This window comes from Lipophrys pholis, assembly GCF_963383615.2.
Source record: "Lipophrys pholis genome assembly, chromosome: 8".
Classification (NCBI taxonomy): domain Eukaryota; kingdom Metazoa; phylum Chordata; class Actinopteri; order Blenniiformes; family Blenniidae; genus Lipophrys; species Lipophrys pholis.
In genome coordinates, this window is record NC_137630.1 from 32,571,126 (window position 1) to 32,639,638 (window position 68,513).

The 68,513-nt window shown below is 45.3% G+C and overlaps 7 protein-coding genes across 15 annotated transcripts in view; 2 read left to right on the forward strand and 5 right to left on the reverse strand.

The window, feature by feature from the left end:
- The first annotated feature begins 7,869 nt into the window (after positions 1 to 7,869).
- On the forward strand, positions 7,870 to 13,020 carry rps21 (ribosomal protein S21). 3 transcript variants are annotated; one of them, XM_080470478.1, is made up of 6 exons: positions 7,870 to 8,338; positions 8,847 to 9,119; positions 9,557 to 9,620; positions 11,206 to 11,277; positions 12,111 to 12,166; positions 12,970 to 13,020. In XM_080470478.1, exons 2-6 carry the CDS (start codon positions 9,070 to 9,072, stop codon positions 12,977 to 12,979), a joined length of 252 nt encoding a protein of 83 aa, XP_080326604.1. In that variant the 5' UTR covers positions 7,870 to 8,338; positions 8,847 to 9,069; the 3' UTR covers positions 12,980 to 13,020. The 3 variants fall into 3 exon arrangements, with proteins under 3 accessions (XP_080326604.1, XP_080326602.1, XP_080326603.1); XM_080470476.1 differs by having other exon boundaries at positions 7,874 to 7,897; positions 9,037 to 9,119; XM_080470477.1 differs by having other exon boundaries at positions 7,876 to 7,897; positions 9,034 to 9,119.
- A 2,308-nt stretch (positions 13,021 to 15,328) lies between these two features.
- On the forward strand, positions 15,329 to 20,326 carry LOC308113909 (uncharacterized protein). 3 transcript variants are annotated; one of them, XM_080470463.1, is made up of 5 exons: positions 15,329 to 15,570; positions 16,482 to 16,793; positions 16,885 to 16,989; positions 18,346 to 19,062; positions 19,888 to 20,288. In XM_080470463.1, exons 1-5 carry the CDS (start codon positions 15,402 to 15,404, stop codon positions 19,899 to 19,901), a joined length of 1,317 nt encoding a protein of 438 aa, XP_080326589.1. In that variant the 5' UTR covers positions 15,329 to 15,401; the 3' UTR covers positions 19,902 to 20,288. The 3 variants fall into 3 exon arrangements, with proteins under 3 accessions (XP_080326589.1, XP_080326590.1, XP_080326591.1); XM_080470464.1 differs by lacking the exon at positions 16,885 to 16,989 and having other exon boundaries at positions 19,888 to 20,326; XM_080470465.1 differs by lacking the exon at positions 16,885 to 16,989 and having other exon boundaries at positions 16,482 to 16,601; positions 19,888 to 20,286.
- Positions 20,327 to 22,552: 2,226 nt separating this feature from the next.
- Positions 22,553 to 25,629, reverse strand: LOC308113911 (uncharacterized protein). Its single transcript, XM_080470469.1, has 2 exons — positions 25,053 to 25,629; positions 22,553 to 23,900 (listed from the first exon to the last, which is right to left on the reverse strand). Exons 1-2 carry the CDS (start codon positions 25,222 to 25,224, stop codon positions 22,954 to 22,956), a joined length of 1,119 nt encoding a protein of 372 aa, XP_080326595.1. The 5' UTR covers positions 25,225 to 25,629; the 3' UTR covers positions 22,553 to 22,953.
- Positions 25,630 to 26,255: 626 nt separating this feature from the next.
- Positions 26,256 to 38,757, reverse strand: LOC308113912 (mitochondrial carnitine/acylcarnitine carrier protein-like). Of its 2 annotated transcripts, XM_080470471.1 has the most exons (10): positions 38,648 to 38,757; positions 35,746 to 35,832; positions 34,905 to 35,032; positions 30,974 to 31,064; positions 29,193 to 29,310; positions 28,160 to 28,232; positions 27,972 to 28,081; positions 26,845 to 26,966; positions 26,642 to 26,743; positions 26,256 to 26,318 (listed from the first exon to the last, which is right to left on the reverse strand). In XM_080470471.1, the coding sequence occupies exons 1-9, from the start codon at positions 38,747 to 38,749 to the stop codon at positions 26,681 to 26,683; spliced, it is 894 nt and encodes a 297-aa protein (XP_080326597.1). In that variant the 5' UTR covers positions 38,750 to 38,757; the 3' UTR covers positions 26,256 to 26,318; positions 26,642 to 26,680. The 2 variants fall into 2 exon arrangements, with proteins under 2 accessions (XP_080326597.1, XP_080326596.1); XM_080470470.1 differs by lacking the exon at positions 26,256 to 26,318 and having other exon boundaries at positions 26,429 to 26,743.
- A 301-nt stretch (positions 38,758 to 39,058) lies between these two features.
- ndnl2 (necdin-like 2) lies at positions 39,059 to 49,053 on the reverse strand. 2 transcript variants are annotated; one of them, XM_080470473.1, is made up of 11 exons: positions 48,969 to 49,053; positions 48,671 to 48,734; positions 44,427 to 44,549; positions 44,256 to 44,319; positions 43,856 to 43,935; positions 43,690 to 43,784; positions 43,428 to 43,504; positions 43,276 to 43,318; positions 42,891 to 42,953; positions 41,689 to 41,803; positions 39,059 to 41,381 (listed from the first exon to the last, which is right to left on the reverse strand). In XM_080470473.1, exons 2-11 carry the CDS (start codon positions 48,719 to 48,721, stop codon positions 41,289 to 41,291), a joined length of 804 nt encoding a protein of 267 aa, XP_080326599.1. In that variant the 5' UTR covers positions 48,722 to 48,734; positions 48,969 to 49,053; the 3' UTR covers positions 39,059 to 41,288. The 2 variants fall into 2 exon arrangements, with proteins under 2 accessions (XP_080326599.1, XP_080326598.1); XM_080470472.1 differs by having other exon boundaries at positions 41,107 to 41,381; positions 43,428 to 43,507.
- Positions 49,054 to 52,194: 3,141 nt separating this feature from the next.
- Positions 52,195 to 64,603, reverse strand: LOC308113907 (6-phosphofructo-2-kinase/fructose-2,6-bisphosphatase; the record flags this gene model as incomplete). 3 transcript variants are annotated; one of them, XM_080470458.1, is made up of 14 exons in its annotated part: positions 52,195 to 52,387; positions 53,321 to 53,385; positions 53,461 to 53,523; positions 54,778 to 54,907; positions 54,986 to 55,090; positions 56,055 to 56,201; positions 56,303 to 56,510; positions 58,095 to 58,216; positions 58,311 to 58,367; positions 58,727 to 58,801; positions 59,452 to 59,518; positions 59,640 to 59,736; positions 59,897 to 60,022; positions 63,988 to 64,060. In XM_080470458.1, the coding sequence occupies 13 exons, from the start codon at positions 59,988 to 59,990 to the stop codon at positions 52,328 to 52,330; spliced, it is 1,290 nt and encodes a 429-aa protein (XP_080326584.1). In that variant the 3' UTR covers positions 52,195 to 52,327. The 3 variants fall into 3 exon arrangements, with proteins under 3 accessions (XP_080326584.1, XP_080326583.1, XP_080326582.1); XM_080470457.1 differs by lacking the exon at positions 63,988 to 64,060 and adding an exon at positions 64,517 to 64,603 and having other exon boundaries at positions 52,201 to 52,387; XM_080470456.1 differs by lacking the exon at positions 63,988 to 64,060 and adding an exon at positions 60,863 to 60,953 and having other exon boundaries at positions 52,220 to 52,387.
- Positions 64,604 to 66,868: 2,265 nt separating this feature from the next.
- Positions 66,869 to 68,513, reverse strand: part of LOC308112820 (neural cell adhesion molecule L1.1-like) — a gene marked incomplete at its 5' end in the record, with an annotated part of 32,672 nt that continues 31,027 nt past the window's right edge. The window contains one exon of the mRNA XM_080468583.1: positions 66,869 to 68,513. This exon is cut by the window's right edge and continues 478 nt beyond it.

Consider the following 68,513-nt stretch of genomic DNA (forward strand, 5'->3'; position numbering starts at 1 on the left):
AGAAAATGATGTTGTTCTCAATATTCTGACTCTAAAATTTTGAATTATTTTCAGAATTTGATTTTAAAATTTTACTTTTTTCACAATTCAGATTTTTTTTTCCCAGCGATGACTTAAAAATGACTTTTTTCAGAATTCTATTTAAAAAATATACCTTTTTCATTATTCAGATTTTTAAATTCAGATTATTTTTTTCATGATTCTGGTTTAGATTTTTTTCTGATCTTTGACTTCATAAATGTAGACTTTTTTTTTCTTAATTCTGATTTAAAAATTTCTGTATTTTTTCTTAATTTGATTTTAAATGGGACTTTTTTTTCCAGAATTTTTAATCCTTTTTTTCCCCTTAAATCCCAAGATGAAGATCCTATCTGTTTTTATGCCTTTCTGTCAGGAGGTCCTCTATTCCGCTTTCAATTTCAGTTGATGAATTGCTCTTCAGTTGCCCCATTCCCAGTCCGTTCAAAGGAATCCAATCCAATCCAATGTATTTATAAAGCACTATTAAAAACAACTCAGTTGACCAAAGTGCTGTACAACAATATAAAAATACAATTATAAATGGTGAAACTGATATTTTAGGGTATTTCAAGAAGTTGTCTCACATGATCTGGGATTTCAAATGCCAGCTGTGTTGTTGCGAGCTTCCATCTCGGTATCTAACGTGTCTTTCCTCATCATAGTGAGTTTCGATCAGAAATGTGGGGTTCACTAAAGGACGTGTTAATATCAACTCTTACTGTTCTGTAATTGAAGTGGAGTAAGAACGCCCACATGGAGTAAAGCTGTCCGGTTTCACTCTCTCCCACAGACAGACAAGGAATTAGAGCTGGAGGTAAATGTTTTATTACACAATGAAGGAATGTGACGACAACCACAACCGCATTGAGCTGCATTCTTTGTTTCTTTCACTTTAAAAGCTCCCATGGGCAAACTTGTAGTGACATGAATTAAAAAAAAAAAAAGTGACTTACTTCTGTGTGGAATGTGAGTGACAGGGCTGTTAGCGGGGCTGTACTCCACTGATGTCACCCCCAGTGGTGAGTTTCTGTTTACACAGCAAACCTTTCAAGTGGCAATGGAAAACTTGCGTGGTGTTTTATTGACACAACAATGGTGCACGGAGGTACTGAAAATGCAACGTTTTCGAAACGGCTCCCCTCCGAGGTGCAACTTTCTGAAAAATGCTTTGGCTCCGTCGTCGTGTAAACGGGCGAAACGACATTTTTCTGGAAGTGCTCGGGCTTCGTCCTGAGGAGAGTGAGAAAATTAGATTAAAAACAAGATTTTCACCCCACAAACGGCGACTTTCTAGGACACGTGGAGTCCTAGACTCAGACCCCTTTTACACAGCGTGTCAAATGAAATTGCATCATTACTATTCTAGGAAAGTTTCGAGTTTACACAGCAACGATTTGAAAATGTTGTCTGTTTGCAGGGAAACAGTAGAAACAATGAAAGTGGTGCCACTAGTTGGTGCTGTTCTTAGTTTTCATAATGAAACCACACACACATGCAGCAGAGAACAAGACCACCAAGTTGGATTGTTATTATGGTGACTGTCAAAATAAAAGTATCAAGTCCCAGGAGAATATGGAATATTGGCTCTACTGAGCACATGATCAGTCTTTTTGTTTTTTATTTTCCAAAAGTGCACAACAAAAAGTGCATTGGAGGGTTCAGGAGTGTCTTCTCCGGCAGCAGAACCCTGAATGATGTCAAATGGCACATTAAATAGAGTGCACTCAACTGGGTGAAACCATTAAAACTCCAGAGGTAATATAAGTTAACCTTAGTGTCTTAAACCTAAGTTAAAATCCTCCCAACCAAAACCATAAATATAAGTTAATAAAAGAAAACCCATATAGCAAATACACCTAAAATCCAAACACCTAAATAATAAACTAAATCCTAAACCTGCTAAAACTATGTGTCACCCCCCACTTGCTCCTCCTCTTGGTTCAGCCCGGAACCTTCTTTAGCAGTGTCTGCGCAAGGGGGAATCTTTTGCCTGGACACCGGCCTGAACATAAGAGAAGAAGGAAAGTGCAAACTCTCCTCACACTCCACACATCACTCTCAGCCACACCTCTAAACCTCCAAACCTCCAAACCTTCACAGCAACACAACAACTAAAAGAATCAGCCCGTCATAAATACACACATTTTGCACAAAGTTCAATTCATCAATTAATTGTTGTTTTGCCTCCACAGATGGACGGATCTACAGACGACAACCGGAAATTCAATAAATACGTTAAAAACAACAATTGTGTGCAAAATTATTTATATGTGCCAATAGCCTGATCTTAAAGTGCTGGTGAACATTTAAAGTGCTGGTGAACATCTAAAGTGCTGGTGAACATCTAAAGTGCTGGTGAACATCTAAAGTGCTGGTGAACATTTAAAGTGCTGGTGAACATCTAAAGTGCTGGTGAACATCTAAAGTGCTGGTGAACATCTAAAGTGCTGGTGAACATTTAAAGTGCTGGTGAACATCTAAAGTGCTGGTGAACATCTAAAGTGCTGGTGAACATCTAAAGTGCTGGTGAACATTTAAAGTGCTGGTGAACATCTAAAGTGCTGGTGAACATCTAAAGTGCTGGTGAACATTTAAGGTGCTGGTGAACATCTAAAGTGCTGGTGAACATTTAAGGTGCTGGTGAACATCTAAAGTGCTGGTGAACATCTAAAGTGCTGGTGAACATCTAAAGTGCTGGTGAACATCTAAAGTGCTGGTGAACATTTAAAGTGCTGGTGAACATCTAAAGTGCTGGTGAACATCTAAAGTGCTGGTGAACATCTAAAGTGCTGGTGAACATTTAAAGTGCTGGTGAACATCTAAAGTGCTGGTGAACATCTAAAGTGCTGGTGAACATTTAAGGTGCTGGTGAACATCTAAAGTGCTGGTGAACATCTAAAGTGCTGGTGAACATTTAAGGTGCTGGTGAACATCTAAAGTGCTGGTGAACATTTAAGGTGCTGGTGAACATCTAAAGTGCTGGTGAACATCTAAAGTGCTGGTGAACATCTAAAGTGCTGGTGAACATTTAAAGTGCTGGAACAAAGTGCTGCGCGTTCTTAATGAGGAACGAAGTGCCTGTTCGTTACAGCACTGTTGCATTTAGTTCTTTGATTTCCAAGTATAACACCAACATGTGAAGCTTTGTGTTTTATTGATTGCTCTTTTTATTTTTCTTCTTCTTCACTGAGGTCCATCATCATCTTCATCATCCCGTGATCTAATGATAAAAAAATCCTGTGATCAAATAGTGGCCTGTTGTTCTTCTGTGGAGGGAATTCCTCTCTGAATGAAATGAGATAGTAGGTAGTTCTCTGTGCAAATGAAGTCCTTTCCATGCTCCGTCATGCGTTGGCCTGCGTCCCGTCATCCCCCATTCACCCGCCTCTTTGCTTTTCAGATATGCAAACAAGACAGAGCAGGTCTTCCCCAGGAAATTCCCTCCTACAAGGCCGCATCAGCACCGGCGTGGGAAGGATTGCCACTCAAAACTGACCTCATTCTGAATTGAATACCAGCGTGATAATGCATATTCTTCCTGAGAAAATCAGTGTTTGTCCAAAATCATCTTTCAATTGTGAGTCAGTGTGACTGGAGGGGAGATTTGACCTTTCAGTAACTCCCACACGCCGAGGCCCCCAGTCTGGTGTCAAGCAAAACCTTCACTGTTTACACGACATCGTTGCTGGGAGCCGCTGGAAATGCTACTTGCAACTCTCTAGGTGGTACTTTTTGAAAATGCCCTGCACACACACCACGGCCACAGTAACGAGTTGTGCACATGCTCGGTAGATGGGTTTTAGGAAGCTCAAAACAGGTTTTGTTTTGTTTTGTTTTATAAACTGGGTTCCAGAGTGGAGAAATTTGAAAAAAGATGCACATAAGCTGAAAGCGGTGATGTCATCACCAAATAACCCTGCGGCCCTCTGTGATGTCACTTATCAACAACATGGCGGACGATCTGCTCCAGCTACTGACGCTTTAAGACTAGAGTTTGGGTTTGTCCATTTCTCCATTGTTGCTCCTGTGTCGTCTTCTCCGTTTCCGGTGTATTTCTGTGGCAGAGTGACAGCGCCGCCTCTTGGTCTGGTACATGTACTACATCATTTTGAATCGCGTTCATGGTGTCTCACAGACGTGAAGCTTTTTAAGAAAGACGGGGAGAAAAAAGATGGTTTTGGCTCGTGTGGGCGGGGCCTAAGAACACCTCTGTGGTGTTTTGACTCCTAGTCCATACTCTCCTGGGACTTGGTGCTTTTATTTTGACAGTCACCATAATAACAACCCACCTTGGTGTTCTGTCCACTAGAATGTCCGTGTTCTCCTGTTGTTAATGTTTAGAGCTCATTGTTCTCTGCTGTTTGTGTGTGTGTGTGTGTGTGCTTTCAGTACTAAAACTAACAACAGTGACTACTAGTGGCCTGGCATGCTAACTGCATCGTTTTCACTTTTCTGCCGTTTCCATGTAAGCGGACGCCGTTTTCAAAACGTTGCCTTGGAAAAGTTAACAAAAACGAAATACTTCCAGGACATGAATATGAACAACATGAGCAGATGCACATTTAACGTAACGTAACGTAAATAGCCGGAGAAAACCAGCGCACCGTGAGAAGAAAAACCTTGAACAGGGGATAGTAGCTCCGGGCGTAACGCTCCTCTCTAACCATTCATTTGTTGTTAAGCTGTCAGGAACTTAATTTGTAAACATGAGGGATTGTATAATAGACGTGTTGAAACACGAGGTGCAGAACAAAAAGCCTCCTCCACTGAAACTCGGTAATTTATTCACTTTCATGTATTGCATGTGCTGCAGAGAAATCAATCTTTCACTGGGAGCTTATTGCAAAACCTGAGAATTTAAATTTCAACCCTCAACTTCCACAGCTTCCGTTCCATTACTGCCAAGATTTCTTTTTAAAGTTAACAAAGATGCTGCTTCAGGTATTTTGATATATATTAAAATTAGTTTGTACTAAACAGTGTAAAACAGACCAAAAGATGAACCGTTTGAATGTCTATTTGGGGGCAGTGGAGGCACCCAAACCCCCACCCCTAACCCCCATCAGCTCATCCTTAATGTGACAATAATATGAGGGAAGTGCAGAACAAGGAACTTCTTCAAGAGGAGTAATGAAGTATGATTAGTCTGAGTTGTTTTTATGAGCGAAAACTGAGTTTTCACTGTCAATTATTGAGTTTGAGCATTAAAAATCCTCGAGGTTTTAAACAATCTTTCACACAAGTGTTGGTTTGAGGCATCACTTTTTATGAACCTGTTCGCCCACGGGTTCACTAAAAGATCTCCACTCAGTGACTCATGAATATGTGAGTGTGATGAGGTGAACCTGCTCATGGAACAAGTCCAGGTTTTCTGCCTCCGATGTTCCCACTCGGATGCAAATGCGCTCTTTCACCACAACTGGATGACAATAAAAGCTGCAAAAGCAGTGAGGGAGGCCAACAGAGCAGCTCTGCAACCCGCTGAGACCTTCTACCACCGGCTCCTCAACAACATGAACTTCATCCCTTTTCTGGTGAGTGAAAAATAGTCTGGTGATTCCCAACATACTGGTATCATTGCATCTTTTAAAAATCAAGAAATGTTTTAACATAAAACTGGATAATATAATGTCACTGACTTCATTTGACTTGCACAGAAATGTGAATTCATTTCGGACTTTTGAAAAACAAACAGGAATGAATGGTCACATGCTGAACCCGGAAACAGGTGGAGGATGAACGTGTGTTCATGTGTTCAGGTGTCGCTGTCGGTGATGGTGGCGGCGGCGGCCCGCAGGTCCAATTGTGACGGGAGCTGCAAATATGTGACGAAGGATCCCTGGCCGTACGTCAAGCACTTGACCCCAGAGCTGCAGAACAACTCGGTGGCTCCCTGGAGCTACAGGTGAGTCGTTCTACCTCAACATGTTCTCCCCTTCTGCTCACTAAACAACTTGGAAATGAGCCACGGGTGTCGTTTAACACTGTACGAAGAATATCCTCCTCTTTATTCATCTCCGGTTTTCTCGCTTGTAATTCAATGGTACCTTCATTTTTTATTTTTTTTTATATTCTTCACTTTATTTTATGTGAGAGCCCTTTGGAGTTGGAAAGATTCTAAATGCTGTCGATAAGTGACAGATGCAGGCAAAACGTGGGAATAATCTGACAATGTGAGTCACAGCCAACAACATGCAGGGGATTCTGGCTCCCGGCAGGAAACACTCTGACAACACCCGGACTGCGTCTCCGTGAAGACGCTGCTTCGGCTCATGTGCCGTAGTAACCAGTAGTTCTGCACATGCTCAGTAGAGACAATCAGGACAGAGTTTCCTCCGTGGTGTCGTGACTCCCAGTCCATGTTCTCCTGGACTTGGTACTTTTATCATACACAAGTTAAGTCCAGGCCTTTCTTTGTCACAAACGATTGTACACAGTAGAATGTGCCATGAAATGATTTTAGCACCTGCTTGTTTCACACTGAAACAAACACTTTTAATAATGGGAGTGGAAGAATAAAAATCAAATGCACTCATAGAAAACTAGCACGTCACTTGGTAGAGCGCAGACCTTCGGGTAGCTACATCATTGTGTCAAACACTGAGCAGGGAACGTCTCCACGGCAACAGACGCTGATCTGTTGCCATGGAGATCAGGTCCTTCAACCCTTCTTCTTTGCCCCATTGTCTCACTTCCTGCATTGTTGAACTCTCCGATCGTCCAGCCTCAACCCATTCCTTCTTGTTCTTCCAGAAACAGCTCTGAGGAAGGCAGGTTGCCAGAGACCATCCTCTTCGCGGTGTGTAAGACCTGCAGCGTGGAGAACATGGTTGCCAGGTCCATCTCCCTGCAGATTCCAGTCTTCAAGAGGCACCACAGCGACAAGGGGTGGTGCAAGTGTCACTACGAGCTGGCTGTGGGCTGCACCTGCGTCATGAAACAATGACCCTTCCATGTGATGGCATTTGTAATTTCTGGACCCCACAAAAGAATTTCACCTTGATTTTCTATTCTGTTTGTTGTTTATTTGTAGTAGTTGCTGTGTCCTTAATGACGGTTTAGCTTTTGAAGGCAGCATCAGTCCCAAAACCCTGAAACATGAAATGAGCTTGAATTTTACATGAAATGGTGAAATGTTAATTTTTGTATTTACATATGTCATGTTGGCATGTTAGTTTTGTTCTACTGGGACACAAATATGTGTTTATGTAAATTGCATATACTTGCATGTTATCCTTAATTTTTTTTTAAATTTTGAGATTTTGTCCTCCAGTGAGCCAAAAGGTTTTGATATTCAAGATTTCTTTTGTTCTCTTTTGTCTTTCTTTCTGTTATTATGAATTTATTTATCTATCTATCGATCCATCTAGATAGATACATAAATAGATCGATAGATCGATAGATAGATAATCATGTAGTTTTACATTCATAAGTCTAGGTTACATCATCAACAATAAAGTCTATTAATAATGAAAATAATGAATTCTCTTTGTTTAAAATTATTTTCATTTCATTAAATCACAACAGCTTGTTGCTGCTCACACCTCTCAGATACCTCCATATCCTCATCTAACTTTGTTCGACGGTCTGGCCCTCCTGATCTGAATCTCAATCCTAATCTCTTTCCAAGGTTCCTCGAGTTCCTTCCACCCTTTGTCCGACTTTATTTTAACGGTCCGACCGACTCGAGATGAAATCAGGCTGTATGTGGCCCCGAAACTTAAATGTGTCTGACATTCCTTAGTTGTTGTTTTTTTTAAACTAAAAAAACCAAGAAGAGAGAACGACAAATCCCAGCATGACTAGTTTCGCCAGGTCATATTTGCACTTCCGGTTCCGCCACTCTCTCTTTCCGGTCGGCCATTTGTCGAATACGGTGAGTTTCTTCATCCCTCTCGAACGAAAAAGCTGTTAAAAAACACTTATACCCTGATCTGGCTGTGATTTCAAGGAGGACTTCTCAATTAAACCCTGTAATGCGCAGTCTGGATGTATTCTGTTGGTGTTTTAGGCTGAATTTGAGGGTCAATTTGGGAAAGTTGCACAGTGTAGGAATCGGCCACATGCGGCCGTGACGGATGCTAACATGCTAACCGCTAAGCGACACTATTATTACCACTTTCGATGATGTAAACACTTCTAATATAAAATAGACGCTCATTAAACGTGTTAATCAGCTCGTATGTTTTGGCGTTTGTCTTCATGTTTGTCACCGGAGATGGGTTAGATATGTGTTAGCAGCTAACTGAGCAGATTTGTGCGCGTTTGATTTTAAAAGGTGTTTTTGAGTGTTTTATCTTAAATATTTTCTATTTGAGTGTTTTATCTTAAATATTTTCTAGTAAATATTTTCTATTTGATTGTTTTATCTTAAATATTTTCTAATTGATTGTTTTATCTTAAATATTTTCTAATTGAGTGTTTTATCTTAAATATTTTCTAATTGATTGTTTTATCTTAAATATTTTCTAATTGATTGTTTTATCTTAAATATTTTCTAATTGAGTGTTTTATCTTAAATATTTTCTATTTGAGTGTTTTATCTTAAATATTTTCTAATTGATTATTTTATCTTAAATATTTTCTATTTGAGTGTTTTATCTTAAATATTTTCTATTTGAGTGTTTTATCTTAAATATTTTCTAATTGATTATTTTATCTTAAATATTTTCTATTTGAGTGTTTTATCTTAAATATTTTCTATTTGAGTGTTTTATCTTAAATATTTTCTATTTGATTGTTTTATCTTAAATATTTTCTATTTGAGTGTTTTATCTTAAATATTTTCTATTTGAGTGTTTTATCTTAAATATTTTCTATTTGAGTGTTTTATCTTAAATATTTTCTATTTGAGTGTTTTCCATTTGTTTTGTTTGTGGGTGTATTACATCATTAATCTTGTTTTTTTATTTAGTGCTTTTCATCTTTAGTCTGTTTTTATCGTAAATCTTGATTGTTTTTTTTGTGTATTTCATTCTAAATCTTGTTTTTGATCAGACATCTTGTATTTAGCAGATTTGTAAGCGACGTCCCACACATCCCGTGATCATGCAGAACGACGCTGGTGAATTTGTGGACCTTTATGTCCCACGTAAATGGTAAGTGTCATTGACCCTTAAAGATGGAGCTCAACATTGATTGATATGAATAAATTATCTTTTCCCGTGATTGAAATACTTCAATGTAATATTTTAGTGTCTAAAAATCATTCAAAGGTATATTTCTGTTACATTTTGACAAATGTTCCGTACTTTTGTTTAAAAATCTAATAAAGTAAAACACAGATATACCACCGTGTATTATAGTTTCCCACAATATTGACTTTTTATTTGTGGAGTTACTTTAACTTTAAATAAACTGTCATATTACACCACATCTACAACTATTCTTTTTAGGAAAAAAATGAATTCTTGTGCGATCAAAACCTTTTTGTTTTTAACCATAAATCAAACAAGCAGATAACGATGTTCAATATCTTGTGATCGTGATGTTTCTTGTACGATAAAGTAAAAAAAACAAACCATTGTTATTGCAGCTCTGCTAGCAACAGAATCATCGGAGCCAAGGACCATGCTTCCATCCAGATCAACATCGCTGAGGTAAAATACTCTTTAAATCTCGTTTTACCACGGACACTTCCTGACGTGTATATTGTCGTTTGTTGCTTTGAAACCAAGACAGTCTGCTCTTCCTTTACAAGTTCCTGCTGTCGAGTATTGTTGCACTTAAACAAGAGAACCAGCGATACTTGACATCGTGTGTGTGCTTGTGTTACTTGTTTTATGAAACGGTCAAATATACACACCAGCGTTTGGTAAATGTTCAGCATCAGACACGGCAGAAGTCCCGGAGCTGCACAGCAAGCCGGCAGAGTTTGTTTGAATATATTCCTGATGTGGTCCTGGGTCATTCAAATTGTGGTTTGGTTGGAGCCGGCAGGCCAGGAGATAAAAGTTCACATCTGAATTGTTTCTGTTAGGGGTGAGTTTGAGTCATTACAATTTCTAAATTCATTTCACTAAAGGAAAAACTTTATCAGTACCAGTACCAGTATCACAGTCTGGGGAAAGATGCTGGAGGCGACCACTGCCTGAGCTTTACGCTCGTGTATCCAGAGTATCCTGCTTGGAATTACTTTTTTTTTAACTCTTTCTAGTTCTGCAGGTTGTACAGCTGCAGAAGGTTCCACTCACATTTGTTTACTGTAGAAATAAGTGCATAATTACATGTGGTGTTCAGTGTTCCTCTCTCCGTATCATCGGCTATTCCGGTTGGTAACGCCCTCGGCTCTGTACGTTTGAATAGCAAACAGTCGAATCGGTAATTAAGTTAAATTTGCATGAGGATGGTGTAAACCAACTCTGCATGGTTCTGTCAGAGGAACAGCTGACGCTGTGTGTGGAACATGGGGCTGGGACCGTTTTTATTCAGAAGTATTTTCTATTAAAGGAACATAACGGTTTAAAGTTTCTCTACCAGAAGAAAAATCTTTAAAATACACTTTCCATTAAAGTTCTCACTCCTGCCCAGAGAATAAAGCAACACACCAAAATAAAAGCCTCACCACTCATTTCAACCTGCAGTTTCCCGAATCCATCCCACCAAGTCCAGATGTTCACAGACAAACTTCCAGCCAGAATATCAACAAACGACCGATTCAGCCTGAATAAATTCTCAGAGAAAAAGTCTGGAAGCCCCGAGAATCGTCTGACGTGTTGTGAAGCTGATCGTTAACCGTTCTTCCAGCGCAGATTGAGGTCTGGAGAGACCCAGTGAGACGTCTACCAACCCGGGGGAATTTAAATGCTGGAAATAAAGACGGACTTCCTTCAGCGAAGTATCCACGTGTATTTGAGGTCAACAACTAAAAGTGGCTCCTACATTTCCCCTCCTCCTCGTGTGGATTCTGCTGAAGGAACTATTGAAAATGACACGTTTCCTCTTTGAGTCATGAGCGTTCGGTTTTAACTTTCTCACAATCATAAGGCTCCTGTGCATCCAGACGGATGATAATCCAAGAAGACCGTTCAAGTGAAAACACATTTTCATTTCCGAAGTTCCACGTTGACACGGAACGTCTGCGTGGCAACAGCAGGAACGGGGAAAACGGCGTCGGGAACGTTTGAAGTTGATCCGACCAGAGGTTGAATGTGACGTTCTTATGCGTGTTTTCATGTTTTTCAGGTTGACAAGATCACCGGTCGCTTCAACGGTCAGTTCAAGACGTACGCCATCTGTGGCGCCATCCGCAGAATGGTGAGGAGTTGTTTCTGGAAAGATTTGAACTTGTTTATGTTGTGAGCAGGAAGAGACAAAAACCACAACTCCTTCAAACCGTGAACAGCAGAGAGGAGAAAAAAACCCACCGATGCCTTAGAAACACTGCGCTGAAAGGCCCGGGGGGGGGCGGGCTGACTTTTAACATGCCAACTTCTAATAAAGCAGCAACAGGAGGAGACTCCGGGTCTCTTCCTGTTCAAGAGCTAAACTGTTCTGACTCCAGAAGGTTCTAGATCACATCATATTGTTTGGTTGATATTATTGTTAAGCTGCTGAACCGGACAAGGGCAAACAAACGCTACGATGCTTTAAACTTTAATGGAAATGTGGTTAAACGGCGTTCCGCTACGGGTTCTGGTCGGGGTTTTAATCATCTGCTGTGAAAAGGAGACTGTGGAGGAAGAAGGTCACCAGTTAACAGGGGAACCAGTTAATCCAAAACACCATGGCCGGGAGACCTCCTGGTCCTGGGAGCGAGTCGCTCTGTGGAGCTCTTGAATCCTCCGGTCGCCTCCAGACAAAGAAACGTCTGCAGCTCCTCGCTGCTCCACTGGTTGGTTTCTGAGCGTCTCCCTGGTTCTGATCGGGTTTTTAAAACAGGCGGGGTCAGCCGATGTCACGTTGCCGACTCACCTCAGCTCGCTTGGGTCGTCGGTCGAGCACACGGAGAGGTAAAGGCGAGGCGAGTCGGACCGAATAGGTTCTAGTGGAAAGGTTCCTCTCGGTTGAAGATGTGACGACCTTCCCGGAGCTCCGCCTTCGATCTCGGGTCTGGACTGTAACCAGGTGTGATTTCTTCTGTCCTGCAGGGAGAATCTGACGACTCCATCCTGAGGCTGGCCAAGAACGACACCATTGTCGCAAAGTAAGACCTTTTTCTCACAGCCTCCGTTTGCACCGCAGCGATGGAAGCTGCGTTTTGGGTTTCTGTTTATTCACACGACAACGGAGCTCAGAGCCACTGAACGTTTTTAAGAACAACTAAAGTCTTGTCAACGAGGATAACTAAGGGGGGGTTGATTACGTGTAAAGTATAATTGTTAACGTTTATAGTGCATTCACGTTTGTGTTTCATTAATAATAAAACATTTGATTTCTAATAAACTTTTCATTTAGAAATCAAAGTTCTACAAGCACATTAGAAAAGAACAAAAGCAAATGGCTCCATCTTGTGGCCCAACATGCACACTACATCGTTTTGGGCCTTGGTGCCTATTTTTGGTTTAAGTGTGAAACTTTTCTGAAACAAGAACCCTCCAAACGATGCGTCACTTTTCTCTTGTCGTGGTGGTGGGACTTCAATGTATCTGGTGACTTTGGTGTTTTTAAATATCATTTAATTAAAGTACTGAACATCTAGTTTTCCAGTAGAATCGGGAACATTTATGTGGAAAATGTGTGTGAATGTTTTGTGCATGAGGTTTGTCATCAGTTATGAAAAGTTTCATTTGAGGAAATTGACTCGTTTTTAGTTTTTTCCCTACATCAGGTGTTTAGAAAATTTCCTCTTTTGTTTCCATGTTTTTTGAATGGGAACTTCTCAGTGGACAATGTTTGACTTTAATCATTCCCCCACTTAAATACAGGACTTGATGCACCTCACCTTGTTTTTTGAAAAATGTTAAAGTGCTGTTTTCAATGAAAACCTTTCTTCTTTTCGTCTCACAGGAACGTCTGAGTGCAACGCTGGAGTCGTGAAAACTTTGTAAAATAAAATGATTCGGGGGAAAAAAAATCCTTGTTTGATGTCTTTGTGTTAATAAGATGTTTCAGTACCGAGTTACTGCTGGTAATTCTTCATGAGGAGGAAAGACTCACTCCGCGCTGCACAAATGGGAGAAAACAGGTAATTTCAAGCTGAAATGGTGCGATTGATCAGGATGGGGACTTAAAGTGGCCTGTGGTCATTGGGAAAGACCTCCTGCCTGTGCTTATTGTGACCAGCAGGGGGCAGCAGAAGAAAAGAATTACAGGTCATCATCAAAAATGAAGAAATGAAATGTTGGAGCAAAAACTTTCCCTTTTCACAGATGAAGTGTTGATTAGTCTGAAGCAGCCAACGCAGACGATGACAAAAGTGATGGAAATGCTCAAAGAATACGTAATAATCTCAGGCTACAAATGTCAATAAAATGAATATTAACATTCCACTATGACCCACCAGGTCACATAAGGTATTTATATAAATTGAAATGGGACTTGGATGCTATCAAATATTTAGGGATTCATGCTTCCTAAAGACTTCACAAGAATGTTTGATGCCAACTTTGGACATCTGATTTCAGAAATAAAATCAGATATACAAAGATAGAATGTAATCCCCTTTCTGAACGTACACTGGAGGATTGAATCTGTCAGATTGAACATTCTCCCATGAATGCTTTACCTCGTTCAATGTCTGCCAGTCCAAATACCTCATACACAATTTCTAGAATGGGACTGGTTGATTTTCAAAATACATATTGCAAGGTAAAAGGGCAAGAATTAAGTACAAGACTTTACAATTAAGGAAAGAAAAGGGGAGGTGGGGGTCTCCCCTGTCTACAAGAATACGACTACGCAGCCCAGATTAGGCCTCCAGCTTGTCTTTGTTCACCGACATACACGGCAGGTTGGAAGTAGAAGTACAAGGTGAATTGAGGGTTTCAGATGATTGAATGTAATGCAGGCAATGAAAGTTGTGATGTCCTGCTTTTCAAATAAAAAGAACATTTGACATAAAAGTCCCATTACATTGGATTTTTTTATTTTATTTATGATTTTCATTAACATGAAAGGATCTCATAGGAAAACATTGAGAAATAAAACTTTATTAGGTTGCCAGGCAACACATCTTTTATTTTTCTTATTTTGGAGGAGGGATTGAAAGAACTGCCGTCAAGTGAGCCGGCGTTCGCTGAAGCAGCGTCAACTGAGCCCGCACATGTTTCTTGCTGCTCTTTTAAAAGCGCCTTTACGGTAAAACACAAGCGAGCGTGCAGCCGCAATGCTGAAAGGGAACCCTTCAAAATAAAAGCACAGAAAGCAGCGATAGACGGACATAGAGACAGAAGAGATGATGGATCAGTGAAAATAAACCCTTCAACCCTTGTTTTTATCAGTGAATTCCTTATAGGTTTACTCCTAATTTCACTTCAGTACAATAGTAGACATGCTCCTTTATTACTACAAGCAATATGAAAGGAAACTACTGTCGACATTTTCTTTTTTTTCTTCAGGTAAAAACTTGGGGGTATCAACAACATGGTATGTTCAAAGTTATAGATTTAAATGCTTTTATGATATTTTTCATTGCACATGGTAGATGGCCAAAGCCATGGTGGGAAACTTCCCCGCTGTGCCACAACACATCCACACCAACAGCTCCAGACAGAATATGAAGCGGCTCAGGGAAGAGATGGGAAAACCTGCAGAAAGAAAAGGAAGGGGCATGTCGGTTCACTGAGAGTTTCTTTTATTAGTTTAAGGACATTTACCTGCATCACAAACACACCACAGCTACAACCGTCTTGTTGTGCGCTGTGGTTCACTCTCAAGTCTAGCATTAGTGTAGTGCACTTGAAAGAGACCTTTGCATTGCAGTAGACCATGCCGAGCACAAATTGAAGAGTCAACACTGAACAACAAACGTCGACAGTAGTTTCCTTTCATATTGCTTGTAGTAATAAAAGAGCATGTCTAGTATTGTACTGAAGTGAAACTGGGTGTAAACCTATAAGGAATTCACTTATAAAAACAAGGGTTGAAGGGTTTATTTTCACTGATCCATCCATCCATCCATCTATCCATCTCTTCTGTCTATGTCCGTCTATCGCTGCTTTCTGTGCTTTTATTTTGAAGGGCTCCCTTTCAGCATTGCGGCCGTACGCGCTCTTGTGTTTTACCGTAAAGACGCTACAAAAAGCGCAGCAAGAAACAAGTGCGGGCTCAGTTGACGGCAGTGAGTGGTGGGGGTGACAGCGTGAGAGAACCAGCAGGGGGCGGTAATGCAACACTCATGGATGGAAACGGCCAAAAAACCAAACAGAGGAAGAAGGAAAAGGACGACGCTTTGGTGGATCTTGTGTCTCAGAGGAAATCTTCCATCTCCTGCAGCAACAATGAGTTCAGTTCAGACTTTAAGAGACTTTATCAACGAGCGACTAACCGCTGCTGCTGGAGAAATATTCTCCGTGTTTCAACAAACTATCGTCCAGTACGAGGAGGAGATTGACCGGCAATGCAAACTGCTTCAGAGCCGCTCGGAACCTCGGATCAGGACCAGATCAGGTATGGGAACGTGTGGAGGAACAGGTGAATGTGTCTGCTGGAGGCTCCTTCCTCTCATGAAGCCTTCAGGTGTTAGAAAATCAACTCACGTGAATCACGTCAAAGTGGAAACTTCCCACGATCGTTTGAGAGAAGCTCGTGTTCCATCCAGACACTTTTCTGATTCACAGTTTGAAGTCACAGTCACTCTTCTGAGAATGTTTGTTTTAATGCAGCCTGTGCTGTCTCCTCTTCCTCCTCTTCCTCCTCTTCCTCCTCTTCCTCCTTCTCCTCCCCCTCCTCCTTCTCCTCCCCCTCCTCCTCCTCCTCCCCCTTCTCCTCCTTCTCCTTCTTCTCCTCCTCCTCCTCCTTCTCCTCCCCTCCTCCTTCTCCTCCCCCTCCTCCTTCTTCTCCTCCTCCTCCTTCTTCTCCTCCTCCTCCTCCTTCTCCTCCCCCTTCTCCTTCTTCTCCTCCCCCTTCTCCTCCTTCTCCTTCTTCTCCTCCTCCTCCTCCTTCTCCTCCCCCTCCTCCTTCTCCTCCCCCTCCTCCTTCTCCTCCTCCTCCTCCTTCTCCTCCCCCTCCTCCTTCTTCTCCTCCTCCTCCTCCTTCTCCTCCCCCTTCTCCTTCTTCTCCTCCTTCTCCTCCCCCTCCTCCTTCTCCTCCTCCTTCTCCTTCTCCTCCCCCTCCTCCTCCCCTCCTCCTCCCTTCTCCTCCCCCTTCTCCTTCTTCTCCTCCTCCTCCCCCTTCTCCTTCTTCTCCTCCTCCTCCCCCTCCTCCTCCTCCCCCTCCCCCTCCTCCTTCTCCTTCTCCTCGTCCCTCCTCCTCCCTTCTCCTCGTCCCTCCTCCTCCCTTCTCCTCCCCCTCCCCCTCCTCCTCCCCCTCCTCCTCCTCCCCCTCCCCCTCCTCCTCCTCCTCCTCCTCCATCACATCAGACGGGTCTTGCTTCCCTCCAGAGGGTCCACAGCAACACGCTGGTCAGCAGGAGACGAGCTCCAGGGTGGAGCAGGAGGAACATGAAGCTCCACCCGTTAAAGAGGAGGATGAAGATGAAGGTGAGGAGGATGAAGGTGGAGGTGAGGATGCCCTGGGCCCGGTGAGAGGCTGGACCAGCCAGCGACTCACTGCTGCTGCTGTGGAAATCTTCTCCCTGTTTCAACACACCGTCGTCCAGCAGCAGCAGGAGATTGACCGGCAACGAGAGCAGCTGCAAATCATCTGGAACCCTCAGATCAGGAACGGAGCAGGTACGGGAACGTGTGACTGCATCTGGAGGAGGATCTCCATGGTTCTTCTGGCTGTTTGGTTTAGAAGCAGCATGCTCTGATGTCTTTCTAGTTCCACAACAAAACCAGAAGAAAGAAGGAATCAGAACCACTGAAGAAGTTTCTTCTGGGCTGCAGGTCAGATCCTCAACGTTGGAATGGATCAACGATTTATCAGGCATGGTTTGTTTCTTTAGACGTACGTTTGGGACCAAATACCTTCTGGGGAAAAGTGCAGAGTAAAGTTGATTCTCAAACTGGAGCTGAGTGGTTGCAGTTATTCATGCAGTACCAGAGGTGAGCAGTCGGGGGCAGTAGAGCACTGCTGCTCTGTCAAAGGATTTCTCAGTTCGTTTCTAATTAAGAAGTGATTCTGGAATCAACTGGGTTCAGTCTGCAACTTTATCCAGGAAACGACTGGTTCTACTTTGTGGAGCTCAAATCTCCTACGTCCTCTAAACGCATCACAGCAGTAACTGCTGCTAACCTCTGATGGAAGCGGGACGCTGCTATTGGTTTAAATGTTGAGTGACAGGATCATCAGCCAATCAGATTGTGATGTTATTGACAGAACCCAGAGCAAGCTGCTGGTCTGGAAATGAGCTTCACTGATTGGCCCCTGAGCAGGTGGTGATGACGCTCTGTTATTATCTGATGTTCTGGAGGGGATGGCGGCGAACTGAACATCTAGATCAGGTGATACGATGGCGGACCTGCTTCTGGACCTGCTTCTGGACCTGCTTCTGGACCTGCTTCTGGACCTGCTTCTGGTCCTGCTTCTGGACCTGCTTCTGGACCTGCTTCTGGTCCTGCTTCTGGTCCTGCTTCTGGACCTGCTTCTGGAACTTTTTCAAGGAGCTCGTTTGAAGAAGAAATGGAAACTGTGAGGAGAAGAAGACCGAAGACTTTGAGCAGCTTGTTACTGTGGTTATAGATTTTGCCCGCCCTCAGTGGAACGCCACCGCACGCTGAGGAACATTTCTTTCATTTCTGTGAAGCTGCGACTCTCCTGAGTTTGAACGCTGCTCTATGAACACACCTGCTGCTGCACAGGCAGAAAGAGAAACGTCACGATACAGGATGAGACCTGGGGAACATCTTTTTACAACAATGGACAAAGTACATGGACCCTTAGAGGAACATGATCAGGTCCTTCAGGTCCTTCAGGTCCTTCATTTGTTCAGCTGGGAGGGGATTCCCTTTGACTATTTATTTCCCTTCACTTTCTCTTTGTATCTCCAGTAACTTTGAGACTTTGCTTATACAGACCTTTGGTCCCAACACTGACCCCTGGGGGACGCCACAGACAATGTCCAACCATGAAGACAGGAAGTGACACGTTTCCTTTCCTCCGTCTGGGGTCTGGTCATCCCTCCATCCGCCAGAACATCAGCAGTGATGTCATGACTCTACGTTGTTTTGGAAATTTCAATGAAAGTTTTCAATTTGTCCCCTTGAGTTGTTTGTTTTCTTTAAGCTGGACCTGTAGAAGTAATGTAACTAACTTTCATCTTGTACTTTTTCGTCCCTCCAGAACTCAGACAGCAGCGAGACTGTAGGGAGGAGCAGCTCTGTGAACAGGAACCTAACCTCTGTCTGGAGGAGGACGAACCAGAACCTCCACAGGTCAAAGAGGAAGAACCAGAACCTCCACAGGTCAAAGAGGAAGAGCCAGAACCTCCACAGGTCAAAGAGGAAGAACCAGAATCTCCACAGGTCAAAGAGGAAGAACCAGAAGAACCAGAACCTCCACAGGTCAAAGAGAAACCAGAACCTCCACAGATCAAAGAGGAAGAACCAGAACCTCCACAGCTTGAGGAGCAGCAGGAGCTCGGTACCAGCCAGGAGGAAGGGAGTCTCACACTGAAGGTAGAACGTGGTTCCTTTCGGGTTCCTTCTGTTCAGGAGCAAAGTTCCCTGAGGGAACCAGAAGAAGAACCGGACTCTGAGCAGCTCCTCTCTCATGACTCTGAAGTCCACCATGTGACAGAACATCTGGACTCAGAAGCAACTAGAAATGTAGAACTGAAAAACATCAGCCTGGTTCTTAGTGAGCGAGTGGACGGGGTTCCTGAGTCAGAACACCAGGCTGAAGGTGGGAAGCTTCTCTGTGAAGAAACATCTGGTGAAAAACCTCAGTTCTGTCAGAACATAGGAACCGTCACCGAGAAGAACAAAATACCCTGTGAAGTCTGTGGTAAAGGTTACACCCGCCGGGACAATCTGTTGGTCCACATGAGAACTCACACAGGTGAGAAATCCTATTCTTGTGAAACATGCGGCAAAAGTTTCAGTCAGCACAGTAATTTGCTTCGCCACATGAGAACTCACACAGGTGAGAAGCCGTATTCTTGTGAGACATGCGGGAAAAGTTTCAGTCAACAGAGTCATATGTTGGTCCACAAGAGAACTCACACAGGTGAGAAGTCATATTCTTGTGAAACATGCGGGAAAAGTTTGAACCGACGGAGCACTTTGTTGGTGCACATGAGAACTCACACAGCTGAGAAGCTGCATTCATGTCAGACGTGTTTGAAAAGTTTCAGGCAACACAGTACATTGTTGGTCCACATGAGAACTCACACAGGTGAGAAGCCGTATTCTTGTGAAACGTGTGGGAAAAACTTCAGTGTACAAAGTACTTTGACTGGCCACATGAGAACTCACACAGGTGAGAAGCCGTATTCTTGTGAAATATGTGGCAAAAGTTTTAGTTTACACAAGGCCATGTTGGTCCACATGAGAACTCACACAGGTGATAAGCCGTATTCTTGTGAAACTTGTGGCAAAAGTTTCACTCAGCAGAGTAATTTGTTGGTCCACATGAGAACTCACACAGGTGAGAAGCCATATTCCTGTCGAGCATGTTTTAGAAGTTTTAGTCAGCACAGTACTTTGTTGGTCCACATGAGAACTCACACAGGTGAGAAGCCATATTCTTGTAAAGTGTGTGGGAAAAGTTTCAGTTTGCGCAAGGCTTTGTTGGCCCACATAAGAACTCACACAGGTGAGAAGCTGTAATCTTTTGGAACCTGTAGGAAAGGGTTCTATGAACATCGTTCGTTGCTCCTCCCAGAGGGGGAACCGTGAAGACGTGAGGTGAGAGCTCCATGAGGACGTCCCACAATCACAAGCTGTGATCTCACTGATGAGACTCCGCCATGACGGGCGTCCCCGGGGCAGGACAGAACCACCTGGAACCACCTGGAACCATCTGGAACCATCTGGAGAAGCCCTCCCCTCCGTTCAGCAGTGGACCGTCTGAATGAATGAAATGAAAATAAGACTTTTTATCTTGTTCCTGGTCGGCCACACAAACGGAGAACATTTAAATGTGTAGAACTGGACGGAGACGAACCGTCCCCCCGGGTTCTAGAAGGAATCTTAGAGAAACACCTCTGATGTGTATTTCTGACACGACTGCTTTTTGTGTGTTTTTAAAAAAATGCGACATTAAAATCTTGTATGAGCAGTTTGAAGTTTGAAGAAATGGAAATAAAATGCTGCTCTGAATCAAACGGGATCAGCTGGTGAAGGACTGGCTGAGCAGGTGGAAGGTGACAGGCCGTCACCGGGCCAGGTAGGTCCAACTCACGTCACGTGATCAGACAGAGGAACCAGCCTGACGTCACTCAAATCAACTTCTTATTGGAACCTTCAGGTCTTAATAAACAGTCTCATGACTTCAGTGGTTGTTTGGGGGATTTAGAGATTCTCAGGATGGAGGAAGACTCTCCTGGGAATCTCTGCTCTTCACAACCTTCACTGAAATAAGAAAACGTGCGGCTGGAAGGGGGGGGGGGCTGGCTCAGGCATGGCGCTCGTGGGGGGGCTGGGGTGCGGTCCTCCCTCCCCATTCGTGGTTGGATTAGTGGAGGATGGGATCTGGTGGGGGCCCGGCTGGGGGGTGGCAGAGTGGAACGTGAAGTGGAGAGTGCCAGAACTTCTGCCTCCACATCAGGCAGACGTGATACCAGTACCAGGGTCACTCCAGCAGCAGCTCCTCTCTTACCACTGGGCCCACAGCTTTGCCTGCCAGGCACCTGGTAAAACAATTCCTGCCACAAACTCAGCAGCTCTGCAGCTCAGGACAGTTCACTGCTCCATCGGACAGTTTGTACTAGTAGTACTAGTAGTACTAGTAGTACTAGTGGGCTGTATGCACATTTCTTTCTCTAATTTAAGTAAGTACATTTGATTTGTAAAGTGCTTTTCACAGTCCCAAAGTGCTTCACAGTAAAAACAGATAAAAACAAATCTTAAATGGCAGCGTGGGTCGACTGGACTACAATGTTTTGGCAAACAAACGTGTTTCTAGGCGCTTTTTAAAGACGTCTGCTGAGTCCAGGGAGGTTCTGCTGAGTTCAGGGAGGTTCTGCTGAGTCCAGGGAGGTTCTGCTGAGTTCAGGGAGGTTCTGCTGAGTCCAGGGAGGTTCTGCTGAGTTCAGGGAGGTTCTGCTGAGTTCAGGGAGGTTCTGCTGAGTCCAGGGAGGTCCAGCGGCAGTTCATTCCATTTTATTGTAGTTTTATCTATTTTTCCAAGAAGAGTCCAGGAGAGAAGAACCATCCAGAGTGAATCCCTCCTCACTCTGACTGGAGCCGCTCAGTTCACACTGGGGAGTGACACGACACCACCGCTCACCACCACCACCGCTCACCACCGCTCACCACCACCACCGCTCACCACCACCACCACCACCGCTCACCGACACCACTGCTCACTGACACCACCGCTCAGCAACCCCCAGGCCCAGTGAGACACTCAGAGACTGCAGACTTTATATGAAGGACGGCTCCATAATCAATAAGAGGTCAATATGTTTCCAGCAGTAGTGAAGCAGCAGGAGGAGGAGGAGGAGGAGGAGGAGGAGGAGGGTGAAGCAGGATCTATTACCAAAATAAAATCCAATCTTAATTCAAAGTTTGAGAACTAAAATTGCAACGTGCTCCTTGAAAGAAAGCTGTGGGTCGAGAACACAAGGGAGATACTGACAACTACTGACAACTACTGACAACTACTGACAACTCCTGATAACTACTGACAACTACTGACAACTCCTGATAACTCCTGATAACTCCTGACAGGTTCTATTTGTTTACCCTGAGCGGTGGTGATTACTGGGAGACTGTCTGGGAGTTTATTAATCAAATGAAGTTATAATTAATATTTCAGAATAATTCAAACTCAGACTAACTCCATTGTCGTCAGTGTGCTGCAGTGGAAACTCCTTTTTATAACGGATTAGGTGTCACTTGAAACGTTGTCATGGAAACGGGGCCTCAGTCAACAGGAAAAGGTTCCAGAGGAAGTCACATTGCAGAAGTCCAGCTTGAAGCCAGGATCACTAAAGAACCCCCAGTTCTGAAAGGTGGAACATAAAACATGTCAGCAGACGTGAACTTTGAAGAATGGAACTATAATGTTATATATAATATATATGTTCTGAATCCAGTGTGTTTTAGTTCAACATGAAGGACTTTTCACTCTTTTTACGCTACGAAAAAAAAAAACCAACCTTTTTCCTCACAGCAGTGGTGCCTGCTGGAATCCAGTGTCTGAGAACATTGATCAGAAATACACGACTCACTAAAAGTGATCTTTGTTTTCTAGTGAAGCTGAATGTGAAAGTAGAAACATTCAATGGGGATTTTCCTCGGAGAAAACAAACGATGGGGCCTAATTTAGTTGTTGGACCAAAAACACCTTGATTCCATTTGTACTAATATTGTGACACAAAATACTGTAACAGTGAAGTTCTTTAATATTCATTCCAGTATTCGGACTCTCTCGACGGGTCGGAGCTCAAACCTAAACACCACTTTTCAATTCACCCAATCAGACACAAGACAATCGTGACAGTTCATTTAAATAACTTTATTTATAAGTGCACACACTACTTTACTTTGCTTGTCAAATATTTTGACATTTATCAAAGGAAGCTGTACCATTAAAAGTAAAACTGTCCTGTGTCTCTGTAGAACATCAGCAGGTCTGCGTTGGTTATTTGGACCAACGCAGATGAAAACCTTTGACTTGAGCCAGATAATCCCTTCAGTCAACACAGCAGTTTAAATCCACATTAAATCAAAAAAACATCACATTTGTTTGTTAAACTTGACCTCAGTTTATGTATGAGTTTCTTCAAGGTTGCAAATTCTCACCCAAGTGGATCGTCATGTGTTCCTTTAGTGCCGTGAACTCAGTATAGTTTTTACCACAGATTTCACAGTAATGCTGGGGCTTCTCACCTGTGTGAGTTCTCACATGGCGCAACAAGGTTCCCTGCTGACTGAAGCTTTTCCCACAGGTGTGGCAGGAGTAAGGCCTCTGGCCGGTGTGAGTTCTGGTGTGGATCATCATGTTTCCCTGTTGACTGAACCTTTTACCGCACGTTTCACAGGCATACGGCTTCTCACCTGTGTGAGTTCTCTTGTGGCGCAGCAGTATACCCTGCTCACTGAAACTTTTGCCACACGTTTCACAGTTGTATGGCTTCTCACCCGTGTGAGTTCTCATGTGACGACACAAAACCCCCTGATTACTGAAGCTTTTCCCACACGTTTCACAAGGATACGGCTTCTCACCTGTGTGAGTTCTCATGTGATGCATTACATCACGCTTTTTACTGAATCTCCTCCCACATATCTGACATGGATGTGGCTTCTCACGTGTGTGGATCCCGTGAGGTTGCATTGCTTGGGAGATATTCTCATAAGCTTCCCCACAGACGCCCCATGTCAAACATGTCTCCCCCCGCCGGCTGGACAAACTGTCCACAACGTCCCGGTGGAGCTCCAGCTCAGCATTTCCTGTTGACCCGACAGGATTTCGTCTCGTCTCGTCTCGTCCGTCACCAGCAGAGAGTTGCTCGCCGTCTGCTTCCGGTTCAATGTGGTCACATTCCCCATCGGTGAGGGGGACCATGAGGGTGTCCGTCTCCTGCTTGAGGACAAGTGTCTCCTCATCCAGACTGCTGCCCAGATCCTCCAGAACCACGGTAATCTGTTCAAATTGTGTTTCCTCCGGTTCCTCTTTAATCTGTGGACGTTTCGGTTCCTGCTGCTCGCAGACACCATGCTGAGGTTTCCCTGAGAAGGACAAATGAAAAAGTCTTGATATCAGGTGAGACGACGTTGAAGGTCAGAGGGCAAAACTCTTAGTTTGGAGGTTCAGAGGAAGTTTCACATTGAGACGGGAACGATCTGCAAAACATGTCCGTAAACAATACTAAAAACTATGTAGTTCTCATGTTGGGCCACTAGTGGCTGCTGTTAGAGTGAGTGCTGAAAAAACACGCACGCACGCACGCGACAAACTACCAAGTTGGATTGTTGTTACGGTGACTGTCAAAATAAAAGTACCAAACCAGGGAGAAAATGCACTGGGAGTCATGACATCACGGAGGAAAACATTGTTCTTATTGTCCAGCTACTGAGCTGAACAGCAGGACTGTTTACTGGTGGGCAGTAGTGGGCAGTAGTGGGCAGTAGTGGGCAGTAGTGGGCAGTAGTGGGAGGCTGCAGGTCCACTCTGGGTCCAGGAGCAACACCCTCAACTTTCACCAGCTCCCGGGCTGCCAAACTGTGGCAAGTAAAGTATGATTACTTAGTTAGTGAGTTACTACATTACTGCGTAGTAGCAGCGTTTCAGTTTCAGAAATTGGCGTTTCCACCAGTTTACATAACGACTGAACACGAGCATTTTCAAAAAGTTTGACCTTGGAGCTGTTTACAAAAAGTCGTGTTTTCAGCGGTTCCGCTGTTTCTAGCATCTGTAGCTGCGAGCAGCAACCAGGGACGCTAAAGGAAGTCGGTCACCAGGTAACATGGAAACCAGTTAATCCGAAACACCGTTCAACGCTGCATTTCCGGTTCCTTTGTTGTGTTGACAAACCAGTCATGTGCAGCCTTCGGTGTTTCGGATGAGCTGGTTTCCCTGTCAACTAATGACCGACGTCCTTTCGCGTCCGTTGTTGTGGCTCATCTGACAGATATCCGTTGCTGTCCTCGCGAACGCCGTTAAACCGCAAAAAAGTCTCGTACCTTCTTTGAGTCTAATTTTAACATCTGCTGTTACGAGAAACAACGACTACAGAAGTCGGATACCAGTTAACAGGAAAACCAGTTAATCTGAAACACCAGTTCTAATAGTAAAAGTCCGTTTTCCGGTCAGACAGTCACGACAGCAGAATTTCCAGGACTCTCCGTGGTTCATGTTCATGTGTACATTCATCACCTCACCTGGTAAAAGAGGCTTTAATCTGGGTTTCCATCTGACTTGAAGCAGTTTGCGTTGCCGGTCAATCTCCTCCTCGTACTGGACGATAGTTTGTTGAAACACGGAGAATATTTCTCCAGCAGCAGCGGTTAGTCGCTCGTTGATAAAGTCTCTTAAAGTCTGAACTGAACTCATTGTTGCTGCAGGAGATGGAAGATTTCCTCTGAGACACAAGATCCAAACTGCCTCCACAGCTGCTTCTTCTTCTCTCGCTTCTCTGGACGATCACAAACAGCGTTCAGCTTCATGCTGACACCTGCTGGACACTGGGGGAACTGCGGGCCATTTCTTATCCATCCATTCATTTTTTTTAAAGTTTCGGTTTTTGTTCTATCTTTCGATCCTACATTTATAAATAAAAGACAAGAAAACAATAATGCTGGTGAGCAGCAAACTCAGCCGGACGCTCAGCCGGACGCTCTGCCGGACGCTCCTCTACTGGAGGATGAATTCAGGGCAATGATCTCGTCTACGAAGACTGGGAAGTCGCCAGGTTTAGATGGATTCTGTGGATAAGAGATATATTGACATTAAGGGTCCGTGTCCCTCTCGGCCATTCCATTTTCGTTTTGATGTCGGAGAACAAAAAACGGAACCCATCTGATTTTCGTTTATCCATTTGATATCAGGAAATGAAAAACGGAAGACAAGCCGTCTCCCGTTTTTTGATTTAAAATTGAAAATCCAAAAACGGAAATCAGATGGTTTCCGGTTTCCCGATATGCGTTTCTTAAACAAATAAAATAAAATAAAATACGACGTAATTCTTTATTTCAAGTTTGATTTGTCGCAAAACCTGGAAACCATCCGATTCCCCGTTTTTCGATTTTCAATTTTAAAACGAAATAGTTTCCATTTCCAGATATCAAATCTTTAAACGAAAATCAGATGGTTTCCGGTTTTTCGTTCTCCGACATCAAAACAAACACGGAATGGCCGGGAGGGACACGGACCGACACGGACCGACACGGACCGACACGGACCCATTATAGCCGAGTGTCTGAACAAGACACCAAAAATGCCTCATACCTCCACCTGCTGGACACTGTGGGGATTGCAGGTCATTAGAGAGACCGCGGCACTGTGGCCGCAGTCCAGAAGAACCACCACTAATCCAGAAGAACCACCACGAATCCAGAAGAACCACCACTAATCCAGAAGAACCACCACGAATCCAGAAGAACCACCACTAATCCAGAAGAACCACCACTAATCCAGAAGAACCACCACTAATCCAGAAGAACAAATCCATCTCATCGTAAGACTTTATTCACACATTAAATAAAACTACATTTTTACACTAAAACGTGTCAAACACATTTTTAAAAAGTGACCCGATCCTTCACACGCTCCCAAAGGTTGAAATAATACAGATTAAATAAGCTCAAATCTCACATTCATTCATGTGCGTTGATGTTGGACCACTGCTTACAAAGTGAGAGGAAAATCTTCATCACAAATAATAATAATAATAATAATAATAATAATAATAATAATAATAATAATAATAATAATAATAATAAAAAAAGAGTTAAATCAAATGTGAAAGTACACTTGAGAAGACAATCATTGAGGAGACGAGAAGCTTCCTTCACCAGCCGGGAGCCAGAAGGTTCAAACCCTTCAGAGCCACTTCGAACCCCAGGAAACAGGCCTGAGGAGGAAGAGGAGGAGGAGGAGGAAGAGGAGGAGCAAAGTTTATGAATGCAGATTTGAGCAGGAACCTGGTATAGAGGAGAGAAGTGGGGTTCTCACTGCGTTGGCGGGGAACGCCCGCAGGAAGACGGCGTTGAAGCCCTTGTAGAGCGCCCTGGGTCCTTCCTCCCTCAGCAGCGTCTGCAGGACGTCCAGCAGGCCGCGGTACTTCCCCTCTGCAGCTGAACACACAGCCACAACATGCAAACCCCAGGAAGCTCACTGCACCGTCCCAGCAGGCGGCGGAGGAAACCTCACGTTACTTCACTTCCTGGTGAAAATCACCAGGCTACGACGTTTCACTGAGTTCAGCTGGAAATTCAGGCAGAAGAAACTTCTAGATTCTCCATCAGAGCCTGGAGAGCCTGCTCACACTGCAACCGTTTCCACGGCAACGGCAGAAACACTGTACTTTCCATGTTGGTCCACCAGTTGGTGCTGTTGTTAGGTTTACTACTGAACACACACACACACACACACACACACACACACACACACACACACACACACACACACACACACACACACACACACACACACACACACACACACACACACACACACACACACACACACACACACACACACACACACACACACACACACACACACACACACACACACACACACACACACACACACACACCAGAGATTTCACGCCGCATAAACGGGGCCTGAGGCCTTTTTATTATGAATGCTGGTGGCGCGTTCCACCGCAGCGACCATTCCACCGCTGGGGGACCGTCCACCACTGGCAGACTATTTCACCGCTGGCAGACCGTTCCACCGCTGGCAGACCGTTCCACAGCAGCGACCATTCCACCGCTGGGGGACCAGTCCACCGCAGCGACCTTATCACTGCTGGCGGACCGTCCACTGCTGGCGGACAGTCCACCGCAGCGACCATTCCACCGCTGGCAGACCGTTCCACCGCAGCGACCATTCCACCGCTGGGGGACCAGTCCACCGCAGCGACCTTATCACTGCTGGCGGACCGTCCACTGCTGGCGGACAGTCCACCGCAGCGACCATTCCACCGCTGGGGGACCGTCCACCGCTGGCAGACCGTTCCACCGCAGCGACCATTCCACCGCTGGCAGACCGTTCCACCGCAGCGACCATTCCACCGCTGGCAGACCGTTCCACCGCTGGCAGACCGTTCCACCGCAGCGACCGCGACTCCTCACCTGTCTGGAAGTTGGACTTGAGGACGTCCGGAGGAAGTGCGATGGTCCAGTTCAATATTCCCGCCACGCCGCCGGCCAGCAGGATGTTGGGCGTGCTGAGCTGAGTGACGCTGACGACACAAACAAACAGAGTCAAAGGTCACATCCACCGCATCGCGTCGGCAATCACTGTCACCACGGCGACTGACCTTTGACCCTCCGGAGTCAGGAGGGTTTTCAGGTAGTCATACGTCAGGAAGTAGAGACCGTTAGAAGGAACGTCTACGATTCAGACGAGAAGAAGACGTCACTTTGGATTCAACACGTCAACATTTACTCGCCCGACCGCCTTGTATCCAGATTACACTGGACTGAAGTGAGTAGCTCTCTGAACCGTTCACACAGTGACTCATTATATTTATAAATATATATATATATACATACACACAAAGTAATCTTCAATAGGACTTAGAACGCCTTACTAAAAAGGACAAAACTAAAACATTAGGAGAGAAACTGTTAAAACAGATTAAATGAGTAACTTCTAAAAACAACCAAAAAGCTTTGAAACTAATCAAACTAATCAAACTAATCAAACTAATCAAACTAATCAAACTAATCAAACTAATCAAACTAATCAAACTACTCTCATCCAGCTGAAGGAAATCAGATGTTTGTGTTTGGAACCTGGTGAAAGAGAGTTTCTCGTGTTTCACGGCTCCACTTTGGTTTGATTTGGTACAAAGTGACCGGTGGTAGTAGTGGTAGTAGTACTCAGTTACAGTTACTAGTTACTCCTAACATGTTGGTCTGGGATGTTTTCAGATTTTAGGACTTTTACTTCCAGACATGAGACCAAGTCTCACAACAGAGTCTCAGGTTTGTGTTTGTTTATATTTTCATGTAGTGTTTTAATAAATATTTATTATCTCAGTGAAGTTAATTAATATTTGTTAAAACAAAACAACATTTTGTTAAAAGTGGTGTTTTAGTCTCCATTTATTTATTGTTTTTCTATGTTTATATGTATTTTACTAACTTTTTGCAAAAAACGATTCAGCCGAGTTTCAGGAAACTTTCTGAGATGATTTATCGTGATCTGAGAGCGATCGGGGTCAAAGGTCAAGGTCCAGCTCATGGAAACGTCGCGGTCAGTTTTAATCCGATCGATGTTGTCCACGGTGACGTCTTTACCCTGGTGGGCGGCTGGGGGTCAAAGGTCGGGATAGGATGGACACACACCTCTGATGAGGGTGAGGACAGTTCCTTTGTAGATGCTGCGGACGCCCTGTTCCTTATAGAGCTGCACTGCACAGTCCAGAGGGCCCGCATACTTTGACCCGCCGCTGCTGGACTGCACCTGAACACACACACACACACACACACACACACACACACACACACACACACACACACACACACACACACACACACACACACACACACACACACACACACACACACACACACACACACACACACACACACACACACACACACACACACACACACACACACACACACACACACACACACACACTCTAATAAAATCTAAATCCAAACAGGAAGCGGAGAATAGAACTTCCTGTCCCCCTGCTGGTCGTTAACAGAACTGTCAGTCCGTCAACAACCACAGTCCAGATCCAGCAGACTGTCACTCACCTGGAACATGAATGAAAGTAATACTGAAGAAAAGACAAATACCAGAAGTAAAGCGGCTTTAAACATCCAACTGAGCAAAACGTCTTCCTGATATTCCCTCTCAGCCAACAAACAGAGAGTCCAGTTCTGCTCGACAGGATTCAGCCTCATTTCTCCAAACAGAACCTTTCCCTCCAGCTCGTCTTCTTCACGTCTCACAAACACTCTGTGTATATTTCTGTCTGTAGTGTGTCAAACAGTGTTCACGTCTGCAGAACAACCCTCTGTCACAGTCCACATTCTGCTGCGTGAGCAGCTGAACAACCAACAGAACCTCAACAGGAACAGAACTTTTCACTCGTTCCACATTTCAGCAGCAGAAATCTGAACCTGTAACTCCAGTAAAAAACCTGAAAAACAAAGATAACAAACAGGTGTCGGCAGAAGGCGACCAGATGTACCGAAGAACGGAGACAAAACAACATCTGGAAAAACTAAGCCCACGTCTCCAGGAGCAAGCTGACCGTACCAAATGTCCCTGATCTTCCTCTCTCTGTTTTCACTTGAACCGTTGTCCTGGAGACGGGGGGGGGGGGGGGGGGGGGCTGGGGGGGTGGGCGTCCTAATAGTCCCTCATATCTCCTAACAGTCCCTCCTATCTCCTTTCCTATCCACTTCTCCTTAACCCTGGAAGTGTTTATGAGGCGGCCATGATAAGGAGCGTTGGAATTCTCACTAAGCTGAGGAAAGGAGGCTCAATGCCTGATAAACACCTTTCCTAACTCCTTTAGGAAGCCTCCTAACACCTTTCCTTAACTCCTTTAGGAAGCCTCCTAACACCTTTCCTAACTCCTTTAGGAAGCCTCCTAACACCTTTCACTAACTCCTTTAGGAAGCCTCCTAACACCTTTCCTAACTCCTTTAGGAAGCCTCCTAACACCTTTCACTAACTCCTTTAGGAAGCCTCCTAACACCTTTCACTAACTCCTTTAGGAAGCCTCCTAACACCTTTCACTAACTCCTTTAGGAAGCCTCCTAACACCTTTCACTAACTCCTTTAGGAAGCCTCCTAACACCTTTCTTAACTCCTTTAGGAAGCCTCCTAACACCTTTCCTAACTCCTTTAGGAAGCCTCCTAACACCTTTCACTTTTAAGGACAAGTGGGATAGGAAAGGAGATAGGAGGGACTGTTAGGAGATAGGAGGGACTGTTAGGAGATAGGAGGAAGCACCCTGTACAACAGACAGGAAGTCCTGTTTTCTAAAAGCCGTCGTCAGACGCACACGTTTCTTTCCTCCGTCAGTTTAGCTTCATTTCTCAGTAGAAGTCGTGAAAGTTTCAGTAAAAACTGAATCCAGGATGAACCCAGAGAGAAGAATACCTGGAGTAAACATTTGATCCTCTCTCCTGGAGCCACGATCACTGTGGTGAAGACTCCGGCCAGACAGCCGGAGAGGAAGATCTGAGTGTGTCTGGAGACGAGAAGAGAAGAGAGGGAAGGTGGGTACCGTGTGAATCAACAGTTAATATAGTTAGGAAAGTTCATAAGATGATTAGAGAATTTGTTTATCAAGACTGAGACGTAATTTATTGATTAAAACTTTTAGGAAAACTTTTGAAATCTGACATAGTTTTTATTTTTGTTTAAACATCGTTATTGTTGGTTTTTGACAATAATTCAAGACTTTTCGGTCTCACACACACACACACACACACACACACACACACACACACACACACACACACACACACACACACACACACACACACACACACACACACACACACACACACACACACACACACACACACACACACACACACACACACACACACACACACACACACACACACACGTTAACAGACAATGTTGCCGTTTGAACACGAAACCTTCCTGAAGCGATGTGTTTGCACTTGACAGGTTGCCATGGAAACGGGGTCTGGCTCAGTGTTTCTCATCATGGAGCAGCCTGGCCTCCATTGTGGGGTTACTGCTGGCGGTGGAATGTCACACGTCGCTATGTGGGAAATGATTGGCCTGACAAACTGTGGGAGAGCCTGGAGCTCCAGGGGTCAAAGGTCAGCTGCTTCATGGATCCACAGTCCCTGCTGCTCCGGCCTGATGGAGGAAGTTTGAAACGCTGGACTTTCCTGGACGTTGACGTGAGCGCGGCGCCTCACTGCTCCGGGAGCTGGAAGCTGTTTGGACTGATTCTGAAAGCGACTGGACTCCAGCGCCAGCAAACCGATCCGGAGGAAACACGATCATGTTGCTTCCTTCCAGGAACAGCTGGAACACGTGTTGCACAGGGAGGAGGAGGAGGAGGAGGAGGCGTGTTGTACAGGGGGGAGGAGGAGGAGGAGGAGGAGGAGGCGTGTTGTACAGGGGGGAGGAGGAGGAGGAGGAGGAGGAGGAGGAGGAGGAGGCGTGTTGTACAGGGAGGAGGAGGAGGTGGAGGAGGAGGAGGTGTGTTGTACAGGGGGGAGGAGGAGGAGGAGGAGGAGGAGGAGGAGGCGTGTTGTACAGGGAGGAGGAGGAGGAGGAGGAGGAGGAGGTGTGTTGTACAGGGAGGAGGAGGAGGAGGAGGAGGAGGAGGCGTGTTGTACAGGGAGGAGGAGGAGGAGGAGGAGGAGGAGGAGGAGGCGTGTTGTACAGGGAGGAGGAGGAGGTGGAGGAGGAGGAGGTGTGTTGTACAGGGGGGAGGAGGAGGAGGAGGAGGAGGAGGAGGCGTGTTGTACAGGGAGGAGGAGGAGGTGGAGGAGGAGGAGGTGTGTTGTACAGGGAGGAGGAGGAGGCGTGTTGCACAGGGAGGAGGAGGAGGAGGTGTGTTGCACAGGGAGGAGGAGGAGGAGGAGGTGTGTTGCACAGGGAGGAGGAGGAGGAGGAGGTGTGTTGCACAGGGAGGAGGAGGAGGAGGAGGAGTGTTGCACAGGGAGGAGGAGGAGGAGGAGGAGGAGGAGGAGGAGAAGGAGGTGTGTTGTACAGGGAGGAGGAGGAGGAGGCGTGTTGTACAGGGAGGAGGAGGAGGAGGCGTGTTGTACAGGGAGGAGGAGGAGGAGGAGGCGTGTTGCACAGGGAGGAGGAGGAGGAGGCGTGTTGTACAGGGAGGAGGAGGAGGAGGAGGAGGAGGAGGTGTGTTGCACAGGGAGGAGGAGGATTAGGTGTGTTGTACAGGGAGGAGGTGGAGGAGGAGGTGTGTTGCACAGGGAGGAGGAGGAGGAGGTGTGTTGTACAGGGAGGAGGAGGAGGAGGTGTGTTGTACAGGGAGGAGGAGGAGGAGGTGTGTTGTACAGGGAGGAGGAGGAGGAGGTGTGTTGCACAGGGAGGAGGAGGAGGAGGAGGAGGAGGTGTGTTGCACAGGGAGGAGGAGGAGGAGGAGTGTTGTACAGGGAGGAGGAGGAGGAGGCGTGTTGTACAGGGAGGAGGAGGAGGAGGGGGAGGAGGAGGAGGAGGCGTGTTGTACAGGGAGGAGGAGGAGGAGGCATGTTGTACAGGGAGGAGGAGGAGGCGTGTTGTACAGGAGGGAGGAGGAGGAGGGGGAGGAGGAGGAATGTTGTACAGGAGGGAGGAGGAGGAGGGGGAGGAGGAGGAGGAGGCGTGTTGTACAGGGAGGAGGAGGAGGAGGCATGTTGTAAAGGGAGGAGGAGGAGGCGTGTTGTACAGGAGGGAGGAGGAGGAGGGGGAGGAGGAGGAGGCATGTTGTACAGGAGGGAGGAGGAGGAGGGGGAGGAGGAGGCGTGTTGTACAGGGAGGGGGGAGGGGGGGGGGGGGGGGGAGGAGGAGTGAAGTCTCAGCCCTCCACCAGCAATGGGGGGATGAACCTCGGTCCAGGGGGGAAAAATGGAAGAATTACAACCACCAGGTGGCAGCGTGAGGCTCAGGGTCAGAGGCCAGGAGTCACTCCCCAGCACCTCTGACTGGTTTCTGGCTGCGTTTCCATGGAAATGCTTCACGTGAAAACAAATCGCTTTTGCTTTTCAGGAGGAGGAGGCGCAGGAGGAAGAGGAAGAGGAGGAGGTGGAAGTGTTCAGTATGTTGGTGCTGCCAAATTCAGACTCCTAAAAGAAGGAGGAGCTGTCAGGAAGAAGAAGCTTGTGGGGGGCGTGGCCTCTGGTGAGTGGACGCCAGAGGGTGAGGGTGAGTGTGTGTGTGTGTGTGTGTGTGTGTGTGTGTGTGTGTGTGTGTGTGTGTGTGTGTGTGTGTGTGTGTGTGTGTGTGTTGGCGGAGATATAAATAGAGGAACATTCCAGGTATTCTTACAAACACATCAACAGAAGGTTCAGGACAGCTGAAGGTCAAACAGCTCATTTAATTATTTATTCCTTTAAAAATAAAATACTGTATTTTTTCATTTTGATTTGTAGTTATAGATTTTTTTAATTTAAAATAGTAATATAGGTCTTTTTTATTACTTTTAGGATTTGTAACAATAATTTATAAAATGATTTCTTCTGCCCAAATTAATATTCAACTTTAAATGTCATCCTTCAGTTTTTTAGCTAAATAAACTTTTTTTTCCTGAATGAATAAATTCAATAATAAAAAAAGAAGTTTTTAGCAATACTTCGTACAGTTTTGTCACCATCTGATGTTTTTAGAATTATTTTAACTTAACTGAACTAGGATTGCTATTTTAACCTATTAATTATAATTCTATTCTATTCTATTTCTTCATCAGAATCTTTGATGTTTCCTCACTTGTTTATTTTTTAATGAATGTTTTTCTTTTCTTGAATTAATTCAGTGAAATATTTCTTTCCTTTTTTGTCGTCATTTGGAGGGTTTGTGTATTTTCACCTCGGCTTGTGGCTCCCCTCCACTTCAGTGTGAATGTTTGAATGTGTGAATGTGACTAACGATGTAAAACACCTTGGGGCTGCTCACACAGTTGAAAATCACAAAACAAGTAAAGTCTATTTTCCTCAGATTGTTTCAATGATGATTTTGACTAATAAACTATTTAGTTGACCTTTGATTTCATCATTAAGCACAAAACAAACATTTCCTATCTCAGATTGGATGGATGGATGGATGGATGGATGGATGGATGGATGGATGGATGGATGGATGGATGGATGGATGGATGGATGGATGGATGGATGGATTCCCACCAGTTTCTCTTTTTACAGATGTTCAGGTGGAAACGTGTCTGCTGGTATTTCTGTTCATGAAAATAAAGCTACAGCTGGAGTCTCAGAGGTCAGAGGTCAGAGGGTGTTTACCCTTTGGTCTCAGCAGTGTGAGGCCTCACAAGGACTCCTGGTGTTGACCCGGAGGCCTCACACTGACACGAGTCCTTGTTTTCACTCACGTCAGTGGTTTGCTGGGATCCGTCTGCTGGAGCTGCTTCCCCAAACCGAAGCCCAGGAAGCTGATGGCCATCATGGGGGCCACGCCGGCCAGCGGAGCGCCCATCCCCTTATAGAGCCCCAGCAGGCCCTGCAACACACAACACATACTCACACCCCGCCATACACCGCCAGGTACCTGGGGTACACCAAGTACTGTATACCACCTGTCCACATGTTACACCTGATACATACACTGGTAATAATAATAATTAGAATGGCTTGGATTTATAGAGCACTTTTTTCAGGCTGACTCAAGGCGTGTACAGAGAACATTATTCATTCCCTCCAGTGATGCTAAGCTACATGGTAGCCACAGCTGCCCTGGGGCTGCAGACAGAGGCCTGGCTGCCATTCCACGCCAAGGGCCCTCCGACCACCACCAACATTCATTCACCATTCATATGAGGCAATGTGGGTAAAGTGCCCTGCCCAAGGACACAACAATGACTTGGATAGAGTGGGATTCGAACCACCAACTCTACCACAGATACCATGGCACATACACTGGTACACCTGATACTACCATGGTACAAACACCAGATGTTAATGAGGTAGACCAGATATCTTCAGGTTGTTAATATAGTACATAAGATATTACCACAGCAGAACAAAGTACGGTCCTGACCTCACCAGTGGTATTTCAGTACTACAGACATTCCGTCGACAGAGACGAGGGAACGTCTGATTCCTACGTTTCACATAAACTCTCTTGTGTCTATGGAACAAACACTGAAGTACTCAAACATTGAAGTACTTTCAGTCTGAGTGAAAACATGAAGCTACTAAGACGGAGTCGTTCACCTCCTTGGACACAGTTTTCCTGAAGCAGTCGTACGCTCCCGTGTAGACGACATACTGCGCCGCTTTGGGCTGCGTCTGGAGCCTCACCTGGGACACAAACAGAGGGGTCAAAGGTCAAGAGCAGGTCTGGGACACAAAAAGAGGGGTCAAAGGTCAAGAGCAGGCCTGGGACACAAACAGAGGGGTCAAAGGTCAAGAGCAGGCCTGGGACACAAACAGAGGGGTCAAAGGTCAAGAGCAGGCCTGGGACACAAACAGAGGGGTCAAAGGTCAAGAGCAGGCCTGGGACACAAACAGAGGGGTCAAAGGTCAAGAGCAGGCCTGGGACACAAACAGAGGGGTCAAAGGTCAAGAGCAGGCCTGGGACACAAACAGAGGGGTCAAAGGTCAAGAGCAGGCCTGGGACACAGACCAGGTCAGAATGAACTGATTCATATGATCAATTGAATCACATGGTAGAAATCACAGGTCTACAAACAAACACGCAGCCGAGACGCCGCTGAGGCAAAGTCGGGGTCAAGAGAAGAACAGTTATTAATGTCATGTTATTGTTGTTATTATGTTAATGTTATTAATGTCATCAATGTTATTATTAATGTCATGTCATTAATGTTATTGCAATGTTATCATTACTGTTATGTTATCGTTATCACTGTTGTTACTGTTGTTGTTATTATTTATTATTGTTAGTTAGTTAACAGTTATTACAGTTATTGTTGTTATTAATGTTATTGTTATGTTATTAATGTTATTTATTATTGTTAGTTAACAGTTATTGTTATGTTATTACTGTCATTGTTGGTAATGTTTTAATGTTATTAATGATGTTATTAATAAGAACCAACCTGACATCCCGGGACATCAACATCCACATCAGTGTTTGTATTTATCACCGATCAAATCGTATCAAGACTCGAGTTTGACACGTAGCGTGTTTACGTCAAATCGTTCCTGCTCGTTGTGGGAGGAGTCGACGTGCTGCTGCGCCACGGAGTCAGGAAAGTTGTTTTCACTGTCGACTACCACGTCTTTTTGAGGTTTTCTTCTTCCTCATTCACACAAAGTCCAAACGCAAAACTCTCGCAATCCCAGTGTTCATGTTTAGAGCTCATTGTTCTCTGGTGTGTGTGTGTGTGTGTGTGTGTGTGTGTGTGTGTGTGTGTGTTCTTTCAGTAATAAAACTAACAACAGCACCAACTAGTGGCCCAGCATGGTAACTACATTATTTTCAGTGTTTCTGCCGTTTCCATGGAAACAGAAACTTTCCTGAAACTAAAACCCCAAAACGATGTTTTCAGTTGAACCGTCGTCGTGGAACCGGAGCCTGAATCGATTTCCTTCATTTGCTTGAGAAGCCTGAAGAGTACGATATAGAGAAACGTAAAGAAATATAATTAGTGCTATAGAAGTGTTATATAGAGAAACGTAGATAAATATAACTAGTGTCTCCTCGCCTCGGTCAGTTTGGAATCCACTAGTGAACAAATTAGAAACAACAGTTGTTTCAGAAGCTTGATCGTAGTGATTTTATTTGAATTATTTTTTTTTTCTCTGTGCAGCTTTTCAAAGTAAAACCTTGTGTATCTGAAAGGTGAAGAAGCTTCATGACCCCCCCCCCCCATTGGTGCCGGGCGGAGCCCCGAGTGCTGCAGGGTGATAAGAGGCGGGACAAGCAGACCGTTAGGGTCGAACCCTAACCCTCAACACGTCCGACTGGAGCGCCAGGCTTCAAACAGGAAGTGAAGGAAAGCAGCTCGTTTTTTATCCACTGACTTCACCTCAAAACATTTACACATCAACTCTTCACTAAAATCTTAAAATGGTCCAGTCAAAGTTCATATTTTACTCATTATTTGTCTTCTTTCTCTTCCAATACAGGATTTATTTGAACTCGTCTGTAAATCTGAATATTTTGATCTTTAGCAGAGCTTTTTATTACAACTTATAATGGTTCTATGTTTTTTTATTATTCTGTCTTTAGCAGAATCTTTGGAGTCCGACTCTCATCATTTGGTTGTTTGATGTCAAAATTCAGATCAATATATGTGATTGAAAATGGATCACTTCAGAATTGAAGAATGAAATGTGAAAACTGTCACTGGAAGTTGGTTTTTTATTAGATTTAATGTTTGTATTTTGGTTTAATTTGAACTAAAAATCTGGATTTTATGTAAATACTGATGTCAGAAATGTGCATTATTATGTTACTTGTCAGATTTTAATTTCACATTTTTGGGGTAATTCATCCAGCGAGTACATTAGAACCATTATTGAACTTTTTGTTTTGCTTTTTCTTTAAACATAATTGTCATTATTTCCATTATTATTTGTCTTTAGAAGCCTGCATCTTCTAATTCTTTGATGTAAATACTAAAGTGAAAGTTTTAATTTGCTATAATTTAAATGTGTTTAGTTTGATCTCACACTACAGATCTTCCAGCTCAGTTTGTTTCATGAGTCACGAGAGTTCAAATCCAGGACTGATCATTTTGTCATAAAGCTGAACGTTTATCAGAAAAGTCCGTTTGTTATGAAGAGAATCCGGTTCAGGACTTTGGACCTCGGGGTTTAGTTTGAAGAGAAAACAGCTTCTGGGATATTTTCCCGGGGATCTTGAGAATCTGCACTTCTTTCTTTGAAACTTAAAAATAGATTCACCGGTGACAGCGGGCGCGCGCGCGCCCGGGCGCGTACTTAGTGACTTTTTAAGCTGATTTATCAATAATCCTTTCGACTTTTCCGGTACGAACCGAGCAGAGAAGCTCGATTTAGAGAAAACACGAAGGTCAGGGGGTTTCTGCTGGTTTTCCCCGGTGAGGAGCGTGGAGCTGCGGACCAGACCGGTGGACCGGGACCAGCCGAGCACCGGGTCCAACCGGGGTCCGTGTCCGGTGTCTCTCACCTTGATGGTGTCCAGCGGGTGTCCGGCGAGCAGCAGACAGGCTCCGGCGACCCCCCCGGCCACGAAGTTCTTCAGCGGAGAAACTGTTGCTTCTTCCACCATCCTGCACCGCGCATGGTCCTGCGCACAGCCGGGCACCGGGCCAAGGCCACGGAGACTCCCCGTGACGCACCGCGGACACCCCGGGGGAGGGGGGGGGGGGGAGGGGGAGGAGGGGCAGGAGGAGCAGGAGGACCTCAGCTGACTGCTGGACTCTAAACCAAGTCAAACTGTCAAACTTTATAAAATGAACCAAACCTTTTTTTTAACGTCCAAATTACCGATATGTTTTGGTTTATACTGATTGTACATAATAAACTGCATTTATATAAATATGACAGCTACAAACTTTCCTCAATCTGAATTCATTGTTAGATGGTTTTTCTCCCAGATTTATTGAGTTATATTTGTTTCAAAGCAGTGAAATGTGATTTAGTGCCCGTTTGCTTCTGTAAAAATAAAAACAAATAAATTACAATTACAGGTTAAATAAAATATAAAAGTGGTTTCATCACAACCAACAGCGCCCACTAGTGGGTCAACATGAAAATTACACCGTTTCCACATTTCTGTGAGCAAACATCGTTTTCAGAAGGTGGAAAAAACAATGCATGTGTACAGAAATGTGTAAACAACCACCAAACCTATTTACTCTGCTTTTGTAGGCCCAGGTCCAGGTCCAGGTCCAGGTCAGGTCCAGGTCCAGGTCCAGGTCCAGGTCCAGGTCAGGTCCAGGTCCAGGCCAGCAGATTGGACTTTCAGTTTGTGCCAAACTGGAGCTTTTAAACGATCTGATGCAAACAGAGTCTTTGTGTTTTTCTGCTCAAACCAACACAACAGAAAATGATGCGTTGGAGTCGGAGGTTCCCAGAAGGAACTCGGAGTTGAAAATCCATTTCCTTGGAAGTTGCAGGAACGTTTGTAAGAAGAACGTCCACTTTGATGATTTCAACGGTATAAAAGTGAAACAAGTTGAAGAGAACAAAATGGCAGCTGAATAGATTCAGGTACAGAGGAGTGGATGTGGTTTCACAACACGTCAAATGAGGAAATATAAAATGAAAATATAAACCAGGACAACAGAGAAAAGCTCTAAGAGTCAAATTAATCAAGAACAAAAGAAATGACCAGAGGAGAAACCAAATAAGTTTGAAAAAAAGAATCACTTGACACCAAATTATAGAAAAAACATTCAGATGAGAAACAAAAGAGAAAGAGCAGGAATATTTGGAAAAACATGATGTGAGCAAATAACGACTGAATGACAAAGTGAACGGCAAAACTGGGCAAACGACACAAGAAGAACAAAGAGTAAAAGGACGAATGAAAATAAACAGATGACAAATATTTAGACAGGAAGAAAAAACCAGACAAAGACAAAAGAAACAGAAGAAACAGAATCAAACGACCAAAACAAGATATCAAGATTCCAAACAGCCGATCAACACAAACAAAACAAACAAAACATGAAATCAGAAGCAAAATCACAGAAATACACTGAGGAGCCAACCGATTAAAACTCTTATGTGTTGTAATTTATTGTTTGGGGCCTTCAAAGATCAATTCTGTCACCACATGGAGCAGATAAAGTCCCTCCAGCCACCAGAATGACCAAACTGACACGGCGCCGCAGGTTAGTTTCAGTTCAAAGAAAAACAAGTTCAACAGAAAGAAAGATTTTATAAGAAGCAACCGACACATGAGATGATGTGAGAAGAAGAGAAGCAATATGACAACAAAGACCCAATAAAGACCCGACAAAGACCCAACAAAGACCCAATAAAGACCCGACAAAGACCCAATAAAGACCCAACAAAGACCCAACAAAGACCCGATAAAGACCCAATAAAGACCCGACAAAGACCCAATAAAGACCCAACAAAGACCCAATAAAGACCTAATCAAGACCTAATAGAGGTCAAATAAAGACCCAATAAAGACCCAAAGACACAGAAGGAAAAGATGAATGAATAAAAAGAGAAAGTTGAATGATCAATCACGGAGGTGGATTAAATGAAAATGGTGAAATAAACTGAAAAAAAGCCAAATGAGTGAAACTGAGGCGACATGAGAAAAGAGGAGTGAAGACAAATGAGTGTGTGACTCTGGTCGTCTGTTTCACCTGCTGAGTTCTGGTTCTGGTTCTGGTTCTGGTTCCACCTGAAGCTCAACATGTTGGATAAATATAACGACTTTAAATCATGAACTGGAACGAAGGAGAACGAATAAACAGAAAGAGAAATAAGAGAAAGTTCCAGGATAGAAACTACTTTTTCATATCGAATCACAGAAACACGCTGACAAAAACAGCATTTTCAATAAATAAATAAATAAATAAATAAATAAATAAATAAATAAATAAATAAATAAATCTACTTTTAACTGGAGAAAAACTAACAAATGAAAAGTTGAAATGTGATCAAGTTGCTGAATGAGAACACTTTTAATGGTAAAATAAAAACATAAGATGCTTTTATCACAAGAAGCTTCAGCAGTAAAACGTCTTTAAAACAAACAAGGTATAAAAGTGTCCGGAGGAAAAACATGGTGGATTCTACTCTACTTAACGGACTGAGAGAATAAATACGCTGTCACATGAACGTCATCGCTGACTGTTGGAGGAGGAAGAGGAGGCGGAGGAAGAGTGAGCCTCTCTGTACTGCTGAGTCCACGTCTCAGGGTCCTGCTGGTGGAGCTACACACACACACGCACACACGCACACACACACACACACACACACACACACACACACACACACACACACACACACACACACACACACACACACACACACACACACACACACACACACACACACACACACACACACACACACACACACACACACACACACACACACACACACACACACACACACACACACACACACACACACACACACACACACACACACACACACACACACACGTCATTATTATTAGTCACTCACACAGACAGACAGACAGACAGACAGACAGACAGACAGGCTCCGCCCCCTCACCTCTCCCATGAAGCCGAGGACCCGGGGTTTGGACACCTCCAGCTCGGAGCGCTGACCCCAGCTGAACTCGAACTCGGGCGGGTCGGTGTGCGGGATCCGGACATACTGCAGGTACCTGCACACACGGTGGGTTCAGGGACCGCGGGAACTTCCTGTTTCATTACCTGGCGTCTAACGCCATCACTATTCAGGATATTTAACAAATAATCCTTCTGCTATAATTTCACCCAAATGACGTTTCGGTTTGATCACACTACTGATGGGAATAAATTCATTGATCAGAAAAGTCTCCACTCATGTTGAATCAAGAAACTCTGTTAAAAGTATAAAATTAACAACTAAATAAAAAACTGGAACCAGAGGCCTGTACTACGAACTGTGATCACACATCCAGGATCTCGCTCCATTTCCTGGTTGACTGATCCAGACATCCTGATCACCGTTACTACCAAGCAGGTTATCAAGTCACTAGTTCGACCCAGACCTACGAGTGCACGTTCACATGAAAGGGGCGGAGACTCAGTCAGTTACCATGGTGATTTATGCTGGTGAGAAGTGAGCGAGCGTCGTAGTACAGGCCTCTGGACACTAAACTGTTATTATTATTATCTCTCGGAGTTTTTCAGCTTCATGTGTGAAATAAAATAGAAAATCCAATGAGAAGATCATCTTCAGAGACTTTCTGAGATTCTTACACTCCGAGGAAAAAGGTGGACGGTGTCTCTACTTCACATTATCTTCCTAAATCTGACATTTAATGGACTGAATCAGTTTAAATTTCATCTTCAGACGGAAAAAGAGGATGTAGGGAGGGAGGAGGTCAGAGGCTCTGCTGAGGAGGTCTGAATGTTCTCCCTCCCACTGCTCTGTGGTGTGGTATAAACCAGAGGAGAGGCTCCACTGCCCTGGCTCTGAACACACCAGCCGGGATTGAACCGGCAACCCGGGGCGCTGGAGACAATCGCTTAGAGAGTTGAGCTATGTGACGGGAGGAGGAGCAGCAGCAGGAGGAAGAGGTGGAGCGTCAGAAGCAGGGGGAGGAGGTGCAACAACAGGAGGAAGAGGAGGAGCAGCAACAGGAGGAAGAGGAGGAGCAGCAGCAGCAGGAGGAAGAGGGGGAGCAGCAGCAGCAGGAGGAAGAAGAGCAGCAGACGCAGGGGGAGGAGCAGCAGCAGGAGGTGGAGGCTGTTCTCTGGACTCACCTCTGACGTACGAACTCATCGGTCAGCAGCTTCTTAACGTCTCCGAACTCGTCGTGTTTCAGTCTGCAGACAGTCGCTTCTTACAAAACTTGTTGTTTTCATGACGTCGTCAAGTTTTATACAACAGTTGAAATACACAATGGTGTGTGAATGTGTGTGTGAATGGATGAATGTGATGAGCTATGTGAAGCGCTTTGGGGCTGCTGTCAGCGAAAAGGAGCTTTATAAGTTAGTCCATTTATTTATTCTACTTTGAGACGGGATTACATTTTAGTACATATCTTAGTACTAAGAGACTGAGAGGGAAACTAACGACCACCAAAGCCTGAAAACGCTAGAGCGTGACAGGAGAGTATTACTGAGGAGTATAGTCTGGAGTACTCACCCCGGGTCCAGGCCCAGTTTCTTCAGAGTGCTCCAGATAATGGCTGAAAAACAAAACACCAGCTTTGTTCTGCTCTCATGGTGGAGGAAGAAGAAGAGGAAGAAGAAGAGGAAGAAGAGGAAGAAGAGGAAGAAGAAGAAGAGGAGACCCACCCTCTCTGACCACGCCCCCTTTCATGAAGATCAGCCCCAGGATGACGAACAGCAGGCCGGTCTTCTGGTTGGGCACACTGCTGGACACAAACGTCTTCAGTCAGGACTCGTTTACAAAAAAAAAACAGTTCCTCCGTCGTCGTGGAAAAGTTTCCCAAAAGGCAAAGGAAGCTTTGCGTTTTCACAGGAAGTCGCTGGCATGTGGGCGGGGCCTGGGAGAGGCTGTAGAGGTCGCAGGGCGAACGCGGCGAGCAAGGTTTACCTGATGGGTGGATCCTGGTCAGGCGGCTCCAGGTTGTTGATCAGGATGTACAGATGGCTCTTCTGTTCGATCTCCACTAGTTTCAGACCAAACACCTGAAGAGTGACGAGGAATGGCAGCGTCAGAGCGGTGACCTGCACAGGAAGTGGTGTCAGTCTGAACTCACCTGGTCGAAGGTGGACGCCACCCTCTTCATGACCTCAGGGTAGATGTTCCTGTACTCCTTCAGCACATGCTTGACGATGTCTGGAGAGATGAAGCAGAGGCTCCTCAGTCACTGACTGCAGGATTCAGATGGACCGAGTTCTAATCGTCAGTTTCACACTAGATTTCTGTTTGACAAAAAACGATGAAGGATCCAATCCTGGTAAAAATTCAGGTTTTCCATCTTTTACCAGTAAAACCAGCTGATGTTTAATCTGGAGATTTAATTTATTCTTCCTGGAACGATTCCAGCAGACTGAAGCTGAAAATCTAACAACAAAGAGTCTCAGTGAACTCAAAGTGCAGCTGCTCCTCTACGACTACTACTGCTCTACTACTGCTCTACTCCAGCTCTGGCTCACCTGCTCGCCGAATAGGGAGCTTCTTCTGGTCTTTAACCAGGAAGTACTGGACCACCTCAGCAGTCTGAAACACACACACACACACACACACACACACACACACACACACACACACTGAAGTCACCGTGTGTGTTTCAAGTGCCACGCCGCCCTGCTGGTCGTCTCCGGTACCTTCTGCTCCAGCTGAGCTGATGAGATGTTCTCCAGTCCTCGGAGGACCTGCGAGGAGCTGGGCAGGGTGGAGGCCATGTCGTCTTCATCCTCCTCCGGGGCGGAGAACGGACCTGACCGCCTCTACAGGAGAACAGAGCACAGCGACACGGTGGGAACCTGAAGCTGCTTCAGGATTTGCATTTCATCCAGCGGATCAGGGGAAGTTCTAATGGTTTGGACCCTTCAGGACTCAGAGCAGCTTTACACTGGTTTGGTTTGAGACGTGTGATTCTCCCTGGCTGTGTATCACCGCCATACATTACATCTCTTCCAGGACTCCCTGCACTGCGAGGCTCAACATATCCAGGATCTGTTTCCTGGGTTGACTTATCGAGATGTGTGCGATCATGATCACCGTTACTACCAAGCAGGTTATTAACTCTCTGGCATGCTGCTCCCTATCTGGTAGGGTGGACGGGCACCACTGGTCCCCACTCATCCCTATATCCCTCACATGTGGCTCCTAGCATCATGCCAGTGGTGAACCACTGGTGTAAAGGGTGGGGCCAGTACTACGCACACTGCACGCCAGGCTTGAAGGACACGTCAGTGTCCGTTTTGCCACCACCAACCTTCCAAGCCCTGTAGCGATGGGAAAGGGGCAAAAACGGCAGGTGGAAGATGTCACGGGAAGATCTCATCCCTCCCAGTTAGGTTTGTTAGATTTAGATTTAGTTAGAGTTAGATTAGTTCTGCTTTAATCGCACACGAACTGTCCAGGTTAAATGTCAACATTGCTGCCCTTAGTGAAGTCCACTTCCCAGATAAAGGCAGTCTCCATGAGCACGGCCCTGGATATACCCTCTTCTGGTCAGGGAAACCTGTAACAGAAAGGCGCCTTTCAGGTATTGGCTTCATGGTCAGAATCTCCATTGCTTCCAAGCTGGAAAACCTGCCAACCAGGCATTCTGACCGCATCATGTCCATGCGCCTCCCTCTGAAGAACAAGCTGTATGCCACGCTTTTCAATGTGTACGCTCCGACTCTTTAAGCTGAGCATGCAGAAAAGGACAAGTTCTACTCAGAGCTCCGCAGCCATCTACAAAGCACCCCTGCAGACGACGAGGTGTTGATCCTTGGCGATTTCAATGCCAGAGTGGGCCAAGATGCAGATGCCTGGAAAACTGCAACGACAACGGGTGCTTGCTGCTGGAGCTGTGCACTGAGCAGCAACTCATCATGACCAACACCATCTTCCAGCAAAATGACAGTCTCAAACCCACCTGGATGCATCCTTGGTCCAAACATTAGCATCTCATAGACTATGTTCTAGTGCGCCAGCGAGACCTTAAAGACGCCCTACACACACACGAGTGATGCCCAGTGCAGAATGTCAAACTGACCATCGCCTAGTGTGCTGCAAACTCAGGCTGCGCTTCATACCCAAATGAAGGAAGGGAGGGCCACCCAAGAAAAAGTTCAAGCTTGACAAGCTTCAGTCAGCTGAAGTGAAAACTGTCTTTCAGGCAGCCGTATAGTCCAAGCTTGAAAACGTCTGCCCAGAGGAGCTCACCCCCGAAACACTCTGGAGTCAACTGAAGTTCGCCATCCTGCAGGCATCCGGAAAAGTTCTGGGGTTTACCACAAAGAAGAACAAAGACTGGTTTGACGAAAACAACCAGGAGATCCAGGAACTGCTGGCGAAGAAGAGATCAGCCCACCAGGCGGACTTAGCTCAGCTGTCTTGTCCTGTGAAGAAAGCTGCCTTTCACAGCAGCAGCAACCTCCAGCGAAAGCTTCGTGAGATCCAGAATGAGTGGTGGACCAACGTCGCAGTGAGAACCCAGCTATGCGCCGATGCTGGTGATTACAGAGGCTTCTACGAAGCCCTTAAGACAGTGTATGGCCCTACTCACCACGTCCAGAACCGTTTGCGCAGTGCGGACGGCCAGGCTTCCATCCTGAGCCGTTGGTCTGAGCACTTCCAAGCCCTTTTCAGTGTTGACAGAGTTGTCAAGGACTCAGCAGTTCTCCGCATTCTTCAGCAACCAGTCAAAGCGGAACTAGATGAACTACCCTTCATGGAAGAACTTACCAATGCCATAGTGCAGTTGAAGAGTGGCAAAGCAGCAGGAGTCGACGGAATTCCACCAGAGATTTGGAAAGCAAATTACAGAGCAAGCTTCACAAACTGTCTGTTGCTGGGAGCAAGGAAACTTCCAAGTGACCGCCGCGATACAGTCATCATCACCTTGTACAAAAACAAGGGAGAAAAATCAGACTGCTCAAACTACCGGGGGATAACCCTGCTCTCCATCGCAGGAAAAATCCTCACTCGAGTGCTCCTGAACAGATTGGTACCTACCATCGCAGAAGACCTCCTAACCTAAATCCCAGTGTGGCATTAGAGCAAACAGAGGTACCACAGACATGGAGTTCGTCCTCAGGCAGCTCCAAAAGAAGTGCCGGGAGCAAAATAAAGGACTGTATGTAACGTTTGTGGACCTGACCAAAGCGTTGACACAGTGGGCAGGAAGGGACTGTGGATTATCACGGAGCGCCTCGGCTGCCCCCCAAAGTTCCTCAGCACGGTCATTCTCCAGCACGAAGACCAGTGCGGCCAAGTCAGGCTAAACAGCGACCTCTCTGAGCCCTTCCCATTGCCAATGGAGTGAAACAGGGTTGTGTCCAAGCACCGGCTGTTCAGCATCTTCTTCAGCGTGATGCTCAAGCAGGCCACAAAAGAACTTGTCAATGACCATGGTGTCTACATCCATCACTGCCTTGATTACCGCCTCTATTCAACCACTTTATTCCAGCAGAAAGGTTCCAGGCAGAACTTCCTCACTGCTCTTCTTTTACTTTACATTCTCCATCACTGGTTCTGGTTCTGAGGTTCTCTTGTGTTTCCTGTTGGAATATTAATTCATCACCATGACGACAGGAGGAGTTCTGGTTCTATAAATTCATGGTTCTGCAGTTCTGTCAGGTGTGATCATGAACCTCATTATTCCAGATCAACCCTCGTGGAGATAAACAGACCTGGAACAAGTCAAGAACCAGAACCAGACCCTCCTTCAGAGCCTCAGAGACCAGGATTTATTTTATGATATCAAAAAGATTGTTCTAGATTAATTTATCATCTCCTCTCTGCTGCAGCTCAGAGCTGAACCTGCCCACCAATCACCATCATTTAAGAATGGGCGGGGCATTTCCCAAGAGATCTGATTGGTCAGGAGGCGGAGCTCTGACCGCTTATCTAGAACATATTCTGCTCCAGAGCAGGTTAGACTTTCAGCGTCAGTTACCATGGTGATTTATCCTGGTGAGAAGTGAGCGAGAGTCGTAGTACAGAAAACCAGAGTTTACCTGGATAAGAGAAAATCCAGCTTCGTAGTACATTCCTCAGATCGTTCTTGTAAATGAGAAGTCATTCTCAGTTAACTCACCAGGTAAAATAACAAACACTTACCATGCTGGAGAAACAGATTCATGAATTTATTGTCCATAGTGAAGCATTTAAAGGGCGTTCTTTCTCCGTCTCAATTTCAAACCTGACGGCAGGTTGTTACTTCCACTTTTCCCCCCAGCCTCTTCTAACTCAACCTATAGGTTATATTAAATAAAATCAATAAATACTTTATAAATTCATGGTTTGTCGTGTTCAGTGGTTGATAAATGAAAGGATGCTTTTGTTTTAGGTCCTGAGCTTTGGATGCTCATCTAATCCTCCTCCTGCCTTTTATTTCATTCTATACTTTGTCCCCCTTGAATTATATTTCATTCTGCTTTGAGTTTGTGGAGAAACTAACTTGTTTTGGAGTTTTCACAGACCTGGCAACCCTGCCTGCAACACAAGTTTATTACGAGCTGTTTTCTGCTGTCAAGCTTGATTAACTGCTAATTTAGTGCGAGAAACGTCCAGATTTGCTTTAAACATGCAACGTGAACGTTAATAAACCAGTGTTTCGGATTAAGACAGACGTTAAAAACCCGACAGGAATCCGGGACTGTCCCGGAGGAGACGGTTTAACTTCATTTACAATGAAGTTTCAAACCGTCGGAACTTTTGTGAGTCTCTATCCTGTCGGGTTTTAAAACATCTGGCGCTAAAAGCAGGAACAAAGGCCGCTGTAGGAAGTCGGTCACCAGTTAACACGAAAACCACTTAATCCATAACAGCGCGCACAGTGACCGTTAATTAACCGATGGGTGTTGGTGTAATGAGCCGTTTAGTTCCCTTAACAAGCAGGTACACTTACTTTACCCTGAGAGGAGGTCTGTGTGTTGGAAAGCCGCTTTCTCTGTGTCATGGCGACACTCCGCCTGAATAACGAAACAGAACAAAGAACACGTTAGTTTGGTGAGTGTGGCTGCAAAATAACGAATTTATTCCGCTTTTAGCGGAAAGCCGCGGACACGGAAGCGAGCTGAGCAGCGAGCTAACGAGCAGTTAAAAACTTGCAAAAACAACTTTAACATATTCACAAACGGTCCACAGGTGATCGCAACAACACACGAGGGTTTAAAAATCGGAAAGATGAAAAAATAAAGACTAACTTTGACTGAACAGAAGATTCTTTAAACGGTCAGATTCCCGCTAACGTGATGTTTGGACGCAGGCTGGTGACGTAGGGAGTAACGCATGCGCGGCGCGTTGGTTGATGACCAGTGTTGCCAGATCAGATTGACAGTTTCCAGCCCAATCACATCTTAGAACCCGCCCATTCCAATAAAAATCAGCCCAAACCACGAAGTTGCCAGACACCCGTGCAAACCCGCAAAATCATAACACATGCAAAAGAAAACACACCCAGAGCTTCAGATCTGCATCAAATAACCAGATAAATGAGCGCATTCCCTCCCTCTCTCCCTCCCTCCCTCCCTCCCTCCCTCTCTCCTTCCCTCCCTCTTTTTATTTCTCCTCGCCACTTTCCACACCTGCGGTGCTGAAAGACGCACAACGACCTGCCGCACAGCAGCTGATTGAGTTTTTAATTCAAGAAGCAGATGCTATAGAATCAGTGCGCTGCAGTTACCAAAATCAGTCCCAGTGCAAATAAGATAATGTGACATAAATATCATCTTACCTTTATGCAGAATCAGCGTCTTTCCATTAACTTCAACAATGTTGAGAACTTGACCAATTTACAGTCACTGGAAGCCAGAACAGCTGGATAGTACATGGAGGAATCAAATCATTTAGGCTATATTCAATTATTTATTTATTTAGGCAATTTATTTATTAGAGAGAGAGAGAGAGAGAGAGAGAGAGAGCTGGATATATTAATATAATATAATATTAAAAACTCACCAAATGTGGACAAAAGCAGCCCAAACTTTAATCACCAGCCCAATGTACTTTTTCTCCGCCTCATGTAAACAAAAATAACCCAATTGGGCGGAAAACCACCCAATCTGGCAACACTGTTGATGACGTTTCAACCATCCTATTTCTTTTCATCAATTTAATTTAATGTTTATCAATTTATTCATTTGACCTCGTGGCAGGTCTTATTTGTTGTTCTATTAAAAATGTCTCATTACAAAGGTTCGTTTTTTATTTCGTCATTTCCTGCTTGTTGGGAATTTATACCGTTTTTGAAAGTCCCTGACGCACCAGCAGGAACTTCTACAAGGTTACATGAAACCTGTTATTCAAAATGTTTTAGAAGACAAACTTCTCAGAATCTTTAAATTTTTATTGTATCAAAGAAAAATATTTCATGAGACTTTCACATTTTTAAAATCACCCCAATGGATTTGTTTTGGTTAAATTCTAAGTTTTCTGTCATTAATAGTAAAAATCATCGACCACTGAACTGAAGACACGGCGAGCAGGTCGGGTTTCTATTTTTATTTTATTGCTCGAACATGAAGGTAACAGTTATTTTCATGAAATAAAATCTTTCATTACAGATTGAACTCCAGTTAATACAACAGGCAAAACAAACATGTTCATTTATTTACACAGACGTGTGCTGATGTCTTTTGTTTTTAATTTTACAGTAAAATAAAAATTCCCCGAGGTATATTCTGTCCTTTCTCCCCAATAAGATGCTAAATCTGCATCACGAAGCAGCGTCAGCGCTTCAGGAAGCTGGCTCACAGGTCACCATGGTAACCAAAAGAATCCCCATCACCATCATGGTCACCTAGGTAACATGAAGTATTCCTAATCCCTGTCACCATCCTGGTTACCATGGCAACAGGAAGTATCCCTATCACCATGGCGAGTGAATAAACATGGTCTTCACAGTACCTGAATAATCCTGGTTACCAAGGTAACCTGAATAATCCTGGTTACCAAGGTAACCTGAATAATCCTGGTTACTGACTAATCAGAACGCTGAAGTCACAACTGACATCAAAATTGCAAAAAAAAAAAAAAATCAAATTAGGAGATAAAATTTGAAAAATAGTCCAAAATTAAAGTGGTAAGAAATATTATATATAACTATTCCAAGAAGCCGAAGAACTGAAAAAAAGTTTTGACTGGAGAAGTTCACAATCCACCAAATTATCAAATCTTACATTTCTGTAAAAAAAAAAAATTAAAAATGAACAATCAGTTCTTGAGATTGTAAACATTTGATAATGCAGAAATTTAGCTCTAAAATTAATTAAGATTTTTGCCACTGAAATGTCATAAAGTTCAGTTCAGTTTGAAAACAAATACAGGTTCAAGATTAAAATCATAAAAATCCCCAAATTACAAGAAAAAACTAATTCTAAATTGTAATTTTTGGGGGAAAAAAAAACCACATTTTTATATGAAAGCAAAGAGAAGATTCAAGAACCAAACGCAGCGAAGCCTTTAGTCTGTTTCATGATGCAGAGAAACCAAATGGAGAAACTGATGACTCAGCAAAAACCAGCGCCATGTCTAAACTCTGCCCGCCGGCCGCTCGTACCTGGAAGAGCAGCGGATGATATTAAAAGATTATTATTTTTTATTATTGGATATCACTGCCTCGCCTCCCCACGGCTTTCTGTCCTTTACCAGTGTGTGTGTGTGTGTGTGTGTGTGTGTGTGTGTGTGTGTGTGTGTGTGTGTGTTGAGGCTGCATGGTGTGTGTGTGTGTGTATGTGTGTGTGTGTGTGTGTGTGTAAGCTGCATGGTGTGTGTGTGTGTGTAGTGAGTGTGTGTGTGTGTGTGTGTGTGTGTGTGTGTGTGTGTGTGTGTGTGTGTGTGTGTGTGTGTGTGTGTAGTGAGTGTGTGTGGAAGCTGTGTGTGGAAGCTGTGTGTGTGTGTGTGTGTGTGTGTGTGTGTGTGTGTGTGTGTGTGTTGAGGCTGCATGGTGTGTGTGTGTGTGTGTATGTGTGTGTGTGTGTGTGTGTGTAAGCTGCATGGTGTGTGTGTGTGTGAGTGTGTGTGTAAGCTGCATGGTGTGTGTGTGTGTGTGTGTAGTGAGTGTGTGTGGAAGCTGCATGTGTGTGTGTGTGTGTGTGTGTGTGTGTGTGTGTGTGTGTGTGTGTGTGTGTGTGTGTTGAGGCTGCATGGTGTGTGTGTGTGTGTGTTGAGGCTGCATGGTGTGTGTGTGTGTGTGTGTGTGTGTGTGTGTGTGTGTGTGTGTGTGTGTGTGTGTGTGTGTGTTGAGGCTGCATGGTACCGTTGGTACCGTTGGCAGGAGGCACGCTGTGGCGTTGGACAGTTTAGGGAGAAATGAGAGACGCTGCTTCATCTTTTCACCCCCCCCCCCCCCCCCCCCTCCCCGGTTCTTCTCCAGGTTTTTCTCGAGACAGAAAACCACCACTGCTCCTGCGTCGGCGCCGTTTCTTCTTTAGTTCACAGTTGTCGGGCCGCAGCCTGGCGTCCTAAAGTGCTTCTGCGATGGAGAGACACCGCCTCACAACACGAATTAAACTTCAATTAAAAGACTAATAAAGGCCACGTTCCATTAGTTTCCTTCCTGGAGTCAGATGTGATCAGGAACCGTCTGGAGAGCCTCTGACGGGTTGCGATCCACGTCCACGTTCTGACAACAACCACAAGAGTTAGCATTAGCATGAAGGTTAGCTCTGCGTCTGTTAGCATTAGCATGAAGACTGTGGGTACGTCCAAATTGTCCCTCCTGTCTCCTCCTCTGTCCACTTGTCCTTCACCCCGGAAGGGTTCTGTGTGGCGGCCATGATGAGGACAGACTAAATCCTCAATAAGCAAAGGAAAGGAGGCTCGTTGTTTCCTTTAGAACCTCCTTTAGCCTAGGAACCACTGATGCTTCCTTTAGAACCTCCTTTAGCCTAGGAACCACTGATGCTTCCTTTAGAACCTCCTTTAGCCTAGGAACCACTGATGCTTCCTTTAGAACCTCCTTTAGCCTAGGAACCACTGATGCTTCCTTTAGAACCTCCGTTAGCCTAGGAACCACTGATGCTTCCTTTAGAACCTCCTTTAGCCTAGGAACCACTGATGCTTCCTTTAGAACCTCCTTTAGCCTAGGAACCACTGATGCTTCCTTTAGAACCTCCTTTAGCCTAGGAACCACTGATGCTTCCTTTAGAACCTCCTTTAGCCTAGGAACCACTGATGGTTCCTTTAGAACCTCCTTTAGCCTAGGAACCACTGATGCTTCCTTTAGAACCTCCTTTAGCCTCCATCAGTGGTTCCCTAGCTCTGCGTCTGTTAGCATTAGCATTGGTTAGCTCAATGTCTGTTTCTGAGGCCAGCTAACATCAATCCCCCTGACAGGAAGGTGAGCCCGTATCCATGGTAACTAGCATTAGCATTAGCAGGTAAACATTGTTCATCACCATTAAAACCTTTTAACTGTTTAACCCGTCCAGCTGACTGAGCCCTGGGTTAGCTTTAGCAACAGCTAAAGACACTGAACCCAGATTATAGAGCATCTTCCTCATCTAACACCAGATTATAGAGCATCTTCCTCCTCCACTGAGGAACTATGACTCACCCCTGGTTTGTCTCGGTGAGTGTTCACAGCTTCGATGTTCAGGAAAACCGATTCCACTTTACACCCTGAGAGACAGACGGAATGTTTGAGCGTTGGAGTTCAGGGTTTGGGCCTGAAGGTGGCGCTGTACGAAGACTGACCGTATGCCACCGGCGTGAGCTTCAGGACGGTGTGGAGAGGACACTTCAGGTAGGGCAGCTCGTCTGGAAGTCACACGCAGGTTAGAAAGCATCAAACAGTCGTTCATTACAAACCAGCGGCAGGAAGTGAGACGGAGACGTAGCATCACGTCACTCCAGCAACACTCTGCTCTTGTCCTCCAGACGTCTCCCTGCAGGTCTCAAGTCTTTGTTCTTCAGAAAGTCAAGTTACTTTATTTCCATTTGCAGTTTTACATTATAATTTCCTTCACAATGAAAGTGACGTTTCTGTCTGCGAGTATTTCTTCATTTATTTATTTATTGGTTTGTTTGTTTGTATTTTACGAACTTTTCACAGAAACTATTCACCCGAAGTGCACGAAATCTTCAGAGATGATTTGTCCCTTTACAAGGATGATCCATTAAGTATTGAGAGCGATTGGGGTCAAAGGTCAAGGTCCAGGTCACAGAAAGGTCCAAAAGTATTTCTGTCATTACGTGGTCAGTTTTACTGTGATTGGTGTCAAACCAACGATACGAGTGATGTCATCACACGGTGAGCATCGGGAAATGAAAATGGAACATTTTGGCCTTGATTTGACATCGATCACATTAAAACTGACCACGTTATGACACAAATACTTTTGGACAAACGAAGGTAATTAATATATCAGTGGCGGCTGGCCAATAGAGGGCGCCGCCCTCCCTGCGATCTTGGAGATTATTTTTTTTAAATAAAATATATTCATACGCTGTAGTTCTGTCATTCTATAATACTTGAAAGATGGACTGATGTGATGTTTGAAAATAAACCTCTTACACCTTTAGTTTTCTCTAAACTCAGACTAACTGTCATTTCCAGTAAACCAGCAACAAAACATATATTTTCTAAAAGGGACGAATGAAGCTTCTGCTTCTATTTGTTTCCTAAGTGTCTATGTTCACGAGCTGTTTTAAAGCACTATAGTTTTCACCACTAGGGGGCTCTCTGTTCACGAGCTGTTTTAAAGCACTATAGTTTTCACCACTAGGGGGCTCTCTGTTCACGAGCTGTTTTAAAGCACTATAGTTTTCACCACTAGGGGGCTCTTTCACTCTAAAAAAGGCCAGATTGCTGGAACGTGGTTTTTAAACACACGGTACTTAAATGAAGCGCTCTACCTGAGAACTGCCATACACATTAAAACAGCTCGTGAAAGTAAGACTCGACTCGGCCGAGAACAAAGACGAGGCTCCATGTCTGTCCTCTCCACATCTGGAGAAGAGCTGAGGAGCGTTGCTGAAGACAGTGATGCGGCAGCAGAGACGGTGGCTCACAGGCGCTCTTGTCCAGGAAGTAGGCAAGCAGACACCTCATGACAGCCTGGTGGCAGACGACCAGGACGTTCTCCTGGCGCTCCAGCTCCATGATGACGGGCTCCAGGCGCTGGACCAGGTCCTCGTAGGACTGCAGGACAAGGAGCAGCTGAGACCCTCCGTCTCTTCTAGAGCCCTGCAGGACGTGATGTCACGTTCATCCTCTCACCTCTCCTTTGGGGTAGCGGTAGCGGTACTTGTCCTGGTCTCTCAGGGCGAACTCCTCGGGGAAGTTCTCCTGGATCTCCTCGTACGTCATGTCCTCACACACACCCTGACAGGGAACACACAGGAGCGCGAGGCGTTCAGGGACACGCCGGAAGAATCAAAACTATCATCCGGGTTTCTCTCCTTAAAAAAATCTATTAATGCGAATTGCATGAAATCTTCAGAGATGATTCGTCATCATCAAAGAAACAATCGTTTCGATTTTGGGACATTAACGACCAACTGTTTCTGAATAAATCCCCCAAACTGTGAAAGTAGAGCTACACTCGGTAGAGCTACACTCGGTAGAGCTACACTCGGTAGAGCTACACTCGGTAGAGCGCAGATCAATGCTAACTAGCCTGTCAGGTAGCTCCATCGCTGTGAAACACTGAGCAGGGAGCGTCTCCATGGCAACAGACGCCGATCTTCTTTGGTCCCCTCCATGAGGAGCCGCTCTCATCCGCTCTGTATGGGACGGTTTTCTAGCAGTTTGGGATTCATTCAGTAAGAGTTGGTCGTTAACGTCCCAAAATCTAATGGTTGGTCCTCGATGATGACTCATCGTCCCTGAAGAGTTCAAGCGATTCAAGTTAATAGTTTTTGCCAAAGGTTGGTAAAGTACATACAAACCAATGAATATGAAGTACATGTAGAGGAAAACAAAGTTCTCGGCCAACTTTGTTGGCGAAGGTCAAAATGTCCCATGAGAGGGACGTCATGGAGGACATCAGAGTCTGTTGCCATGGAGACTTAAGGGCTGCAGCTGCTGTTCCAGGAGCGGCTGCATGTTAAGTTTGTTTCTGACGGACTTCTTTTCACAACGAGACGCTCCGTTTCTCTAAATCGCTCTGTTAGTTCGACATGTTGAGATCTGATTCTCGTATGTGCTCTGGGTCCGTGTACACTGCCGTTACCACGACAACCGAGCCGTCTGAGTGAGTGTGTGTGTGTGTGTGTGTGTGTGTGTGTGTGTGTGTGTGTGTGTGTGTGTGTGTGTGTGTGTGTGTGTGTGTGTGTGTGAGACTCACAGCATCGATCTCGTTGAGAGCCTTCCACTGCTCGTACTGAACCCCCAGAGCCTCGGCCGTCTGGATGGTTCTCTTCATGTGGCTCGTCCAAACCTTCAGATCCTTGATGCTCTGCTCACGGAGGTACGCCCCCAGAGCTGCAGCGTACTGACACACACACACACACAGGTCACATACACAGGTGTGTGTGTGTGTGTGTGTGTGTGTGTGTGTGTGTGTGTGTGTGTGTGTGTGTGTGTGTGTGTTACCTGCGCCCCGCGGGGCGAGAGCCCCGAGTCTCCTCCGATGCGTCCCACCAGGTTGAGCTCGCTCTCGCCGTGGCGGGACAGGTAGATGGATCGCGGCGTGACGTGGATGTTCATGAGGTAGTACACGATGCGGCTCTGGATGTGGTCCTGGACCCGGTTCACCAGGTACCGGCTGCCCACGTTGAAGATCTTGATGTAGGACAGGTTCCTGTAGAGTTAGCATTAGCATTAGCATTAGCATTAGCATGCTTCCTTTAATCGAGCTGCTGAGTCTGTCTGTTGGTAGACGAGTAGTCAGATTACTGCATCGTTGAAGTCAGGTCCTGGTCGTCCCTGAACTTTTTACATTTAAACAATGAGAAGACGGAGGTCATGTGGTTTGGGCCCAGTGGTTCCACCAAGGTTCTTGTTGATCTGGGTCCTCTGAGGCAGACTGGACTCTCGTCTTAAATTCCTTCTACAAATGAAATCAGTGGTCAGTTGAGACAAGGAGCCAAAGTGAACCCTTTGCTGTCCCTGGATCACGTTGAGACTTTAGTCCCTGCTTCTATCACCACTCAATGTACTTTATGTTGGACTCAGCCAGTCCTCCGTCTCACGTCTTCAGCTGGTCCAGAACTTCTCCCAGGATCCAGAACACACCAGCACACAGGTTTAGTACCGGCTCACTGCTCCCTGCTCCTCTTAGGATTGATTTTAAAATCCTGTCTTGGTTTTTAAATGTCTCCATGGCCCCGCCCCACAGTGTCTGTCCCACCTGCTCCGGCCGTCCTCTCCCTGGCTGTCTCAGGTGGACAGGTCTGTCCTTGTTGTTTGTCCCTCAGACCAAGAGGAAGCAGAGAGGTGATCACACCTTTTCACAGTGACTTTCCTCTGCACATCAAACAGGCCGACTCACTTCCTGTTTTTAAAAACTCTCTGAAAACTCTTCTTCTCTTTGGCTTTTAACTCTTTTATGGTTTTTAACATTTTTACTTGTTTTTATTGTTTTTATTGTGTTGTTAATTAATTATATATTTTTATCTGCTTTTGTCTGTGTACAGCACTTTGGCCAACTGCGTCGTTTTAAAGTGCTCTATAAATAAAGTTGAGATTATAGAGCATCTTCCTCCTCTAACATCAGATTATAGAGCATATTCCTCTGCTAACATCCAGATTAGAGCATCTCCCCCTCTAACATCAGATTATAGAGCATCTTCCTCGTCTAATATCCAGATTATAGAGCATCGTCCTCCTCCAACATCAGATTATAGAGCACCGTCCTCCTCTAACATCAGATTGGAGAGCATCTTCCTCTTCTAACATCCAGATTATAGAGCATCTTCCTCCTCTAACATCCAGATTATAGAGCACAGTCCTCCTCTAACATCAGATTATAGAGTATCTTCCTCCCCTAACATGCAGATTATAGAGCATCGTCCTCCTCTAACATCAGATTGTAGAGCATCTTCCTCCTCTAACATCCAGATTATAGAGCACAGTCCTCCTCTAACATCAGATTATAGAGTATCTTCCTCCCCTAACATGCAGATTATAGAGCATCGTCCTCCTCTAACATCAGATTGTAGAGCATCTTCCTCCTCTAACATCAGATTATAGAGCATCTTCCTCCTCTAACATCAGATTGTAGAGCATCTTCCTCCTCTAACATCAGATTGTAGAGCATCTTCCTCCTCTAACATCAGATTGTAGAGCATCTTCCTGTCCGGTCATTAAACTCACCCACTTGGTTCTGACAGCTCAGCTCGGTGTCTCCACTACTTTTGAAGAGTAATAGAGTACAGATGCTCACCTGTCCTTCAGGTCGTCCAGAGGAACGTAGGTCAGCTTGTAACATTCAATCCTCTTCAGGAAGTCGGCCACAGCTTCTTCTTTGTCACAGTCAACGTAGTCTGGACTGCTCAGCTTCACTTGCTGCCAAAACAAGAGAACAGTCCGGTCCAGAGCAGCCAATCAGAGAGCAGAGAGCTGGAAAACAGATTCCCTGCTGCTGCTTCCCTCCGCCCACCTTGATATTCTCAGCGATGATATCTGGATCGTCACACAGCGACTCCACAAAGAACACCTGAGACAGAAACACAGTGTCAGCTGGACGTCACCTTCCTTTCAACAACAACAGGAAGAAGAACAACAACAACAACAACAGGAAGAAGAAGAAGAACAACAACAACAACAGGAAGAAGAAGAAGAAGAAGAAGAAGAAGAAGAAGAAGAAGAAGAAGAAGAAGAAGAAGAAGAAGAAGAAGAAGAACAGGAAGACGAAGAAGAAGAAGAACAACAACAACAACAACAGGAAGACGAAGAAGAAGAACAACAACAACAGGAAGAAGAAGATGAAGAAGAAGAACAACAACAACAACAGGAAGAAGAAGAAGAACAACAACAACAGGAAGACGAAGAAGACGAAGAACAGGAAGAAGAAACCTTGTAGCCGTTGTCTTTGGCAAAGTTGAGGATGAGGTCTCGGCGGTCCAGGGTGGTGTTGGTGGCGTCAAAAACCTTCAAACACAAAGACAAGCAGCCGCTTCAGAGCTTCATCAGTCGTCATGACGACAGAAAAACAACAAACGACTGCTCACAGGAAAACAGAGGGAGGCTGCGAAGAAGAAGAGGAAGACTAAATGAAAGTAGGAGAAAGAGAAGAACAAAAGTAGAAGTAGGACGAGAAGCAGAAGCAGGAAAAGAAGATTTGGATGAACTATAAATAAAAGAATGATGGGAGGAGTAGCAGGAGGAGAAACAGTTGAAGAAGACGTAGAAGATGAAGAGTTGGTCGAAATAAGAAGTAGGAGAAGAAGAACGACGTCCCGTCCACACGTTTCCAACTTCCGGGTCCATTTCCGTGACAACGGTGTCCGAGGTCTGAAAACTTTCCAGAAAAAAACCCGATGCCTTTTCACTTGAAAACTTTAGAAGTAGAATTTAAAGAAACGGTACAAGAAGAAGTAGAGGTAGAAGAAGTAGAGGTAGAAGAAGTAGAAATATATGTGGGAGAAACAGATTTAGCAGAAATGGAAGCATAAACAATAGAAGAGACTGTGGGGGTGAAAACAGGAAGAGAAGAAATGGTAATAACAGAGGTAGACGATCGGACTGGGCTGACTGGGCCTTTTCTAGGTTGTGCAGCTCTAGGTTTAGATCATACTCACCACCACCTGACCCAGCTCTCTGGTGAAGTACTCGCATACGTCCTGCAGGGCGGCGATAGCACAAGCCCTGAAAAACACACACACACACACACACACACACACACACACACACACACACACACACACATGAGGAGCTGCTGGAACACGTTTTTACATGATGGGAGTCTTGAGAGAGAAAAACATCGTACTTGCGTATCTTCATGGCCTCTGCGTTGTCGGCTCGGAAAAACTCGTAGCTGTTGTAGACTCGCGTGGCGTCGCGTCTGTACTGTCCAACGTTGAACACTGTGAAGAGGCATTAGGCCCAAATAACCAACAATCAAGAGAGAAAACATCTGGAATGGATTGTTGTCGACCATTTTTTTTTTCAAAAGGATGAAAAATGACTTCAAGAAACGGGAGAAACTGAGCGTTAGCGTAGCCGTGGCGTCTGGTTGGACGATACCTTTGGTGGTGACTCCGATCCAGTTGAGGTATCTGGTGAGCTTCTTGGAGATGTAGGTCTTCCCTCGAGCCGGCAGGCCCACCATCACGATCATGGTGGGAGAGTTGGTGAACTGAGGCACCGACGCTGGAACACAAAGAAACAGGAGCGGCGAAACGTTAACGCTCCGCTAGGCCACGCCCCCCAGCTCAGACTGAACGCCACGCAACCCACACACCACTTCGGCGTAAAACATCCATCTACTGCACATGCTCAGTAGAGCCATTCAGAACAAAGTTTCCTCCAGTGTAATGACTCCCAGTCCAAATTCTCCTGGACTTGGTACGTTTATTTTGACAGTCACCATAATAACAATCCAACTTGGTGGTTTTATTTTGACAGTCACCATAATAACAATCCAACTTGGTGGTTTTATTTTGACAGTCACCATAATAACAATCCAACTTGGTGGTTTTATTTTGACAGTCACCATAATAACAATCCAACTTGGTGGTTTTATTTTGACAGTCACCATAATAACCTTTTCTCTCACTGATGCTTCCAGTTCAAAGCGTCGTGTCAAATTGTAAATTGGTGGAAACTGTGTGTGTGTGTGTTGTCATAAATGTGTGTGTCTGAAAAGTTCGACACCAGTGGCTGTGAGTACACACACACACACACACACACACACACACACACACACACACACACACACACACACACACACACACACCCACACACACACACACACACACACAGGTCGGGGTGAACGGCCTCCAGGTTTCTCCCTCAGCGACACGAGAAACTGAACCCAGAAAGTCGTCGGTGAAAACGACTCTTTATTATACGAGTACAAACATGTCTAACTACAACCTGTGTGTGTGTGTGTGTGTGTGTGTGTGTGTGTGTGTGTGTGTGTGTGTGTGTGTGTGTGTGTGTGTGTGTGTGTGTGTGTGTGTGTGTGTGTGTGTGTGTGTGTATACTCACAGCCTCTCCGTTGGCTCAGCCGGCTCCTCATCCATGGCCCCCATGTTTTCTCCAGAGGGTTCTGAGTGAGCGTGCTCCGTGTCTGTGCCATGGCAGCAGCCAGGTGTGTGTGTGTGAGTGAGTGTGTGTCTCTATGTGTGTGTGTGTGTGTGTGTGTGTGTGTGTGTGTGCGTGTGTGTGTGTGCGTGTGTGTGTGTGCGTGTGTGTGTCTCTATAGCTGAGTGCACTGATTTTGAACTCACTCTCTCTGTGTGAGTGGGCGGAGCCTGTGTGTCAGCACACCTGTCTGCAGTACGCTACGTTCCTAATTGGCCGGGTGGGCTGTCAATCACTCTGGCCCCACCCCACAGTGAGCTTATCCACCAATCAGCAGGCGGATACGTAAACTTTGCCCGGACAAACAGGACTGAGGTGTGTGTGTGTGTGTGTGTGTGTGTGTGTGTTACAGTTTTATTGTAGTTCAGGATAATCTGAGCAGTTACAACTGGTCCCTACGGTAACGTCAGACGTCGAGAATTTTCCCAGCATGCCTCTTTTCTTCTAAAATCAACGTAGAAAAGTAAGAATATAGAATAAAACTAATATTATTTGAACTTAACAGCAGAGAACAACAGACATTCTACTGGATCGTTATTACAGCCAGTCTATTGAGGTTGTTCCTGTGAGGTCAGAGGTACGATTGGGCGGCCATGTTGGACGTCCCCCAACTGTAAACAACAACAAACTTTAGACTGAATGTGATGAGACTTCTGTGTAGCTGTAGGCTGTAGTAACACACAGGAACCTGTAGTAACACACAGGAAACCTGTAGTAACACACAGGAACCTGTAGTAACACACAGGAAACCTGTAGTAACACACAGGAACCTGTAGTAACACACAGGAACATGTAGTAACACACAGGAAACCTGTAGTTACACACAGGAACATGTAGTAACACACAGGAACATGTAGTAACACACAGGAACATGTAGTAACACACAGGAACCTGTAGTAACACACAGGAAACCTGTAGTAACACACAGGAACATGTAGTAACACACAGGAAACCTGTAGTTACACACAGGAACATGTAGTAACACACAGGAACCTGTAGTAACACACAGGAACATGTAGTAACACACAGGAACATGTAGTAACACACAGGAACCTGTAGTAACAGGCTTGAACCTGTAGTAACACACAGGAACCTGTAGTAACACACAGGAACATGTAGTAACACACAGGAACATGTAGTAACAGGCTTGAACCTGTAGTAACACACAGGAACATGTAGTAACACACAGGAACATGTAGTAACACACAGGAACATGTAGTAACACACAGGAACCTGTAGTAACAGGCTTGAACCTGTAGTAACACACAGGAACCTGTAGTAACACACAGGAACATGTAGTAACACACAGGAACCTGTAGTAACAGGCTTGAACCTGTAGTTACACACAGGGACCTGTAGTAACAGGCTTGAACCTGTAGTAACACACAGGAACCTGTAGTAACACACAGGAAACCTGCAGTAACAGGCTTGAACCTGCAGTAACACACAGGAACATGTAGTAACACACAGGGAACCTGTAGTAACACACAGGGAACCCACAGTAACACACAGGAACCTGTAGTAACACACAGGAACATGTAGTAACACACCAGAAACCTGTAGTAACAGGCTTGAACCTGTAGTAACACACAGGAAACCTGCAGTAACACACAGGAACATGTAGTAACACACAGGAAACCTGCAGTAACACACAGGAACATGTAGTAACACACAGGAAACCTGTAGTAACACACAGGAAACCTGTAGTAACAGGCTTGAAACCTGCAGTAACACACAGGAAACCTGCAGTAACACACAGGGAACCTGTAGTAACACACAGGGAACCTGCAGTAACAGGCTTGAACCTGTAGTAACACACAGGAACCTGTAGTAACACACAGGAAACCTGCAGTAACACACAGGAACATGTAGTAACACACAGGAAACCTGTAGTAACAGGCTTGAAACCTGCAGTAACACACAGGAAACCTGTAGTAACACACAGGAAACCTGTAGTAACACACAGGAACATGTAGTAACACACAGGAAACCTGTAGTAACAGGCTTGAAACCTGCAGTAACACACAGGAAACCTGTAGTAACACACAGGAAACCTGCAGTAACACACAGGAACATGTAGTAACACACAGGAAACCTGTAGTAACACACAGGAAACCTGCAGTAACACACAGGAACATGTAGTAACACACAGGAAACCTGTAGTAACACACAGGAAACCTGCAGTAACAGGGGTCCAGACCATGGTGGTCAGTTTATCCTGATATCTGCCGTCCAGACGACTCCCAGCTGTGGACAGCGCCACCGAGTGGCTGCAGATAGATTCAACAGTGAAACATTGATTGATCTCTCCTCCTAACTGCTGTTAGCTTCTCAACGATTCATGACGTCACTTTGTCACGTTGGTGAAAAACCTCAGAAAAACAGCACAAAGGTTTTCACTGGAAAGGTGTGAAGGGAGCCGCTGGGGATTCAGGCAGATTCCCTCAGCCTGCGTTTACATACCGTCACTTTCTATCTGGTACAACTGCTGCTAACTTTAGACCGTTTGGACGGTTTCCAGGAACCGATATATCTATACATAGAGGGAGCATGACCCCCCCCCCCCCACCACCACCACCAACACCACCACCACCACCACCACCACCCCACCACCCCCGCCTGATGGTCTGATCAACGTGTCCGTTAAATATGGTGTTTGGGTTCCAGCAGGGTTCTACTGACACCGACCAGCTGCACCGGCTGCGTGAAAGAGAGACACCGGCTGCGTGAGAGAGAGAGAGAGAGAGAGAGAGAGAGAGAGCTAGAGAGAGAGAGCGAGAGAGAGAGAGAGAGAGAGAGAGAGAGAGAGAGAGAGAGAGAGAGAGAGAGAGAGAGAGCTAGAGAGAGAGAGGGAGCTAGAGAGAGCTAGAGAGAGAGAGAGCTAGAGAGAGAGAGGGAGCTAGAGAGAGAGAGCGAGAGAGAGAGAGAGAGAGAGAGAGAGAGAGAGAGAGAGAGAGAGAGAGAGAGAGAGGGAGCTAGAGAGAGCTAGAGAGAGAGAGAGACTGGAGATTAACAGAAATCAAACTCACCTGTGCTCTCACAGCGCACGCGCCGCGCACACCGCACCGGTGGCGCGACCTGCCGCTCGCGCCGCTTCTGCTCGGTGTCCATTTGTTTCTGCTCGCTGAAGACGTGAAGCCACGTGGGCCCCCCCCCCCCCCCCCCCACACACACCTCCTCACGCCCCCCCACCACGGCCTCACGTCCCCCGCATCACGGACAACAACCCCCTCGAGCAGAAGCAGCCTCGCTTCCTCTGCGCGCCGCTGCTGCGTCACCTCCACGCTCTGCCGCTGTTGCGCACGCGGAACCTGCGCGCGCGCGCACACACGCATGCACACACATAATAGCACGCGCACGTGTTTTTGCACGCGCGCTCCACTCCGCTCGAGGCCGGTGGTCAGCAGTTCGCTCTGATGATGAATGAAAGAGGAAGGAGCAGCCGCGCGCTCGTTTTTATTACATAATCGTGCACGACCCCGAATGACCCAGACCGCGCATAGGATTCAACTGGGGGTTTTTTTCCCAGTGCGCGTGCGTGCGTGTGCGTGGACTCACCGTGCGGCCGCTGGAAGCGCAGCGTCCTCCCGGTGGAGCCTCCCGCCACTCCTCCGTCCTGCGGACCCGCCGCTCCGCTCATCCTGCCGGACTGAAGCTGCAGCGGAGCGGGGAGCCGGGATGGTCTGACCTCCTCCTCCTCCTCCTCCTCCTCCTCCTCCCCCTCTTCCTTCTTATACTCTTCCTCCCCCTCTTCCTCAATGTCTCCTGGTTCAGTTCAGAAGAACCAGTCCTCCAGGTTCACCCCCCCCCTCCTCCCTCACAACTTGGAGACAACAAGCTTAGACGTTTTGCCTCCAGCCCCCCCCCCCCCACACACACCTTTATGTAGTATCTGGTGTAATTGTGTAGTATCTGGTGCTGGAGTAGTATCTGGTGCTGGTGTAGTATCTGGTGTAGTATGTGGTGTAATATCTGGTGTATTTGTGTAGTATCTGGTGTAGTATCTCGTGTAATTGTGTAGTATCTGGAGAAGTAGCTGGAGTAGTATCTGGTGCTGGTGTAGTATCTTGTGTAGTATCTGGTGTATTTTTGTAGTATCTGGTGCTGGTGTAGTATCTGGTGTATTTGTGTAGTATTTGGAGTAGTATCTGATGCTGGTGTAGTGTCTGTGGTAGTACCTTGTGTAGTATCTGGTGTATTTTTGTAGTATCTGTTGTAGTATATCGTGTAATCATGTAGTATCTGGATTAGTATCTGGTGTAATTGTGTAGTATGTGGTGTAAATGTGTAGTATCTGGAGTAGTAGCTGGCATAACTGTGTATAATCTGGAGTATTTGTGTATTATCTGGAGTAGTATCTGGTGTATTTGTGTAGTATCTGGAGTAGTATCTGGTGTATTTTTGTAGTAGTATCTGGTGTATTTTTGTAGTATCTGGAGTAGTATCTGGTGTATTTTTGTAGTAGTATCTGGTGTATTTTTGTAGTATCTGGAGTAGTATCTGGTGTATTTGTGTAGTATCTGGAGTAGTATCTGGTGTATTTTTGTAGTAGTATCTGGTGTATTTTGTAGTATCTGGAGTAGTATATCGTGTAATCATGTAGTATCTGGATTAGTATCTGTTGTAGTATCTGGTGTAATTGTGTAGTATCTGGTGTAGTATGTGGTGTAAATGTGTAGTATCTGGAGTAGTAGCTGGTATAACTGTGTAGAATCTGGAGTATTTGTGTATTATCTGGAGTAGTATCTGGTGTATTTGTGTAGTATCTGGAGTAGTATCTGGTGTATTTGTGTAGTATCTGGAGTAGTATCTGGTGTATTTTTGTAGCATCTGTTGTAGTATCTGGTGTATTTTTGTAGTAGTATCTGGTGTATTTTGTAGTATCTGGAGTAGTATCTGGTGTATTTTTGTAGCATCTGTTGTAGTATCTGGTGTATTTGTGTAGTATCTGGAGTAGTATCTGGTGTATTTGTGTAGTATCTGGTGTATTTGTGTAGCATCTGGAGTAGTATCTGGTGTATTTGTGTAGTATCTGGTGTATTTCTGTAGTAGTATCTGGTGTATTTGTGTAGTATCTGGAGTAGTATCTGGTGTATTTTTGTAGCATCTGTTGTAGTATCTGGTGTATTTGTGTAGTATCTGGAGTAGTATCTGGTGTATTTGTGTAGTATCTGGTGTATTTGTGTAGCATCTGGAGTAGTATCTGGTGTATTTGTGTAGTATCTGGTGTATTCTTGTAGTATCTGGAGTAGTATCTGGTGTATTTGTGTAGTATCTGGTGTATTTTTGTAGTAGTATCTGGTGTATTTTGTAGTATCTGGAGTAGTATCTGGTGTATTTGTGTAGTATCTGGAGTAGTATCTGGTGTATTTTTGTAGCATCTGTTGTAGTATCTGGTGTATTTGTGTAGTATCTGGAGTAGTATCTGGTGTATTTTTGTAGCATCTGTTGTAGTATCTGGAGTAGTATCTGGTGTATTTGTGTAGTATCTGGTGTATTTGTGTAGCATCTGGAGTAGTATCTGGTGTATTTGTGTAGTATCTGGTGTATTTGTGTAGCATCTGGAGTAGTATCTGGTGTATTTGTGTAGTATCTGGAGTAGTATCTGGTGTATTTGTGCAGCATCTGGAGTAGTATCTGGTGTATTTGTGTAGTATCTGGTGTATTTGTGTAGTATCTGGAGTAGTATCTGGTGTATTTGTGTAGTATCTGGTGTATTTGTGTAGTATCTGGAGTAGTATCTGGTGTATTTGTGTAGTATGTGGTGTATTTGTGTAGTATCTGGTGTATTTGTGTAGTATGTGGTGTATTTGTGTAGTATGTGGTGTATTTGTGTAGTATGTGGTGTATTTGTGTAGTATGTGGTGTATTGACTCTGCGAGCCTCCATGATAAACCAATCAGGGTGGAGGAGTGTTCAGGACATGCCTCGTCCATGTTTATTGATTAGTTGACAGTCTGGGTTAGTTGGTCGATACAGTACAGCCACAACGCAACAAGCAGGTACAACATCAGCACACCTCAGTATTGCAGTACTCCCCCCATCAGATCCTGATACTTATCTTATCGTCTCATGTCGTCAGTGTAACTGATAATATCGCTGTTTATTATTTATAACTAAAGTTTTTTTGTCTTTTAGTTTTCTTTTTACAGTTTGTTGTGTTTTCTTTGTATATATAAAAGAAGGCTGCCACAGACAGACAGACAGACAGACAGACAGACAGGCAGACAGACAGACAGACAGGCAGACAGACAGACAGGTAGACAGACAGACAGACAGGCAGACAGACAGTCAGACAGGTAGACAGACAGACAGACAGACAGACAGACAGGCAGACAGACAGACAGACAGCTTCAGAGCAGAGATTCGGCAGCGTCCAGACTTCAGACACGTTGAAAAGGCAACAAGTGGATCGTTACGCGTTGAAACGAGAGGAAGAGGAGCGAAGAGGAGCGAAGAGGCTTTCTGAATGATGAAGCATGAGACAAGCAGATTAACGCTCCCGGGTCGCAGACGGATCCGCTTGAAACGTGGAAACAAATCAGAACATGACCGTTTCTGTTTGGAGAGGATTCTTCACTGATCACATTTAGAATTCCATCAATCAAAATCCCACAAAATGTCCAAACTGAAGACAACTGTCTTCATGTTGTCCCCTTAATGCAGACGCTCTCGTCACTACCGAGAAGACAGTGAACGCTCCAGTGACTCACGACACCACCGTGTGGCAGAAAGTGGTACTGTCAGAGTGTAAAGCTTCAGGTTGACAGTTTATCTCTATTCAGAGGAAATTTGAGAAAAGACGTCTCTAAGACAATCATGACTGTTGTTTATCTGACGTGAATGCTTTGTTTACATTGGAGCCCTCACGGGGTCGCTATGGCGACACGGGGAGCAAGGAAGTCGAGATACCTCCGCTAAGGCTCACCGAACTGCCCCGAGACCATTTTCTCCACCGTATCCCGGATCTGTGGGTAAAGCTGATAGCAGCCACCAGGGGGCGCCCAACTGCATGGCGCCACTTCTCCACCTGTGGCGCCGCCGCGCCGCGGAAACTGTCTGGGTTTTCTGTCTCACCATAAAGGAGAGAAAGGCTGCAAGGAAAAGTCTCATCGTCTCGTCTGTCGGGTCCAAAACACATCGTCAAGTGTGGCCAGTCTAAACGGGGACGTCCGTCCTGCCCGCCACTCCCAAGGCAACAAAACAAACGTCTCCTCGGCTCAAACAGCGGGGAGAAACGTCTGCCCCCGTGTGGCCAGGAGGAGAAACATTTCTGAACTCTCAGTAACTTCTACCAGCTACAAACAAAGTGTCGTCGCTCGCTAGCGTCCTACTGCCCTCCAACATGTCGCGGGGGGTGGGGGTACAAAACGCTGCAGCCAGGGGGCGCCGCCGTACAAAAATCAAACAGAGCAACAGATAATAAAAAACCTTACAATTCAATCATCTTATAAAAGAAGCAATGAAATAAAAAAAAGACAATCTCAAGGTTTTATTTACATTCAGAGGAACGCCGGGTCGTTTTGCTACAGAGGGACGTGTGAACGTGGCGTCG

Bases quoted from the DNA above. Each gene is read 5' to 3' on its own strand.
- rps21 (XM_080470478.1), top strand. From the start codon at position 9,070: ATGCAGAACGACGCTGGTGAATTTGTGGACCTTTATGTCCCACGTAAA. The intron at 9,120-9,556 runs GTAAGTGTCATT...TTGTTATTGCAG, and splicing joins CTTTATGTCCCACGTAAATG to CTCTGCTAGCAACAGAATCA. The intron at 11,278-12,110 runs GTGAGGAGTTGT...TCTGTCCTGCAG, and splicing joins GTGGCGCCATCCGCAGAATG to GGAGAATCTGACGACTCCAT.
- LOC308113909 (XM_080470463.1), top strand. From the start codon at position 15,402: ATGAGTTCAGTTCAGACTTTAAGAGACTTTATCAACGAGCGACTAACC. The intron at 16,794-16,884 runs GTACGGGAACGT...ATGTCTTTCTAG, and splicing joins TCAGATCAGGAACGGAGCAG to TTCCACAACAAAACCAGAAG. The intron at 16,990-18,345 runs GCATGGTTTGTT...TCGTCCCTCCAG, and splicing joins ATGGATCAACGATTTATCAG to AACTCAGACAGCAGCGAGAC.
- LOC308113911 (XM_080470469.1), bottom strand. From the start codon at position 25,224: ATGAGTTCAGTTCAGACTTTAAGAGACTTTATCAACGAGCGACTAACC. The intron at 23,901-25,052 runs GTGAGGTGATGA...TGTCCTTCTCAG, and splicing joins ATTAAAGCCTCTTTTACCAG to GGAAACCTCAGCATGGTGTC.
- LOC308113912 (XM_080470471.1), bottom strand. From the start codon at position 38,749: ATGGTGGAAGAAGCAACAGTTTCTCCGCTGAAGAACTTCGTGGCCGGG. The intron at 35,033-35,745 runs GTGAACGACTCC...TGTGTGTTGCAG, and splicing joins GGAAAACTGTGTCCAAGGAG to GGCCTGCTGGGGCTCTATAA. The intron at 26,744-26,844 runs GTGAGAACCCCA...CTTCCTCCTCAG, and splicing joins GGGCGTTCCCCGCCAACGCA to GCCTGTTTCCTGGGGTTCGA.
- ndnl2 (XM_080470472.1), bottom strand. From the start codon at position 48,721: ATGACACAGAGAAAGCGGCTTTCCAACACACAGACCTCCTCTCAGGGT. The intron at 44,550-48,670 runs GTAAGTGTACCT...GTTCTCCTGTAG, and splicing joins AGACCTCCTCTCAGGGTAAA to AGGCGGTCAGGTCCGTTCTC. The intron at 43,508-43,689 runs GTAAACCTTGCT...GTTTGTGTCCAG, and splicing joins GACCAGGATCCACCCATCAG to CAGTGTGCCCAACCAGAAGA.